We start from the raw sequence: 57511 nt of genomic DNA, 5'->3' as shown, positions 1-57511 counted from the left end.
GCAGAAAGCCTGTGGTATGTTGGATCCAAAAGAAATTAACAGAATATCATCATGATCATCATCCTGTTCTAATCCCAATTTCAAATAGGGTCAGCGCAGCATGTTTCTTCTTCCATATTCTTTTACCTGCTTTCATCTCACATGCACTTTGCTTGTGCTTTCTAATAATATCAGCATGTCGAATTTAAAAGGATAGCCATCGTTTTTTTGGTCGTGCAAAATGCTTGTTTCACTGCCTCTTAAGTGTTCTTCTACTATTTTCTACGGTAGGTTTTATGTACAGTCCTAATTCCTAAATAACTGCTGAGGTTAAAAAGCAACACTCTGTACACCGGTGTAAAGGGGCGACGGTCCCAGCATCACTATGAATATTTTCTATTGAATTACTCACGCTTCGGCAGGCCACCAAAAATATTGTCCTCTTCTCACTTACGCGGACACCAAGAAGTTTTCACATTTACGACACACAGATGTACTTTTGTATGTTTGTTTTCAAGTTTTCCATTTTTGAGTTCCACGTTATGCGGACGTTGGTCGAGATAACGCGTTCGGTTACATGTTTTTGTTTCTGAATGGTGACGTTTCGTGTCAGCACTATGTGTAATTTTGGCGTAAGGTTTACCTTTAATATTCTTGTCAAACGATGATAAAGAGTGTAAAAATTATCAAACTTCGGTGATTAGAGCTTGATCTAAAGGGAAATTCACCATTAAGTCACTAAAACTGCCAAGTCAAAAAAGCTTTTGCAACAATAATAAGTTCCTTCTCACATTAAAATCTCTATCCATAATTAAGTTCTCCATAGGTACCCTTCTGCATCTAAAATCTGGTCCTTCCCATAGCGATTCACCACGGTCGTTCGTCCAACGAGCCGGACTAACCTACATTGCTGCTAACACGAACATGGGAATCGGTCTGTTCGCAAGGATTTCGTCATGGGGACTTAGTTCCGCAACATATACAAGGGAACTTCTATGGAGTTGGCTGTATTGATGTGATGATGAATCTGATTATCGATTATGTTTGTGATATGTTTAATCGGGGTGGATATGGGAATCGCTGAAGTTGATATGAAACTTAATCATCTGTTGTCGGAGAGGTCTTTTATGAAAAGGATTTGTGTTAACGTAATTACCTTAAATGTGTCATGTAAAGATCTTATTTTAAACTCAGTCTTTTATCTTAGTTTTCCACATTGTGATGAATTCCTATATAGTAAAATAAAGTCTTCGGTATATGTTATTGCAACAACCTGTACTGCCTACATGGCTTGACCTGTCTAAGATTTTCCTTACCACTAATAAAAGCCAGATCTATGTAGCCAGAAGCTAGGTGTCTTGTGGCATCTGTGAGAATCATTTGAGAACAGGTATCATAAAATATAGCTGACTACAATAATTTTTATTATGTTTATTGCTTTACTTACGGTCTTAAAAAAAAAAACTCTTTCCTTTTTGCTACGTAACCCTAAGTAACTCCTTTATGTGATTAATGATAACCTTCAAGAGAAGCTAGAAGTGCACCCCAAAAAAAGAAATAAAATGACAAAGATAACCAAAATAGAACATTATTTTAAATCAAATCAGCCAAAACAGGGGTACAATGACGTCTATATCTGTCTCCCCACGCATAATTCGCTATGCTTCGCCCTGTTAGTGGGTCTAATGCATAGAGGGAAGCATGCTATCTGATATGTTTCATATCGTATGGGGCGAGGAGTAACGTAATTGTTATAATTGTAAGAGCTATAAAAGATATTAGATTTTGTATTAAAATTAGCCCTTAAAATAAATTAGAAAAGTTTGGTTCAAAGCCATTTGCCGCAAAAGTCAGAAATAAGTGTAATTATCATTGAATACTTAATTGTCCCCCTGCATGGCAAATATGTACTTAAAGGAAGTGGAAATAAAATAATCATAGAATTTTAAATCTCTGTAATTGATGATCGGCTACTAAAATTAATATTTACAAAATAAACTCTTAACAACTAATATTGCACATAGATTAATAATTAGGTGATAACAACAATTAACATTTTTGAAATAACGGAACAGAATCAAACGCGACACATTCCCCTATCATTATAGTAATTATCGTAGTTATATTAATTATTACATTTTGTCCAAATAAAAGTACCGAAACACACGACATAATTTACGAAATGCCCGTAGTATTTTTTTCGCAACTGTACACTCAGATTACAACAAATGAATTTGATTAGCCTAACTTCTCGTTGCGTAGTTTCAAAAGACATTTACATTTAAAAGTTTCCAACTCATGTGTTTCAGCACTTATTCTAAAAGAGTATTTTATTTATGAATGAGAGAACTACCGTTGTGTGAATAAAATTGTTTGCTTTTCTTATGTCCAGCTGGGACCTCATCTAAATCACCTTCTTTATCCTGATGAGCTGTCATGTGTCTAGTCAGGTGATGCCTTTCACGAAAACTTTCATTGCAAACGGGGCATTTCAATTTCTCTTCCCGTTTTCTTCTGTGAGGGTCGATTGCTGACTCGCTTTTGTGATGAGTACGCATGTGATACACCAGATCTGAAGTCATTCGGAAGCTGATGCTGCATTTCGCACACACATTTTGCGACGGCAGAGAAAATGCGGCCAAAGTTGGAGGCAATAGCGTACTGAGAATCGCCGCAGCAGGATTAGCTATCAAAGGATTTTCCCTCGGCGGTACAGGAAATTTCATAAAATCTGGATTAGGTGACTGGAAATTCTGAACTCCGAACGGATAAGATGACCCAGCTTGCAGGTACGGTATCTCTGGTCTAAATGGCAAAAAGTTAATTTTATTAGGTGACATCTGCGGTGTTTTTGTATCGTGTTTATCTTGAAACTCCAAATTTTTATTGAACCCTGAAGATCGATGGTTCGTCGCTGGGTTATCTGGATAGTTTGGCGATGAAGACGGAGGCACGTTCTGGCCTTTAAAGAAGTGGCTGCCATTTATCAGGTGAGCTGGCGTCAAAAGATTGTTGAAACCCGGTGATTTGTTGAAAGAACTTGCAGGTGGACTGGCAGCGGACAGCGGCGGACTAACAGAGTTCTGGTAAAGCAAGTTGTCAGGGCTAACCGAAGGATTGGGTGATCTCATTGAAAAGTTGGAAACTTTAGTAAACGCGCTCTTTGGTGACATATCTGTTTTTTCCGAATACCTCTCGTACCTGGCACGTGACTGCATGCTGATTAAAGTTGGGTCATCAAAAATCTTGTTCTTATATTCTGGGAGAAACTTTGGCTGACGTGCTGCACTTTCATTTGAGTTTGGGCGACTCCGTGACCTCTCCGAATTATCAGAATCACTACAATACATAGACTTGCTTGGGTACTCATCGGTTCCGACGTCAATGTTAATGTCAGATCCAAAGCTCGGCGATATATTGTTGTTCGCGCAGATCCGATCATCATCTTGGTCTTTTAGATCCATCGTATTATCACTGGAGTAATCACTGTGCTTGTACATTTCTGGCATCCTCTTAGGCACCTGTTCCCACTCTTCATGATGAAAAAGTTGTTTGGAGACTCTCAGCTGCCTTTCTGGTGGTTTTGGGCGAACTTTCTCATCGGGCATCATCAAGAATGCGACATCGAATGATCTCTTCGAAGCTTTTCCAGGGTTGATAACAGTTGACTGCATCTCCGGTTTTATTTGTGAAGTTCTGGCACTTTCAATGTTCAAATTAGTTTCCTTAGAATCAGGAGACGTCTCTTTATAATTTTGATAGCTATTTTGAACGTCCATTGTCATCGTTTACTCATTTAATAAACAGCACATGAACTCGAAACTTTTCGCACTTATATCGCGGCGTGATTGAGAAGACGCGTGCGTACTACCCGGCGGCCACAATACGAATGTGAGTAACATAAGGGTGAAAAATATATAAGTGGGGTTTTGAACTACCCTTAACAGAGCGTTTGAAGTTGTGAAGGCGTGGCGAGACGAACCAATAAGCGTCGACCGGGAGGCGTGAAAGGAATTGGTCGGCCAATGAGAGTGCTTCGCGACGATAGAGAGCAGGAGAGCTCAATCACCAGGTCAAGATAATAATAACTGCTGTGAATTGAGAGCGCATTGAGTTGTGGTAGGGTCAGCTTGACAATAGCGCCGCGATATTGAAAACTGTGGTTTATTTCGCTATTCACTAGGTACGGTCGGCAAAATTATGGCCTTTATCGTCTTATGATAGGTTTTGAAATACCGGTTCCTTGTTTCATAGAGGTGACAAATGATTGATGTCAACTTCACAACAATGCCCAGTAAATTGCATAAAAAATGCAATATCATTTTATAAGCCTTAAAAGTAGCACTAATAAAACATTGCGTGCCTGTAATAATAGGCTAACAAACAAAAACTTAGATAAACTAAGTTCATCAATAAAAAAGTTTTTCCAAACATTATCTTCTATTTATCTCACCCAAACATGGTACTGGAGAAACTGAAACGATTATGATTGCAATAAATATGTTTTATATGTCGCATAAAAAATGATACTTCATATAGTCGGCCTAACCCCCGACTGTATAGATGAGATTGCGAATAATGCTATTAACACAGACGCTTCTCCTCAAATTGATATCATACTCGAAGATGCTGCAGACGAAATTGAGCTTAAACATGAAAGTAATAGCATCGTGAATTCTATAGCTGCGATCGAAGCTAATATCGAATAAAATGCCAGAGTAAAATCGGTCGTAAAAGTAAGAATACAGAGAATAAATTCGATTGATGGGCAATATATGGGAGAGTTAAAAGAAGACCCAAATGAGTTCTGTTCGGTAGTGGGTAACGATAATAAGATGGGCGCAGACGTTAAAGGAAAACCATTTGTCAGATTTTAGCCATTTTTTGCCCATTCGTTGGCTCTCAATGAAAATCTGTTCCATTTATTTTGCTCGGCGCGTTAATGAGAAAATTTTAAGAAATGTTATAAGACTTTTTGTTGATAGGGGGGTAGCGTGTAATCGAGAATTGAACCTGTATGAAAGTGTGTTCAAAATAATTTAGTATTTTTCCTGTGCGGAAGGGTACCTGAAGCTATTCCTGGTAGAATCTTAATGCCATTGTAAAAACTTGATTTGTGACTAAATACAACAAATTCGAGACCGTAAGCATTTTATCTTTGAAAACTATGATAAATTGTTTCCACCTTATCAAAAATATGATTATAATAAAGGCACCCATTGTACACAGATTGTATAAAAATGATAAGAAGCAAGTAAAAAATGTGTTAGCAATGGGAGGAGAGGGAATCAGCCAGGGCAGAGTTGCGAGTCATTTGTCTTCGCTGCCACAATAACAGTGATTCGTAAGCTAAAAAACATCCCTTTTGGAAAATAATATGTTTTTCTCGTAATGTGGTTTTGATAGTAGAAAGGTTTATACAGCTGTGAAATATTCTTGACTTTTATTGAGCATTGTGTTTTTAATCAAAATTGATAATAGTTCAAAATATGACCATGCTAGGATACCTCATTATTTAAACCTAATTTGAGCAATAACTATAATCCGGTTTTTTTTATTTTTCTTTCTTAATTAGTTTCTAGAATTATTGATGAGTATAGTTTTCGTTATGACTTTGAGGACAATCTGAAAAACTCAAGTTCATCTTCAAAAGAAATAAAACTACTATTTGAATCTCAGTTTCAAAAAATCAAATGAATCGTTCTTGACTCCAACAAGCGGACGTTTTGAACCAATCTTTGGAAGGACATTTGTCGGTGTTTACTCGTAATAAGATGTCAATGACGAGTCAGCCTGTTACAAAGATTGATGGAACTGCCTCGGGAAGAATGCTTGTACCGTTTGCAAGATGTAAGAGTGCCGTGTTGTTAGTTCGAGTCGGTATTGGGCGAAAAAATTTATCTCTGTGGAAATTAGAACCATAGTTTTAGAAAAAACATTATTTAGGATAATTGTTTCTTTATTACCAGTAAATTAGTAGTATTTGGTTTATTTTATCAATTATTACAAGGAGCAGATCATAAACTACTGCCTACAGACCTCTTTTAAGATGCGACAGACACTGCTGCTTGTCCTGTATTGTGTATGCTGACCCGTATTATGCCTCTCCTGTCCCACCAATTCACAGAATTTTCAAAAAAGATCATTGTACTCGTCCATCTATTAAGACCTCAAACGACCATGAAACGATCCTCTCTGCAGTCTACAAAACAAATTGTTTATCAATAGATTTACTTCCAAATTCCTTGATAAGTAATTGTAGGCACACGCCACGGATATCGTCGCACGTGTCAGGAGGGAAGGACCAGGTACTGCGATTCTATAAAACTCGATCAACAACTCGCATTTCACTTCGATTCGTAATGTCATTTCATACTTTAGGGGAGGTAGGGGAGGGATGGGCACTTTTTCACAATTTATTGCATAAAAAATCAGATTTTACAGATCATTATCAACTTTTATTGCCATTTCTTATATTCGGCTAGATATAATGAAAGAGCTTTCCTAAAAATTACACTCAGTTTCAACATTACGAGATATTTAAACGGTTTTATTTAGCTCACCCCGTTTGTTTTATTATTTATTCTTGGATCAAATTTAGTAATTCAAATTTCACCCTCTTCCTGTCAACCGATTGGTCTGAAATTTTGTATACACCTTTAATTAAATCCAATATGGCCGCCGGCACAAAATGGCACAGCCCCCTCAATATGGGTATCAAATGAAAGGGCTACACAAGTAGAATACTGTCAGCAACCCCAGCGGGGCCCAACAGGGCCAAGGCCTGCCTGCACGTCGATTCTATAAAATTCGAACAACAACTCGCATTTCACTTCGCTATTCACTCTCATTCGCATTCGATTCAGAACGACCTTGATTTTGCATTCTGTAAACATCACCTAATCACTTGCGAAGTGAAGTGAGCTCGACATCGACCAATGCTGTGCTAGTGACTTCCCCACTCGACAAAATGTCAACCGAGATTAATCAGTTTTTAATTTTATCAGTTTTGACACAGAATTTTAGCTAAATATGATGTTTTAGTTATAATTTGTTATTGTAAGGAATTTGAGGCAGCTTTTAAGTATAAAATAAACAGAAATCTCTAAATTCGAAAAAAAATACTGACAGCGCCAATTTGCCTTTCTTGCTGATTTTGAGGAAACCTTATATATTTTTTTACTACGACCGGATTGTTCAGAGCTTCCACTACTTCATTTATGCAACGAGATGCAGACGGTTGCGATAAATAAGTTCTGATGCCCTCTTTAATAACCTTCTGGTAACTGCCACTAGCCAAGAATGATAAAGTACATAGTATCTGTGAAACAATAAATCAATAAAAAATGTACCTACTTTATCTGGATTTAGTGAAAACAAAATTGAGACCAATTTGGTTATTTTCATGCTTAAGAGAATACCAATATTATAACTGAAGTACAGAGTCTTTTGAAAACATATCAGCTGGCGGGGAAACCACATAAAGGGAATACTCCTTATTAAGAACTAAGTGTTTTTCTTATTATTGTGTGCTTGATTAAAATTTTTCAACTATAAACTGTGTCAATACTTACTTTTACACGAGTTGTAAGTCCTTTGCCTCGACGTTTTGTGGGCTTTATCAGGGGCAGTAAATCAGACTCCAGTTGGTCAATTAGCTCCTTTGACAATCTATATATGCTCACATAGTCATCATCGCGAGTTAATAAAGATAAACTACGAATTCTAGCAGATTGTTGACGCTTTTCTAAATTATCTAAAGCATGAGCTTCTTCTAATAAAGATTTAAGCAAAAACATTCTAGCCATCGTTAAAGGTAGGCACTTAATCACTTTAAAACACTTAGAACTTTATTTAAACACTATTTTAATTATAATAGTCTCTAGATCAAGTTGGCAACGGTACCTGAAACAAGATTCTATAAAGGATTTTTCGCGCAGATTTATAACCTCACAAATTTTCACTGACGAAGAAGAGCAAAAATTTACAAATTATACATTACATGGTATGTCCAAGCCTCCCTACCATAGGGAGCATTGGACACTTTTGACTTAGTTTATGAAAAAAAAATCGGTAAAAAAACTTTTAAGTTAAACGGTTTTATCTTATGTGCACTGAAAACTAGAAACTGTCAACCTACGTAGGTGGTCCCGGTAATATTAGACTAAAATAAAAACGAGGGGCCCATTAACTATTGCTGTAGTACTCTCTTCTAAAGGTATAATAGGTGTGGATTGCATCGACTTACTATAATTGTAACTGGAGATTTTGACAATCAATAATTAATAATAGAAAATACACATACCTTTCAGTAGTTTTCTCTTTATAACGATCCGAAACCGCAACAAAATATTTAAGTACTTTTACGAGTGTTTGTTCTTGACAACTCACAGAAATGAAAGATAGTCTATGGATGAACACCGTTACCAGTCGGTAACGTAAACTACCCAATAAAAAAAAACAAAACTATGATCAGAAATCAGAATAAAAGGACCCCCCTTTTATTCTGATTTGATCATGTCTCCCAACTGCCCATCTCTCCCGTACCTCCCCTATAGATAGACAGATTTTGACAGATCTGTCAAAATCTCGACTTTGATTTAGTTCAACTTGTCAACACGCTCGATAGTGTAGCGCTAGTGTAGTTTGACAATGTCAATCACGAAACTTTAAGGTAGAATTCCGTGGGTCGCGATTGTCGCAGCCGCGCGCGACAAAAGTCAACCTATGAAAATGTATGGCACCGCTGCCGAGGGCTGCGACAGTCGCGCGCGGACGACGAATTTCGTGAGCCGCTCGCGGCCGTACGCTTCTCAACATGGTCTAGCGCTTAATAACATCTATAGAATTTTAGTAAAACCAGAATTAAATTTTTGACAATGCCGCGAGCAGCTTACGAAATTCGTCGGCCGCGCGCGACTGTCACGGGCCTCGACAACGGTGCCATACATTTTCATAGGTTGACTATTGTCGCGTCCACGGAATTCTACCTTTAGATCGAAGTCGAAGTGAGAGTGATGTCGAAGTGAGTTGTGATATTTTATAGAATCGACATGCAGGATGTGTTTGCACTAACATAATCCTATTTTACGATAAATAACAGATTAGGAGATTATTTATTTGAAATATTGAATAACGGTATGGAAGGGTAGATTGATAATAAAAGAAGAAAATGTTTTATCTGTGGCTACGATAAAAAAATTAGGAGCAGCAAAAATATGATTTATCAATACTTCTGTTAAGACTGTAATACTACTGTCAACTGAAATAATTAGAGACGATAAGTGAATTGAAGTTGGTTCTAAAAGTTATTTTGGCCCAGTGATGGACATTTTCATTTGTTTTGACGCTGAGCATTCACATATTCAGCAGTCTTATTATCCGAACCAAAAATATTGTTAAGCAAAGCTTTCAAGAAAACAGTTACAACCTAACCCGTTCTTGTGTAACTCACAGAATAAATTCCAAGCAGTGACGGATGATGTTGGCTCAAAGTTCACATGTGCAAGTTTGATTGCGATCGGTCCTCGTGTCCCGACAGATTAGCTGCTACTGCTAATGTTGTTCCTATTGAATGGTCTTCTGTGACGCGTCCCTTAGGACCTGACTCGATTGTGTTCAGACAATGATGAAGTGGGTGTGAATGTCGAGGTATTGCCTTTGTTTCAATTTGTTTTGTTTGATTGTCTTGGTTTTGGTTTGTTTTCTGGAGATGAAAAAGATTTAATGTGGTAGAAATGTTTTAGTGATTTTTATTCACTTAAGGCCAGTTTCTTCATCAAAAGTAAAAGTCAAAGTAATGTCTAAAGTAAAAGTAACGGTCAAATTCGTTTTTTCAAGGCTTAAGTGACAGCAAAACTAATAGAAAAAATTAATTTGACCGTTACTTTTGCTTTAGACATTACTTTGTCTTTAACTTTTACTTTTGATGAAGAAACTGGCTGTTAGAACGAAGCTTTAGAGATGGAAATACTCACTGAGATCATAATTAATTAAAGATATTTATGAAATGGTATCTACCTACCCTTTCTACCCAACAACTAAGATTCCAACTCAAATAGTTCAAATCTGCGTTTTCCAATCAAAAAAGGGTCTTAAGAAAATACATACATTAAGAATGTAAATACTTTGATATTTTTGGGCAAAATTATAACTATACATTGCGTGTCATCCACAAACCAAACAACGACTTCGCAAATAAAAACAGCACCTGTACCGCTTATTAAAATATGCACAGTTTAATCCCCATAATACAGAACGCTTCTAATACCAACCTACCATATGGTGTTCTGATCACCAACAATATAACCCAGCTACGTAATCATCTCCTTTGTACTCTCAATGGCCTTTGGATCATTCACCCTATTAATTGTGAAAATTTCTTTTATTGTTGCTTTCAAAGCATTATCAACTTTATGCTTGGCAAGATTAGTCCCATATTTGGTCGAGTTCTATGCATTGACAAGCTCGTTTATAGTAGTTTTGGCGCGTTTAAAACTTGCGCTCAATACTTTTGTATTTGCTGTCGAATTTGCTTTAGTTATTTTGAGTCTAACGTCGTTAAAGTTAAGGTTTATTTTAAAGTAAGGTACTTGATCAATATAAATCATAGTGTTGTTAGATTAAAATCAATTTTCAACCTTATATTTAATATATTAAGTCTACTTTTGCATTTAATGGTTTTTGGAACGAAATGTATGAGTGAGTGCAGCGCATTAAACTGGGATTTGGCGAACACTTGTTTATGAATTTTTGGACCATATGGTCTAAAAGCCGACTTGGACAATACGCCCCCATGGTGGTACCCCATTACCATATGGGACACGTTAAATACGTATTTCAAGAGTTTCGTATTGCATTGACCTTAGAAGTTGGGCGATCAATAAAAATATAAGCGGATGATGGATGGCAGTGGTAAATTGACATTAAGACTCTTTCTTTGTGATTACAAAACATCAAAATATTGTCAAGAATAACGCATTGCACTTATATAAACTTTATATTATCGAATTTGGTCTTGTTTAACTTAATCCAAAATTCTTTTCAATTTTCATGACGATGGAAGTAAGATAGGAACTACAAAACTAATGCACTAGAATCATCTAGTCCATTCCATTAATTGTAACAACACTCTATAATTAACAATACACGCACTTGTCAAGTAACGGTACGGTGCGCGTGCGCAAATAAACAGCATTCTGGACAATGTGATGCAATAATGCATATTGTATGCGCTGACAATGTTGGGGTTGTATCGGATATGAATGGTTTTGATACTAGCTTTTTTTTTCTGTAAAATATGAAAATGAATATGCGAATGCACATAATATGCAATGTGCAGTTTATAAATAAGAGGTATTTTCTAAGATAAGACTATTTAATAGCTTTATTCTTAATCAATAAGTAAATTAATTAAATAAAGCATATCAATATTATTTTCTTGTTTTTGGTCAGATATGGTAGAGGATTTTTTAATGTAACTCACTTTTATTTTGCACTCACCTTTACATGACCATATTCTTACTAGTTTTTATATTTGTGCTTTTGAATAATTTCAAGTATCAAAATGGTTGCCCAAATAGCGTACTATGTCGCGATCACACAACATATGCGCTGGTGTACTGCCATTTGATCACAATAAGTATAATGGTCATAGAGCATCCCCTAGGGCGGTTATCTTTGCAATCCGACCTTCGGTTTGAAGTAGGCCACATCAATGCTTGTAGGTTTTGTAGTATTGTTTTGAATTTTGTGGTTGAATGATCGAATTTAAAAAAACCAATAAGATCTGCTGATTCATCAAAGAACTTCTACATAAAGTTTTGATTCATAAATTACACTTAATATGGATCGTCCTGTGACTTATGCTGCATTACAAGATCTTTGACTCAACCAAGATACCTAATCAAAAGTATTCTACATTGGCTCATCATGCCTTTGCAGTGATGTTGGGAACTCAATAGCAGTATGGTTGCCTGAACTCGTTTCTTATTTTGAGTTTACTTTCATGATCAACCGAAACATTGATATCGATCGAAACCCACAAAAACATTGTACAACAATTTGCAACCGCATCAATATTTTTTAAGGCCCTCTGGTGAAGGGCTCCTACTCAATACGAAGAGCATTTACACGCCATATGTACCTTTGGGCTTAAGGGCTCAAGGGACAACGCCCTACGCTAATGAAAATGGAGTAGCGCTTTTAATATTGTCAAATGATTGTAGTGAATGCTATTGTAATTGTAGTTTTCAAGTAAGTACATTTTCAGCTGTAAGTTAGTTATCCCCAAAAAAATATGCAGAGAAGATTTTCGGTAGCGAATGCTTTCTTTCAAAAAATTGATCTGGTGGAACCTATCCTATTACCCGTAATCCTTCACCGTAAGATTCAGGTGAGATGGGTCATATTTAGTGGCTTCGTGAATCTTGCAGTGGTTTTGTTAGTAACCTTAGTTTTATTAGTTGCTGGTGTACAAATGAAATGTGAGATGATGATTAAAATTTAAGCTCAAATAATACCTACTTACTGCGGTAGTATATTTAAGTATTAAGCTAGTATAAAATCGATATCAAAAAACATAAATACACCAAAACACTACTCATTCGTTCATCGTCGTTTAGTAAAAGCTGCACCCTACATCGCAAGCGCATCGTCGCCATATGTCGCGAAAAATTCAGCTGTAATTGCATTAAGTCACCCCAAGTCGAGTGGTCGGCTTTTAATTATGACGACCCACTTAGGCATATGTGGTGTTTAGGGATAGTTGTGGTGCTGGGCTTAGGGGATTATCAGAATTCTTAGCAAGGCGCTTTGTATCTACTAGCAAAAATTAACATCATTCCCTTGCCCTTTTCCGATTTCTTTTTGGAATTGGTGCAGTAAGTTTTCTTCCAAAACTCTTCTGTTTGATGCTCAACTTTGAAAGTCATAATGAACACGTCAAATGATATGTACTCGTTAAGTGAAACAATACTATTACATAAAAAATACATTCAAAAGATACAAAACCACAACAAAATCTTCTCAAAGCACACCAAACAAAAGAACAACTAAATAAAAAAAATACAAACAAAAAATCCAAAAATGTTACCTTTAAAAAGCAAAGCAAACAAACTTACAGAGTCTAGATGCAAATTGGGGACAATATGAGCGTGAAATATGGGTTCAAGAAATCCTGAAGCTGAAAAAAAGGGAAACAAATGAAGAGAAAAAGTTCCCTGGCTAAAAAATACAATGGTTTTGAACACAGGGCAGGAAACACTGCGTGAATAAGTGCCGCCCATTGTACGGGAAAGTAGGGAGCTTTCTTTGTTGATCATTTGTAATTAGAAAGTTTACCTGTTAACAGTGTTTATTGAGTTAAAGTGAGAGGTTAAAGGGAGCTGGTTTTGATAATGATTCCTTGAGTATTCATTAAAACTGACCTCTTATAAAACAATATCAATGAATGGGATTGTATTTGCACATAAACTTCACTAAACTGCAAATGACTGCCATGAAATTGATTCCTGGTAAAGTCCTATCGGCTTAATTTTTCATTTTTAGTTTTTATCCCAAAGGTATTGCATTCAATTAAAATAGTATTGCTTCGATTTCCAATCAACACGCACAAATAATAAGAGACCCTCATAAGGCCAGATAGCTATAGCAGCTTAATGCTGCCAAAACACATAATATTTTTCACAAATAACGCGAAAAAATCCATACGAAACGATAAAAATGTGGCCGGTAACCCTCAAATGAATGGTAGCTCATTACGTATTCTGAATTCTGTGCCCGCCCGTCTGCCTTCTATGATTTATGAACTATTTTTTGTTGATTTTTTCCCCCCTCCAGCCAAGAGTCAGAACTCTGCCAAGTAATGTGAGAGCATATTGATAGAACTGAGTTAATTAATTCTGCAGTTTTTGGCGCCAAGTTTTTTGGTCATTGCCAAGTCGGTGTTGAATGGTTACGAAGCTGTTCTATTTTTTTTTTGTTATTTTACTAGATAATGTATGAGTTTATAGAGTGTTGAATGATTGATGTAATGATTTGATTGAAAAATGTAGTTTATAGGAATGCCAATAGGGTATTACATGCATTTTTGAAATATATCTTAAATAAATTCTTTAGTCTTAATATATCTCTAAAAAATTAAAAATATTTTTTTTTCTCACGTTATGTACGAATATAAATTAATTGTTTTATCACAATTTCAAATTTCGCGCGTATTTCGCGAAAACGCGGCACACAACGTACGCCATGATTGTTTTTTGGTCATGACGTCATTACGTTAGTAAACAAACTACAGCTGTCAGTAATACATATTTTGATATGTATTGAAAATTTTAATAATGAGTAATTATGCTCCGTATCGTTGGTGTGTTGTTTCTGAATGTGAGAACACTAGTGTAAAAACACCAGACAAATTATGGATTCAAGTACCAGTGGATATAAATATGAGAAACACTTGGTTAAAAGTTGTTTACTACCGTAATGACGTCATTAGCATGGCGGCGACATTTCGTAGTGTTCAAAGACAGATAAAAAAAACCTAAAAACTTTAAACTGTAATAAAAAATATATTTATGTACCTTACGAAGTGAAACTAACATTTCCCGATTGCTTTTCCTCTAAACAATCATTGTAATACACTTTTAATTTTTTTCTCATCTAGACTAAAATACCCTATTGGGGGTACCGTGTTGAGATTAAAACATTTTTAGGTAGGAATTAACTTCTTTTCTTTCTTTCAAAGGGCACTAAATCGATGTATCTTGATCGGCACTCGTGGAAGTACGTTTTGAAGGATTTAATTTTACTATGTCATGATGTCAGGACATTATTCTGTGCTTAACCTCAGCACGAAGACGTGTGTCAAATAGATTTGAATCTCCACGCTGATTTCGCTGACATTTCACTCAACCCATCCATATCGTTTAGACACAGTTCCGTATTTATCAAGCACGGTGTCATCCGTGTTAAACATTAACACAAAAGGCTCTCAATGTTAAATGTCTCAATTTAATGTAACAACCGCGACGCCCCAGCGGTCGTTATGACCCACAGTCGGTTTTGTAGGGTTAATTCGATGGAAAGATTCTCGCTAACCGCGCAGTTGTAAACGGGTTGTCTTTGTTTAATAATATTAATGGTGGTTGAAAATGTTGGGACATATCGTCTGTGATAGATAATGTGTGCACAATAGACCTGTATTGTTAGCCAAAGCCAGATTTTATTTAAATTCGCGCAGATTTGGTTTTCAAAAGGGTCTCCTGAAGGATAGACATAGCTAGTGGTTTGCGAAAAACCAAGTACCATATTCATGCTTTTTTGGTTCTTTGCTCAAAAAACTGATATCTTTAAAAATCCATGGTCTTTGTTCCACATTTCTAAGTCCCTTATTCCCAACACCTCTGTGTACGATAAACAGGACTATTCTATTTCCAGTTCAATCTAAGTATTTTTCTTCAGTTTTTTAATACTTTGTAAAATCACTTGTTTCATATCTTCCACATATTTCACTTCCAAATCATCAGTGACATAACCCTACAGTGTGCAAACGCTCAACCCTTCACACGCTAACCAGTCGCATCCGGCAGTAACTCAGCAACGTAGCAATCCTGCTGTCCTCTACTAATTAAAGGAAATGGCCCAGAAACAAGATTGCGATATTGTTCTCTCTAAAACTGCATCTCTCCCGTTCTTGCTGGTTAAACTTCCCTTAAATCTATCTCTTTCTCTCTAAACGGTGCGTACAATGTCACTCATTATGCTAAGTATCTTTCCCTCTTTGTTCGTCGAGATCTCTGATAAAGCTTCTAGTTATTTTTTCTTTCCTTTTTTAACTTGACAGTTGGTATATGGAAGCAGATTAAGATAATTCGGTCGAGGTGTTTTTATAATGCTTAATTTTATTGTTTCACTGATTCGCTGGTGGCGAGTTTTTTGCTTTTCTTTGAGAAAAGAGGTTGGTTTCAAGAAATAAGGATTTTCTTTTGCAGAGAACTTTTATATTGATTTTAAAAACATCATCAGCATAATTCATTAGTATCCGTATCTAAAGTAACTAATGTACCAAAAGTAATTTTAATTAATGACCAATTTGTGATAGCAGTTTCGTTCAACTTTTACAATTACAATTCAGAATCTCCTCTCAATTAGTACAGCTAAAATCGAACACGAACAAAAACAGAGCAACAGATTCCGAATCACAGCCGCATATTGAAAAACGAGCGATTTTTTAATAAATCGTCTAGAACATTCTCCATTACGAGCAGAAATACCTTATTTCATTACGCCAACCGTTCCATTAGTAAGATACGCCAAATTCTATTAAACTCTTTTTTTGTAAAAACAGCGCTTGAAGCGGATTCGTCGCTTGGAAATGTTCAAAACTCCACAACCTTTGGACGGATCCCGCTACATTTACTGTCGCTACAAAACCGTTCAACCCAACCTGTTATGGTTCCATTGCTTGTTGAGTAGGACTTGTAATCTAAGCTTTACTTCCAAAAGCTTCAATAGAACCCTAAATAGGTGAGACTGCCAGCCATTTTATAATTACTGGCTCTGTTGATCTGTTGTCGCTTACACCGCTTGATTTTTGAAACACAAAGGGTTTACACCCTACGTTTCTAAATTTAAATTTATGTTTTGTTAGATTTGATCGCATTTAGCGGCATGCGCTGCTCCAAATGAAACGATAGGCATTTTTTTAAATATGATTTATTCAAGCAAAGGGTTTTAGTGTGATTTGTTTTGGAACAAATGCAATTGATTCAAGTTTTTAACTAATGATCCCTAGTTTTGAAGTGTGGTTAGGTTAAGTATTGTATTTAAAATTCATTGTTTTAAGAAGTCTCATTAATCATTTTTTTTTCTTATCCAAAACTTTCAGCAGCAATCTCAGAAATACCTAAAATACTTTCCTAATTTTCGTGAACGCTACTCGACAGATTTTATTTCGGGTTTTATGTGGTCATTAAATACAGTTAACGGAACTATAAGTAAGAAAGCCAGCAATCTTTGATGAAAAGACTAAAAATGCTCTCGGTACCTAACTCTTGAACAATTTCTTATGTTCTGAGATTACCTCTACTACTCTACACACAATCGATATAAAATATTCTTACCACAAAGAAAACTAAGACACTCAATCCAATCAAATCAAGGAAGCCATGCCGAGGAACTCCTCAATATTTTTCCTCACTTCCGAACAGTTGTTCCACACATTCGTATAATATCACCATTAACCCACGCTCCATTGGACAACGAACTCGATACTTACAAATTCAATGACGATTTTAATTCGATTTCATATCGATATGAAAACATTTGCTCGATCCGATTGTAATGGATGGCGGTTTCAATCGGTTGTGATTTTTGGTGGCGGTATGGTGTAATGTGTTTTTGAAAATTGAATTTTTATTTTAATGGTTCAGTTAGCAATGACTTTATGGTATTTAATAAGAATAAAGTACGAACATTAGGAGTACGGTTGTTTTTTTGCCACTTCAAGATAATACACTCAATTCCCTGAAAAATGACAACAGCTGTAGGTCATTTTGAAAACCTGTTATGCAACATTTAAACGGCTTTTGAGAGCTTGTATTCCTATAAAATTAATCATCATCATCTTAATTCTCCCCTTATACATATTTTATTTATTATCTAGTCTTCTATTCTTACATGTTAGGTACTTTCTTTCTAGACTATAAAGAAATATAAATTAACACTCATCTGTTTTTAAGTGTACACTACTACTTATGTATGTAACTAAACACCCAAATAAATTAAGTAGGTACTTCTTCAAAACTACTATTAATTGAACTACACCTTTCTTCAATTGAAATATTCGTCTAATCCTAAACAGAAACAGATTATCAGTGTGTTTAATTAAGACTAGGATTATACAGGGTGTGTTCGACCGTCAGGTGTGGGTCGACATGTGGCTCCCACCGGCTGAGTTTACATAAACCGGTGTATCTCTGTGTCTTGTGATACACAGGGTGGTGGCAATTGAAATATGAACTGATTGTCAGAAAAGATTTACAGTTCGTTGAGTTAAATTTTGTACATCATCAGACTTTTTATTTTCCAACAGGACGCAACCTCAACGCTCAAGCACTCTTCTCATGCAGTGAAGGAATAAGCATGAATTGCTTAACGCTTGCTTAAGGCGCATTGGTGGTTTCCTCAATAATATTTTTTAAGTATTTAAAAATAGACGTTACGACTTAAGAGGTAACATTGGTACTTACTTAATTTTATAATTCAAAATCATTCAACCAACTTAGGCTGGCAGTCAGCACTTTTTGAAAATTAAAACATAAAGTCCCCAAAACTATCGCTCTTTACCATTTCCCATGTATTTTTCTGTATAAATAATTACAGTACCTAATTATTAACCAAGTATTTAGTACCTAGTGTTAAAGTTTTAACAGCACACTGTACGGCCGCATGCATATGCGAAGGAGCCTCTCGGTCTGAGCTCCAGTCTACACGATATTGTAATTCAATCTAAGATTAACGTGTTGAATATTGAACTATTGCGAATTGAATTATACGGATTTCTCCATCATAAGATTTCTACTGAAGAGGTTTGTTGACCATTCTGCTGTCTCATGGATAAAGTAGAAAGCTCTTGTTGATGTGTTAATGTATAGAAAATCTTTCACTTAAAGCGATATCAACGTGGTTCACAGAATACCTGTATTATGTAGATCCTAAGAAAGAACGTAGTATGCTTTTTACACGTTAGTGGGAAGTATTTGCTCGGAACGCGTATGATAGTAATCCTCTTAAATTGCATGACAGAAGGTAAAGTAGCTCAAACTCAAAATATTTATTTGCATGTTAAGGTTGTACAGTTCTTAAATACATATAGTTCAGTACATAGATTCAGCTTAACGGCCTTTTGCAGGCGTTGCAAGCTCAAATCGAAAGTTTCTAAAATCTCAAAAAACAAAACCATATTCCTATACCTACTTTAATAAATGAATGGTCAAATAATGAAATAATAAGTCTGCAGAAGAATATCCGCACATGTCCGGTTGGCAGTAAATTATCCGCGCGGTGCTAATCCGAAGTTCTGCGGCGGCGCGCCACTATCTGTTCGCCGCACGCCGACACCTTCCGCGCTTCGACCAGAATACGCACCCATACGTACTGAGAGCAGAAATAACCTTATAATATCTAAAGTAAATTTTTTTGATTGAAAAATAAGCTAGTAAAAGTGAATTCTAATTTTCGGTACTAACATTTACCTTTGAGGTATCTTACAAAAATTCAAGACCGCAAAAAAACTCTCGAAAATTGGCACTTGATAACTCTTTGTTGCCTATTATACTATCTTCTGTTATTTTTCTTCCACTGAGTGAAGGCTGCCAGCTGCAGCCTGCTACACAGCAATTGACCGATTTCTGAGCAATGAGCACTGTGGCATGTACTTAACATGAATAGGCCTATTGCATTGAAAATATGACGATTGATAACAAAAGTGCTATAGGTACATACTTGTGAACTAGATAAAAGCAAGCAAGGCCAGCATTTTTGTTTACCTTAACATATCAAACACTAATCATAAATTCCCTCAACAAATACAGCAAGGATATTCTGCGGACGGTACGGTCCGTCGGCACGACTATTAATCATGGTTTATCGAGTGCTAATCCAGGTTTAAACAGATAACTATTCAGTCGGGGCATTGTCACGCGAACGCACGGTTAGGGATGGCCAAAAGTTATGATAGGACAGTTGTCATTACACTAACAGGCGTTTAAAATGTATTTGATAGATTGGAGGGTCTTGGTCCTTTTGTCCGTAAGAAGTTATGGAAGCTCAAATATTATATTTAAATCCTGATGTGATCCAAGAGTGAAATTGTTAAAACAGCCCATTTTATCATTACAGTATCTTAGTTAGAAGTTCTGTTTAATTTCAAGATCTCAAACTGGGCTTTCCTAAGGAAATATGTTAAAATTTTTGAAGAATTTATGATCTGAAACACGAAGAAACTTAAAGAGCATGTCAATTATTGACCTACTTACTACAACCCACAGCCCTAATACGTCTTCATTGCCTTAACAAAGCGATTGTTTAGCGCCCTTCGTATTTGCCCGTTAATTACTGTGTATTCGGCACTGTGAGATATTAAGTACGTTTTGGAGGCATAATATACTTATGTAGGTATTTAATTTTATTTCCTTTACCTGTTGTCGAAATTAATGATAACTTGATTAAAAAACTAATAATTATCAATTTACGATAAAACAAATAATTATTAAAAAATGTTAAACAATTTTTTTTAACACAGCCATGAAAAGGATTATGAAAAAGATGCCAATAACTATCTAGATTTTTCAGAGCTACCACCTATGTCAAGAGCTTGATAATGTAATTAATTGATACCTATTATTATGTAGTATCAAATGCGTCAACTACAGCCAGAGTGATACAATTAGGGAGCCCAAATGGTCCATCCCTCGAGCTACTGTTGTTTATTCAGCTAATAATGTATGACATCATATTGTGTTGGACAACCCTGATGTTTCAGGTGCATGCTGACACTCTGAATAATATAGCGCTACAATGTTTGACCTGAACTTGTGTTAATAGATATGGGATATTTTTTGAGAATTCAATATTCTACGTTGTGTAACATGTAACTGACTCATTTATATATATAGCGATCAGAAAGCATATGTAGTATCCTGGAGTTTGACTAAATGGAAATTGTTTTATGTTAGTTCCTAATCTAGCAACTTAGAACGGAAAACAAGTCACGCTAAAAAAAAACACGAAGTAAAAACTCTGAAACCACGTTTTTAATTCAACGAAGCCATTTAACTTCCTCTAACACAATTTATTTTAAATATACTTCAAAAGCTCTCAATAAACATACCGACCACATTTCCTCTAAGCCTCTTACCGTCCGCCATCTTATTCCAGTGACGACGACAAAATGGCGACGGTCTTGGCACGCCGTTCAATTTGAATATAGAACAGCGTATGTCGCGCGCGCTCTCCGACACTAACTCATCGGATTGAGCGTGATGGCGTGGCAATCGTAAAAATATATTCGTTCTTTTTTGAATATAGAAGGAATGGAATAGCTCTTGTGAAACTTTAAGTCTTAAGAAAGTTTGTAATTTTTGGATGAATCTTGCCTTCGTACACTCTTTAAAACAAACTGTAAATGCTTGAGCATGTACAGTTTGTATGTAAAACTAACTGGTTAAGATCGTACAGAATAGACATTAGTGATGTCTCTGAGTTTCTACAGTTGGTTTTATCACACGGACTGGGTGGGTCTTATCAATAGGTCATATTTTCAGCAGATTATCGAAACATTTTGTTTAGTTTCCAAGTCCCTAGGTTATTTTCAAGACAGTGCTATACCCAAACCTTCTACGTCAATGTGCCTTTAATTAATTTAAATAGAGACGAATACATTCTATTTAAGTATGTCGTCACATGTACGGCTTTCTTTTTTGGCTAAGACCATGATCACTAACGTTCAAAGTTATTAGGTACTTTATAAGTTTATTTTTATACAGTTCAGAGTCTGCTCCATTCCCCTGTGCCAGGGTTCGTAAGGCAAGCTCTAAGAATATGTCGGTCAAACCACGGGCGGAGGAGATAGGAGCAAATCTGACACCCTCAAATGTTCGCCGCCGTAAAATATATAGACGCCTTATTAATAACTGAGGAGGAGCTGTTTTTGTGCTGTATTTATGTACTGTTGGGAATGTAGTTATACCTATGTATTTACTTTGTGGTAGCCTATGTAGGTGACTTAGCAGTAAACAGGAACATCAATCTCGAACTCAAAATTTATTCAAACTTGGCTGCAAAATAGCACTAATTGAACATTTAGATAATTTAAGTTATTAGAAACATGCATATGTGCTTTTATGAATATCGCGTTAGTATTTGCTAGCTATAGGGTTAGGGGCCTCTTTAATCACTAGTTCAACTCACTTCATTTAGTAAATGAACGTTACGTTTTATTAACCAATCATTGAGCGTCCTTTACCTATCGTACCGGAGCTAGTCCATAGCACATATTTCTTGTAGCTTCTGTATTACCCTACCCTAGTATAGTCATACCATAATCGCTTATTTTTCTAGAAGCCTCCATGTTATCATAGCGGCCAGTTTGTGTCATAATATAGCCATAACTCGACACGCAAGCAGCAGGCGTGTGTTATTAAGAAGATATGTTTTATGAGAACATCATTGAGACATGAAAAGTTTATTTCGATACTTATCTACTTATTGTCATGTGCTTTTCAAAAAATATATATGTTTTCAGCAGTTTACATATAACCGTATAAAAATAGTATAAATATCAGTCCCACAAAAATAATCGAAAAGCCGCAAATAACTTTGTAAATAATTCCCACAAATAAAACTCTTCAACAATAGCTCCTTTGTTCTATATTAATACCGAAATCGTGTCGTCTTGCAACGAGAACCTCTCGACCAATATTTTAAGAGTTCTTCAAAAACCATTTTTCCAATAACCACTTACACACCCCATACAAACTTATATTTGCAGTCCTTTGACTTGAAAATAACCCTTATGAATATGGGAATAGAGCGCATATTAAATTGAGGGGGTAAAATAAAGTTGTAAAGTTTTCAACCCGTGCAATGCGATAGGTGCTTGACTCGAATTGATCAAAATAAATGAATAAAAATGTTCTATAATTGTAAGAGATAACGGCTCAGTGGTTTCAGGAGAGTTCGTATTATTTTTTTTTATTAATTTTCCCGACATTTGTCCCGTTGAAGTGCAGCGGTCATTGTCGGGTTTTTTCCTGTGAGAATATTGGTTTCAAGTGCTTTTTGGGAGAGCAGAAGTTTTGGGCAGATTGTGTGAAATAAAAATCAAGTTTTTTTATGTCAATTAGTGCCTACCGAAGTATGTTTATTACTGCATTCTTTATGTATATGGAATATTTTACAAAATAAAGCGTAAATATTTTAGTGACTATTTTCAGTTGCTTCAGGTGATGCGTCAGTGGTATTAAAAATCCTAAAATTCAACAGACTTCTGATTCCCCTTCAAGGCAAAACCTTAATATTTTCGATGTATTCTGCACTAAAGTATACTTTAACAAAACATGTTTCAATTCACCCCACAGAATCCCGCCTAAGTAGGGCACGATAGTAGTCCAATCAAAAAATCAATCATCGCCCACATTCGCCGGTAAAAAGGTTCCGTACCCAATATTTTGTGTTATCGCGCGACAGTTGAGCCCTGCCGAACACTAAAAACTCAATACAGTATTGCTTTCACAGCGAAGTAGCTGTGTTCGACATAGTATAGATATCGCTTTTTTTGTTTAAAAAAAATATTGCTCCAGATGTTTTTAAAGAACTTTTTTTAAATATTATCGCGGAACAGGAATTTTTAAGTTCGTCTACAAATTGTTTTAACTAATCAGACGCGATGCATCGTGTCTTCTCTCCAAGCCTACAAGCCAGACTACCAGCCTACAAGAGTACAAGCCCAGTGCCAAAAGTGTCTATGTCAACTTAGTCTTAACAAAACAGCTTTAGATCAATATGGACAATAAATAAAAAAAAACATACTTTGTTTGTTGATAATTTGCACCATCTGCAAAAAACAATATCTTTTTATAAAGAAGTAATTATAATTACAAGCGGGTACATATATTTTGGCTGTACACATAAAAAAAAAAAACAGTTTTGTAAAGCCAGGTCCCCACAATCCCATCCCTGCTAGGTCAGCGCGACAAGGCGAGTCGTGGACACGTAACGAGTTTAACAGAATATGATTTTCCCACTCCGAGCGAATGAGAGACGTTTTAGCGTCACTTTTTATCTGATCCCCTGGGACTGAGCTGCAGACTGCCGCGAAATATGCAACCTTTATAAGAGAATTATGGCATTTTTTTGGAAGTTGAAGTAGTAAAAGCTTCATATGTGTACATCTTTTGATAGATGCTACACTGAAATGGACTCAAACGATGATATTTTGAGCAGTTGTTTGAAAATACATAGATTTGCAACATTTTGAAGTAACTTTTACCCCAAACGCACCTGACCATAAGAATCCACTGAATAAATCCCGCAACATACTTAAAGCGATAATCGCTCCACAAACGGCGCGATATCATAACACGGAGATTTTCTCCTAAGCCGCGTTAATTTCGCAGCGCCCCGCGTCCAGCGAACGTCAAATACAATTTTACGGTGCGGTGGACACTGAGCCGATTGTGAGAGACAAGAGACAAGCCTGCTGACGGATACGGAATATAGCTGGATGGATGTGGTGGTTAATTTACTTATACTTTTTAAGGGTTTTGTTATAATTACTTTATAATTTCTACTGGTACCAAACTGGCCAAAAGTGCAGGTTTAGAACCTGGCAAGTATAAAAATGTAATTTTAAATAGCCTTGCTACAACTAAACAGCATTTTAAATACTATCTTTCTCATGAATCATAGGTACCTACACAATGCTTTTCTGAAAAGTTTTTTAAGGCCGCACCGGCAATATAACTTGGGCAACTCTTTACTTTTAATCTAGAAAACTATGTATATTCATATCTTATGATACAAAAGGTTCTTAAAGAAAATAAAAGGCACCACATCAACATCTTCGGCCATCTTGTCACATAATGCTTGTGGTCACGTATTGGTTAAAGGGTAGGGCGGGCTTGTTCGCGGATTATACCCGAAGCTCACAGCTCAAACGCGATGCTATATCAACTAGCTGCCACAGGATTACTGCCCTTACGGAGCTTAGTTTTCAAATCTATTTTGCGTACATGGGTCACTGAGAATTTTGGAGTAAATCTGTATGTTTTTTGAGGTTAAGAATCAATGTGATTTTATTTTCAGGCTATACTTTTAACTATAAGTAACCTATTCGGTGCGTCTAGATTCTAGATTATGAAGAAGTAATGTGCCGTGGTTTATATTTTTATTAAGACAGTAAAATTGATCTTGAATTATCGTCCCTTCGAACATCACGGTCGATGCAAAACATTGGTAAGCAATCCCAAAAAACGCATCCAATTATAATCAACACTTGTTCCAATAAATTCGTACACCTGCGGCAACAAAAAAGGTTATTCCAATTAAATATCATTTTATCAAAATGAACATCACTCGCCAAAAAATGAAACGTTCATTCAGAATCATTGCAGCGTAAAAACACATCAGCTTACTGAACGAACGAATATAATAAAATAATTTTATTTTATTTATTACTGCCACAAAAACCGATAAAAGATAATCAGATAAAGGTTTTAATTCGACGATAAAAAAATAAATTAATAAAATTCGCGTATAGTCTGTGGGAATGTAAACAGTTGTGTGCGAGTGAGAAGCAAGATGAAATAAGTTGGGATGACACAAGTGGCGCGGATTAAGAAAGGATTATAAACGTGATTTTTTAATGAAACAAGTGGACTTTTCTCCTTGCTGTATGATTACAATATATGTTTTATAATGCACAGAAGATAATTTCAACCAATCTTTGCATTCTTTTTCGAACTCCTAGAAATGGGAATATTCTTATGAGAAAATAATTTTCCATCACAGGTTTGCCATTAACAGGAAGGTATTTGAATTCTTAACATTTAATTTATTTTCAAATGTATCTAACTGAAATCACATGCACTGACTGGGGTTGAAACGAACCAATAAACTATTTACTTTGGAACGGCAGAAATTGTGACACTTAAAGACGATTCCACAAAAATAGCAGTAATCTGCTATAATTATCCCACTTATCAACCATTCTAACCCACACATTTGTCCTAATCACTTAAACCTTCTCTAGGCTAGCAGACCATCGAAGTGGCTCCCCAATCAGCTGTAAGCCGAAAAAGTGCGGCTCGTAAGCGCTTTATCACTTGGCAACTAACCCGCTTGATCGAGTTAAGCCCCAAGATTCGAACAATTGGAGACGTGTCGGTGTCGTCCCGCATTCGTTTGCAGCACGTGACGTGGATGCTAAAGAGGATCGAAGCAGAACGAACTGGATAAAGTTGACAGTTGGAGATCGTTTAAAGTTTACGATACGTGGACGATACGATGATGAGGTGTATTCATGCAGTGTCTTGGAAAAACAACGACAAATTATTATGATCTACAGATTTGAACATACAGTTACGTGGAAAGTACTGAAAAACGTTACATTAGGTATTTACATTAATCCCTTGCCATATTCATCAAAGTTTTTAGTAGATAAACTTGCTGAAACACGAAACAAACCTAGAATAGCTAGGGAGTTTTGTGAAAATATTTGTTAAAAGTAAGGTCTAGTTGCTATAGAGCAACTAAAATTCCGTAATTCTTTATCGCACAGTATAAAAGTCCGAGGTACTCGAGCAGCTCAGAACAAACTCGGCTGGAGTGTCTCTAACAACCGGCCGCGGCTCCGCAAATACGGATTTACTTAAGTTTGTCCATTTTATCCACTTTGCTCGCTTAACTATTATGATAATCGGTTCCAGTGGATAGTTCTAATATTATATTATATTTTTAGCACATTCTCCTTGAAAAATATGATGATATGTATATGTGGATGATATCGAGTAAATTGCACCGAAACATTATTGCAGCTGGTAGGTATTAGTTGGATGCTGGCCACTTCTAATCTGTCTTTTTGGAAATTAGTGGCGAAGGCCTAATGTCAACTGTGGACCTCCTGAAATGCTAAATGATGATAATTATAACAATGTTCGGTTAACCGTTCGTTAATTTAAAATCAACGCATGACATAGACATTGCTGTTTGAGGTCAAACAAAAATTGAGAGCAAATTCACACCCTCAGTACGATTTTTCGATGCTAATGTGAAATATTCCAACGGAGTCAAAGCTTTCCATAAAATAGGTAAACCTTTGATATTTTTATTGATTGCTCCACCTTTAAAGGCTCATTATACTACGAAATTCAGCGGAAAGGCGAGCCAACCCGTCAAATTTGAATTTCCGTACCGCAAATTAAGAGAGGGTAAGAAAACGCTCTTCTGAGGGGAGCGAGAGAAATAGAAAATGTTATTCGGAATAAAAATGTGACTGACGAATTCAGCTACTTACATATTTTTGCGCCATCAAAAGGAGTCGATGGTTCGCGAATAATTTTGAATTGAGAATACGCTTTGGCGCCAAACGCCTTTTGTGCAATCAATATTCAATGTTGGCAACACTGCTCTTCCAAGTTTGAATTTGAAATCAATCATTTGGAATTTCAAACGAAGACGGTTGGTGTAAAAATAAAAAGATACCTAATTGGGTATGTCGTTTCAAGGTGGAAGGTAAATTATTAAACCTACGGCTAAATAGGTTAATTTTATCATTGGATCTATAGTCAATTGAATCTATCTTTACCTAATTTTCTACTATACTTTAAGTAATTCATTACTACATCAGAATCTTCCTCGTGATGTTAGTTTTAAATCAACCGGACACCATTTGCCAAGACATTCTTAATTTTGTTGGGATCGGATGTTAAGTCAAACCAGATGCAGCTAGTACCAGCGTTATAATAGACGCGACTGCATATCTTACCTCCTCAACCCAGCTACCCGAGTATCACGATAAGTGTCCTTAAATTGGCAAGGCTATGAAACTTTAGATTCAGATTCTGGCTTCTGACTGTCCGATAACTACTGTTGTAAAAATGTAACGTCGAGTCCAGAACTTAGTAAAGGGCATGAGTGTCCTTGATGAAAGTACCTCAAAACTATAATAAAACGCTTTGTATCTGACAATGCCATCTAACAGCCCTACCTGATAAATAGGTACTGCCCCCAAGACTCACATCCTGATTTCAACGTACTAAAATCATCCCTACAGCCATCTGCTCGATGCTCAGGGTAATATTGAACAGAGCACCTTTGTTGTGGAGTTGTGAATGAGCAAAACAGCTTACCCGAATGAGCCACCCCTATATTCCAACGTTCACTGTACAAAACACAGATGGCGCTATCCAAAATAATCTGTGAAGTGACATCTGTGGAGAGCTTTCGAACTAATCCTAAGAAGGTTTGGAATAACGCCAACTATTGGTATAACTTTGAACTATTTGGTACGTTGAGCTTGGAGCTTTTGGGGAGCTTTTTAACTGTTGAAGAGTAAATGTAGATGGCACTGTGTGCCTTAATATAAGATCCCTGTAATAAAAGCTTTCTTTGTGAAAAATGAACGTGTAATTTCAAGTTTGTTTAAAACTATAAACTTAGATGAGAACGGTGCATTGTTTCAGTTAACTCTGGTTTATTTGCGTAAAATAACATTGACATGATTGAGTAAAGGAATAATTTGACGAAACGATATTTTCAGGATTTTAATCCAAATAGTGAAATGATTATTTAGGTCCTACTTTTAGTGAGTTATCACATGTTTTAAATCTAAAATGGGTATTCACATGATCCTATGCCACTCCAGATTACAATTTTTACATTAAGACAATTTACTTACATAAATCGATGAAAAATTTATTCAACTGAAAAAAGATTCCTCTCTTTATTTTTTATTTTTTTGGGAGGAGTGATCACGTGTTTGCCCAACTAACTTACGACACCAACCCAATTTTACTTCAATTAACAATCTTCACACGCTAATTTTTCTGGCACCATATTTAAATGTTTTGTTTGCTCTTCAATTGTTTCAATTTCTATTCTCATTAGACAAAAACCTAAAGGAGGAAACGTAATTAATATTAATTGGTGCGCATCCTATGGGCCATACAATGTATCACCATAACGTATGGGGTAGATTCAGTAACCCGCGGACCGCCGTGTCGCGCGCACGTTCGTTCATTCATTCGTTCATTCAACGAAAAACATCGCGGTAAACAGTGAATGAAGTTTTTGTGGATTTTTAATCAGTGATGTTTTTGAAAAGGACTTTGAGGATTTTCTTCGTCGTTGTCATGTTTTCCAAAAATGTTCTGAATGGAGGTGAGAGCTTTTTTGATAATCTGATTATAAAGAATAATGTGGGAATGATACACCGGTCAATTCACATAGGGGTGATATAATATCAACCCTTTGACCGCTTGAGTCATATTATTGCGGGGGCAAAAATAGCAGCTGTTTAAAGAATAATAAATGAATGTTTTATTACTTTTTCATAGCGATTGTATGATTATTTTTGTCGGGTTACTTCTGTATTCTAGTTTTTTGTTTTGTTTTAATGCATGAGTTAAGGTTGAAGACCTCAGATGACCTAAAACCTTTTAAAAAGCAAACCTTTTTGCCCTCAATCACAACCTATACTTAAACCAGATAGTATTTTTTTATGAGATTCAAGATGCTATATCCCGATAGCCTCTCAATATAATTCTACAAAAACCAATTAATATTTCAAGAGCTAAACTAAGCCACATACTTAACCAATCACCCATGAATGGAGATCTAAATGTGTCTAACACAGACTATTGAGAACGGTAGCCACAAGATAACACCACTAATTGAATCGATTACCACTTGAACTTATCCAATTATAAACGCAAAGGATGTACGCATCGATTATTCGTAATGATGGAGCAACGATCCTTTAAGAACGTGGTCTTAATATAAATTTGAAATAAAGCTAGATAGGTCTTATTTCTTGCCAGTTTGCAGATGTTTAGTGTCCCAAGGTGTCCCATATGAGAACAAAAACGTTGTAGACTTTTGTGTTATACCTAGATTAGATTCTGGATGACAACTTACATAACCATGTCTAAAGATTGCCTTTCATTACATCAACGTCAATACACAAAAAAAGCATGATTGTTACACTTTATTTAGGTAAGTACTTATTACGGAAATGTTTTCTAATGGCAGCACTCCTTGCAATTAGATACCTACGGTTTTCATTAAAACACGATACACTTATTCCTACATACAATACCAATGTATGTAACAGCCCAACGGCCAATTACCTCTCATAAAGGCAAGCCCTAATTCCCTTACAGTGGGAACATTACAGGCTGATTATGACGAATACAATCCTTGTCATAACTACAATGTAAGATCCGGAGATAAAGGCGGGATCCCTCAAATGGCAGGATTGGTAACCTGAGTAGCTTATTGTGAGCATGCAGCTGCCCATTCACCTGCATCAAGTTTCAAGTACAGAGATACAGTCTTTGAAGGAATTGATGGTATCTTAGTATGCAATGCTGTATCTGTATTGTATGATCTGTTTATTGTTGAGGAGTGAGTTGGTTCCCAAGTAAGGTTTATTTAAAAGTTAAACTATTCCTGCTTTTAAAAGAAAGTATGTAGTATTTGTTGTAGATTCTGTCTGAATATTCCTTACAATGTTATTTGTAGAGTTATGTTGACCTATGACATTGTACTTATACTTTAACTACTCATCGAAAATGAGTCTACTATTGTCAATCATAAATCTAGAATGGAAATTCGTTATGATACTTCCCTTAAATATAACAATGGACTTGCATAAAAAACATTCACATTTGATACAGATGAAGTTATTAATCCTTTGTCCATCAACGTCACAGACACGCTACATCTTCAACCTCTCGCTCCGCCAATCATATCAGTCAATGTTCCACGCATGCCAGTAATCCTAGAACTGATAGTGACAGGATGTCAAACCATCGGTTACGCGTAACCCGCTCCTCTCAGCACGAACTCGCGCGGAATAATAAGCAGTATTACATTCCATATTTTCATTCATATCGGTTGTTGCTGTGAATTTGATCCGTACATAGGTGGACAATATGTTGAATTGGAGAGATTTAGAGAAAAAAGGACAATATTACTTAGAGGAATAGCAAGGACTTCAGATTTTGAAGGTATCGTAAAATGAACCAACTACCTTATCTTCATAGTAAGGGTTTACATTAGGATTGATAATACTCAAAGAAACTCAACAAGGAACTCTTCCTTAAAAGAAGTTTTGGTCTTGTATGACATAAAACAGCAATTTAGATTAGTTTTTGGATACAGATGATGATACCATAAGTAACACTTCCAAATATTAATCAAATAACACCAAACTAATTTAGCAAAGGTAATAAATTCTGACGTAATATCCTGTCTTAATAATCCAACACGGTCTAAAAGGAAGTTACGTAACAAGACTTACATGGAGTTAACATCCTAAATTTATTAAAGTCAATTACGGGACGAGTTTCATCCTCTGATTAACCGCAGTAAGACGTGGTTACGTGGTTGTAGCTTAGTTAACTGTTCATGTTGGGTTTGCTTGTTATTGTCAATTTGAAGCTTTAAGGATTGACTCATCATCGTTTTGCCTTTTGTCAATTGTGTATCGGCTTGCAGTACTAGATTCAATTGATTATGGGTCTACCGTTTATTATGCCCCATAACTAGGTTAACTTCCGCTAACTACTTAGCTGCATACACACATACCTACAATTAGGTAGTTGAGTAGTCTTTTGAAGGAAGTCATCAAATGATCACTCCCGCTGTGGGGTATTGGACTCGGTCTCTTGCTGACTAAAATTCATTATGTTCCTTCTTAAGCCCTTTATATGTCACCAAATACCTAAGGTGACGGCAGATGACGTCAATTTCGCCGCCTCTTAAATCATAAACTTCCACTAGGATACTCCTGAAGTACTAGTCATAACTTATTTAATAGGTTTGTTTACCGAAACTCGTCTTATACAGGTTGACATTAACCTATAAGAGTTACTACTGCACTAACTTTTATGGATCCATTTCACCTATAAAATCATAATCCTGACCAAGCTGAACTAAGTTCAAGTGTTCGGAATGAATGAAATAAGAATTTAATTATTAAACTCAGTTTTCTCTCTTCTTGTGAACTGGTTTAAATGGATGATATTAATGAAGTTAGAAATCCAGAGGTAGAGAAAGAATAGTTTTTATCGCATTGCTTGGATTAGCAATCTCAAAAAGTAAAAATGTAAGCTTAGAAGATCAGAACCGTAGTAAGAATGGTCAGCAGATTATTTTAATCCCGTTTTGTAAAGTGAAGTCAGCTTGAAGTTGTCGTCTTGTTTATTGAATAATAATCATAAAGTTTCATTGCACAAGTACTGCAATTACGTATGCTAAAAATAAAAAATAAGTGTTGAAGCCATCGGAACGACTGTGACTAGTTGCGATTTCAATTATAGGGTTGTAACACGCAACCGTAGTTATTTTCATTACCTACCTCATCTTAGCATCGTAAGTGGATTGTAATTTTTATGCTAATCGAGATATTTTTAAGTTGACAGCGCGTTTAACAGAAGTAGAAAATTGCTTGCACGCCTTGTTTATTATCTGTTTACCAGGTACCGCCTGCAGCGAATTCTGTATTAAACACAGCCATATGAACAATCTGTGTTTCTTCTAGAGAAGTATCTTTAGTACTTCTATGGTCTCATTACCACATTTATGTATCATTATTTAATTATCATCTCGAATGACTTGTTACTATGCAAAAACGCAAGCGAAAATTACCACACCACGTCAAGGATTTAGTCTAAAGTTCAACTTTTTCTTGATGTTAAAGTTTTTTACTGTTCAGTACTTCTAAATCTAAGTACGAATAATAATTTGTCACTGTTCGTTTGGTGCTTTCAATTCAGTTGAACACTACAGTAGCCGCAATGTGCGCCCACCCTAACAGTTTGCGGGAAGCCTGTGTACGGTTATAACGCGTCGTTGACTTCTGTGTGTAACCGACCGTTTGCGATTGACAGCCGGTTAAGGATTCGGTTGAAATTCGATAGACGTTTGTATTTATTGATACGGATTGGTTGTATCTGTGAGGTTTTGGGTTACTCGCGAGTTCACGACTATTGTTGAGTCATTCGCTTACCTAATTTAAAGAGATGAAAAAATTGAACCTATATTAAAACTGTGATGAAAATAAGTACACTTATATAATTATGCCTCAGCACTAATCTTTTTATTTCAAACACAAGTATTGCCACAGTTACACAAGAAGCGCTTGCGTGTCGATAAATTCGAATATTTTTATCGCTCGTAATTGCTTAATTCATACCAGATCAAAACATTAAAACATTCATACATTTTAGCTACAGTATCAAGCTTCATGAATCATCTATGGGCATCCTTGATTACGCCATTATCTAGTCTATTTTCATAGCCCCGATATGCACGCTTAAATATTTATGATCTTAGTTTAAAACATGCAGTGGCACCGCCTGGGCTTGCTCGCTGTAATCTTGAGTATTTATCAAGGAAAAGACAGCTACTGATGTAGGTTGAACGCGCTCTTTGAAATACCGACAAAGGGCAAATAAAATGTGTAATGTTTTAATAGAATCTTTATCTACTTCATTATATCCATGAGTGGAATTGTAGTTCTTAGTGAGATATGCCTTTGATGATAAAATCTTTACCTTCTCATCAACCGTTTTTATATTTGAGCGCCTTGGGCGTCCATAATAGGGTATTTTAGTCTAGATGAGAAAAAAATTAAAAGTCTATTACAATGATTGTTTAGAGGAAAAGCAATCGGGAAATGTTAGTTTCACTTTGTAAGGTACATAAATATATTTTTTATTGCAGTTTAAAGTTTTTAGGTTTTTTTATCTGTCTTTGAACACTACGAAATGTCGCCGCCATGCTAATGACGTCTTTACTGTAGTAAACAACTTTTAACCAAGTGTTTCTCATATTTATATCCACTGGTACTTGAATCCATAATTTGTCTGGTGTTTTTACACTAGTGTTCTCACATTCAGAAACAACACACCAACGATACGGAGCATAATTACTCATTATTAAAATTTTCAATACATATCAAAATATGTATTACTGACGTAATGACGTCATGACCAAAAAACAATCATGGCGTCCGTTGTGTGCCGCGTTTTCACGAAATACGCGCGAAATTTGAAATTATGATAAAACAATTAATTTATATTCGTACATAACGTGAGAAAAAAAAATATTTTTAATTTTTTAGAGATATATTAAGACTAAAGAATTTATTTAAGATATATTTCAAAAATGCATGTAATACCCTATTCCCCCAATCCGAATTCATCTGATACTATCGCAAGTCTGGATTCTTCGTTGAATAAAAGTTTTAGTAGTACACTACTCAATAAATAAGCATTGTTTGAGTGTATTTCTATAGTGTATCTGTTTACTTGTCGTTAAACCTATATGTTTTAATTTGTTGCAGAACCAGAACACACCACAAAAGAAACAAGACCCGAATACATACACCCAGATGGTCTTCTAAACTTCGACCCATATCTATCAGACTTCAAAACAGAAAATGAAGAAGATGACGACTATATACCTTTACCAGAAAACGATGAAACCATAGATGGTCTACCAATATTTCTACTAGAACCTAAGAACTCATATGTGCTGAGAAATAGACCAGCAAATTTGCTCTGTAAAGCTGCAAATGCTCTCAAAGTGTACTTTAAGTGTAATGACGAGAGGTCTAATAAAACTGTTCAGTTGGAATATGTAGATCCTCATAATGGAGTGAGGGTTGTTGAAGCTGAACTGAACGTGTCTAGAAGTGAACTAGACAGAGCTAATAAGAAGTATAGCTGTGAATGTTACGCGTGGAATAGTAAAGGCAAGATAAGAAGTCAAGGAGTTTTAATTGAATTTGCTTGTAAGTACAATGTTTTATGGTATTTCTATTATTTTTATGTTTCACATTTAGGTTTTGAGTAATCTATTTTGACAAGCTAAGTTTTAATATCGTTATGCCTTCATTCTTGAAGTTCGTAATAGTCATGCAGACCTGCAGTGCAAACCTATTTAGACTTTCATACCTAAATTAAACTTTTATCTTATTACTATCATCATGTAATTTAGATTTAATCGATGATGGTCTAGTGAAGCTATTTATCGTTTCTCATGAATTGTATTACAAAGTATGTAGGTACGTGGATAGCAGTTATCAGTTCATTAAGAGATACTGATTATAAAAAAGGCTTGGAATAATCAATACATACTCGCAGCTGGCTCTGTTTCAGACCAGCTCATATGCCTCATTCACAACCTCGTTAGGGATCTCACACAAAGAAGCGTTTCCATACACAACTAGGTCTGCGTGCCAAATTAGCTTTAAACTTCCTAACTAGACTTTAGGGCGTTGTTTTCGAATTTAAAACTCCAGTAACTTTGAACTCGGTTACACTAACTACAAAAGTTCTGGATGATAAAAAACGTACGTTCCGTAGAAGTGCATTTTTAGACAAATGAAATGTAATAACAAATCTTGTGCCTATAATTAAGACAGTAAGTAATTAAAAATCTTAATCTTATGAGATATACAATAGTGATAAGGTAATTCTAATGAAGTTCTTAATATTTATTACCGACCAGCCCACTATTAGTGGAACGTAATACTTCAAAATATGTCGATGGTTATCTAAAAAGAGTTATAGCTATCTACATATTATTGATGTCACGGAATGCTTCTCCTATGATGTTCAAAAAGCAAAAAAGTAAGGACTTCAACTCGCTCTTTGAGAATCTTGAGATGTAGGACCACACAAAAATGAATATAAGAAGGCAATCGACATCTGTTACCAGGTATTTTTTATACATATGTTTCACCGTTTACCGAAACGTACCTTTATTAATAAAAGTATCCTCAAGAGCAGGTAAAATAAATGATTTAGGATCATCGTTGTTGGGATTAAGAGCCGAAGCTCGTTCAGTTTTGTTTTCATTAATTATTATATTTTGTTTCTTTTAGTTAATAGTTTCCGCTGCATAACGATGTTCTCATTGACAGCTATTAACATTCAAATGTTTCTATTATTTAGTAAGCGATACGCTTCGAGCAGTTTTCTGATCAACATTTTTATTAATTATGCTAACGAGGCGGTTTATCAATTTTATGGAATTTTCTCGTATTGAAAGTTATGACATAATCAAAATATCCCTGGCAAGATGTGCAGGCCACCTGCCATACGTTCTTGGATCCCTTCATGATTAACTTTCTCAGATTTCAACTAACTAATAATGCAATTTTTTAAATATTTTTATTTATAGTAAGTGTATATATTAGGTAATAAGTTAATTGTATGTTGTATATATATTCATTGTAATTTAGATCAAAATATAAATATTATTATATAAAAAAAAAAAAATAATAATGTATATGGCAAAATCACATCGTATCACGTTTGATAGAGTTAGCTGACGCAGAATTTGCAGAATTATTTACTACCTACTTGATCAATCATCAAAACTGCCCAGTTAACAACTAGCCTGTTTTGCATAAGAACTGCCTATTGAGGTGAGGTTCTTGCATTCATATATCAGTCCAATATTCCTTTATGGAGCAATTTCTCAGTACCCGTTATACATCATTTACACACATTACAAACAACAGCACATTAATGTTTCCTTCATCAAATTCATAGAACAAGTTACGAGTACAAGGCACTGCTAATTTAATTTAATTCCCTTCTTATCCTTTTATGCAGTGAACTGAATTCTAAGCGGTCACACTAGTTGTGTCAAAGAAGACTTGTCTAACAGTATCGTGTTGGGTTTACAGGACAGGTTGTGTCGCTTACTGGTACTTAAACTTGTTTTTGTCTGGGAAGAGTACTTATGTCTTGTATTTTAGCACTACGTCTGTTATAGAATTCTTTGTGTTTATTACCTGTTTCTGAGAGTTAAAGATTTGTAAGATTAACTTCGCGTCTTTGTTGGAAGCATGTCATGTGTGTTTGATGATTGTATTTGTTCGGTTACTAAGGTTTATTCTTTGTCGTAAAATCTCTTGTTGAGTTTTGTATAGAATCTTAATCAAAAAAGTTCTGCAGCTAGGCAGGCCAACGAGGACATATTGTCAATCTTGAAGAATTGAATTTGGCATTCAATTGTTTCTACCTCGCAAAACGACATAACGGAGCTCATTCAATATAACTTCATAATTAAATCTCTTGCTAACTTCAAAAATAAAACAAAACAGACAAACGTAACACAAAACTCCGAAACGTAACGCATAAATTGTGACAATAAGAGGAAAGACGAAAATAAAGTGGAGTGCAGACAATTAAGGGGCACGCCTATTGTCTAGAAATAAACACCCCACGCCGCGAGTCGGGCTATGTTACCGAAAGAAATAATCAACGAAGTGACACTTCAGAAAGCAGGAATATTTTAACGACTTTATTACTTTTCAATGGAATCGGAGACGTGTAGGTTTGGAAGCGTGGACAGGATGTGGGAGGCGAAAATGGTAGGCAGAAATAGAATGCTTAGAAAACCGAAATAGGAGGAAGTGAAAATTACTTCTGGAATTAGATATTCTGTTATGAAGACATTTTGCGTAATCTTTAAAAAAGCTGACGAAGATTTTTTTGAAATTGACTTTCCAATTTTGTTTATAATTTTAGCTGCAGACACTTAATTTAGTGTATCGATCGAACAACTCAACTTTTAACGACACAGCTCAACTTGGCCCCAAAATTTTTTTACACTTATTTTTACTTTTTTCATCCCTCGTTTTTTAAGAGGGTGGATAACGGAACCATTATATGGAGGAAACATTATTTCCGCTCGTTAACTCGAGCACTTTGCACTTTGATGAATGCTCACTAGCTTTCTATTTGCGATGGAGGGTGCATCTACATTTGTTCTAGTGAAAGTCACGACCGAAAGTAGTTCGTCAGTTCTCTATTTGTTAATGATTTCACTTGACAAGTCCATGAAACGCAAGTTTTCTCGTTTTCATGCTTGTTGGATGTTTAGCGGTCTTTAGTTTATGTGCGGAGTTTTGATGCCTGAATGAATTTTATAGGTGTGAAATTATAAATTTAGTATTTGGGGAATCATGGCTAGCCTGCTATGTTGCCTGCCACGTTTTGCTGCACTTTAAAAATGGGTCTGGTTGGTTATTATAAATACTTTATTATGCAGTATCATCACTGAACTTATTAAATCGTCATTCATGAATTATAAGTAACATTTGAATAGATCTGCATCAAAATTAAATTTCCTTGGGAATCCTATATTAACGAAGCGTCATCTACATTCAGATTTCAAAAATATACCTTCACCCCACAGATATAAAGAAGCAATTCCTGCAGCAGCCCCTATCTGCCACGATAGAGGCTGGCCGAGGAGTGACCTTCAGGTGCGTGCCACCTCAAGCAGCGCCGCCACCTTCCATCAAATGGACGAGGAACGGAGTTACTATAGAACCTACGGTGGAAACTCTTGTTCTGCCTAAAGTTGGTTTGCAGGTAAGCCTTAAAATGTTTGTGTCTCTAACAGATGTGTTTGTTACACGTCTCTATGATGTCGATATTCCTACTATACAGGGTGGCCCATCCATAGGCGTCCAAAAGAAAAAAATTGAAGCTCTAGGCTATGGAGTATCCGAATCACCCCCATGTATGTTCAGCAATTTTTTGTACTTTAGGAGCTAGAATTATTTTTATTTTGTTTCCGTAATTTTCATTTGAATATTGCTTTTTCCTATTTTACCTTTTTTCCGTTTACAGATGTTTTTTTTTGTGTAATTAATCATCATGATAGTAGCTAATACCTGAAAAAAAGCAGTTTGGCTAAACATTCTAGACTGTTTTTACTGTTGGAGTTCAGTAGCCAAAAATAATTCTAGCTCCTAAAGTACAAAAAATCGCTGAACATATATGGGGGTGATTCGGATACCCCATAGCCTAGAGCTTCTGAATTTTTCTTTTGGACGCCTATGGATGGGCCACCCTGTATACAACTCTCGGTTTCGCAAGTCATGATTTACATGCTGCATCATTGTATACTACGACTTTATAAAAGAATACAGAAACCAGTTAGAATCCATAATAAAATGGTGCCTTTTTTATTTATTTACCATATTCAGCTTTAGCAAAGTAAATGAAATTCACTATAGACATATTAAACAGGGTGTGAAACGATGTAACTCCACATCGGAACTAGGCATGTAAAAGTCAGTCCCCTGAAAATGCATTGTACTGATTAATTACATCATACAGGACATAGCCAACTACACTTGCGTGGCAGAAAACATTGCCGGTCGACGGGAGTCCGATGTCGCTGTTTTGTCTGTCTACGGTATGTTGACATAACTTTTATATTATTAGTTATTATTAACGCCAGCCATTGTGGTGACCTAACTTGTGTTGCATTTTGTTATGAAACTCTTTGACCGGGTTGAATAAGTACATTGGAAAGGTTGTTTCTATAGGTCAAATTCCTTATTTTCCACCCATACATTTTAAAATTCGGTCCGTAGATAATGGAATGATTACCAGCCTTCCTTCTTCATAGGTATTAGCAGGCCGTTAAATTCTGAATTCTTGCTTGCTTTTCACCAATCAATGGATGACGGAATAAAAATTCATATTTTTCTATATAGTAAACGGCGGCTGGTCAGAATGGTCACCCTGGGGCCCCTGCCGCTGTGGGTCCGTCACGAGCGGCCGCCGACGCACTCGCAGCTGCACCGAGCCTCCCCCGGCTAATGGAGGAGCGCCGTGCAGGGGTCACAGCTCGCAAAGCGACGAGGATTGTGTCTCTTGTCAGAATAGTAAGTTATAATGATAAGAAATATGCTAACTTTTTACCAGTTACGAAAGTAACTTCCACAGTTGGTAAAGTAGTCTAATGACTATCAAAAATATACAATCGAAATTTCAAGATACGGAAAGGTGTGACCAAGATTGTGCAGTTCATGAAAATTTCTATCTTATTGTACCTACCTATGTATCCAATAGGTATCAGAAATATGATGGTACGATATAAACTCTTTCTATAGATGGTGCCTGGTCAGCATGGAGCTCATGGTCTACTTGCAGTGGAGACTGCGTCAGGATAAGAAGGAGGGAATGCTCTGGCAACAACTGTCAGGGGTCCACACTACAACACGCAGCCTGTGTTGATGGACTCTGCACCAGTGGGTTAAGTAAGAAACCTAGAAATCATATCTACTCCCATAAAAAAGTTTGCTATCAAATATTTAGACCAGTTCAGTTTTTTCATATTTAACTGTTATGGATTGTTTTACCTACTCCATTTTTTGTCAGAGATGCTTCTTTCAACTTAGTATTGATACGTCATTGTAACATTTAGTGTCCATTTCCACCATTCTGATACACTTCTTTACTTATTTAGGGTTATACACCAACAATACGACCCTGTATGTCGGAATTGGCATCACAGTCGCCATGCTGATCGCTGGCGTCGCCATCTTGTACGTGTGGTGCAAGTATAGGAACAGGCCGGGGTACTCTGCTGGAAGAATAGGTATGTTTTGATATGAAATCTTAATAAGTCTCATTAATATTTGTTATGTAAGCTTTCTATATCGATTAACTGGTTCTATTTTTGGTTTAAACAGAAAATATGTTTTGTCAAGTGAACCCTCAGGAACAGAATAAAAGAGAAGGACAAATAAATACGCACATGAAAGGAAAAATGTGCCTACAATATTTAATTTTGACATCATTAAATTCAGCGGATACCTATAGATTCCAAGATTATTTGTCGAATGTTGGCCCTTATATTCTATATCATCTTCTTTGGTAAAATTGTCTTTGTGTAAAGTTCCTAAAGTAAGAAAATACCTCTAGTATACCTATTCACGTATAAGCTGTTCACACAACACTAGGTATACCAAAGACCCATTCAGGCAGGGACAAGAGCAACGCGGCCCCCGACCTCACGCGAACCTGCAACGAGTACTGGATGCAGGGGCCTGACAACCACTACGATATGCCTCATGTTAGAGACAGGTTAGTAGCACATCATACTACATCTACATGGAACAGCAATCAGTTATAGTAGATTTTCTTGATTCTGTAGGTAGAATTGAGAAAAACTTGACCTTCACCTTATGCAACGGATGGAATGGTTTTCAATTCTCATCTCGCCTAAGGTCACAATGAGTCATAGAGTTCCTACGCAGTATTTTAATACATTTCTCGTGTGAAGTCTTGTCATGTATTCGTAGTTTACAACGTGTTCCCAAACACATGTTTAATAACGAAAATATAATAGTTTTTAAGGACTAGGGTTGCAAAAATCATCATTCCAATATTTATACAAAAGGTGCAGTTTACATAAAATAAGTTTTCCTATCCACATTTCTAACCGGGTTATAAAAAGCAATATCTCCACATAAACGTCCGAAACTCAAATAATATTGCGCAATATATTTTTATAGTTCTGGATTTTTCTAATATTTTCCTTTGAATAATACTGAAAGGGCTTAATGCCTGCTCACCGTAAAAGAAAAAGGTCGTAACATAAAAAGTGATGTTATGAGATATTGTTGTTTGTGCGGTAATAAGTTTTCGCATCCATTTGGTTTATGCGCCATTATTCTTGCACCCCTAGCTATTCATCCCCATTTGGGCACCGGAGTAGACATCAGTCGTCGGCCGGAAGCAACCATTACGAGATGAAGCCTTACAGCCCTTCCGGGGACTCCGCGTCCAGTTGTTATACCAATTGTAAGTATGTTTACTTTACAAGAAATCGAAAACAACCCCTCGAATCCGGTCATGGAATGTCGATTAAAATACGATTGCATTTTTCCGAATATTAAACAATAAAAACAATGACTGTGTTGGATGCACCAAAAATTCTACAAAGCACTAAAAAAGTTTTACCTGTGTATCCCAGAAATTGTGTAACTTGATATTTCTTTGCTTTGTCATGTCAACCAATTCATTGAAACCCTTTTAAAAAATCATTAGACCTTAATAATCGAACATGAGTCACCCCAAAATTGTGAGAACCTCAAAAAATATGTATGGTTCGTGTCAAATTACAAGCTAACGTATCTACAAATCGGTTTGCAGGTTGATTCTTAGATTTTTTTTTTGATAAATATAAAGATAACTTATAATTTCTTTACATCTACATGTTTTGCTTCAGCTGTGTCACCCTTAATCATTCTTTTTCCACTTATAAAAAAGGTTCTCAGTTTTTAAAAGTCAATATACCTTTAAAGATTGCACAAAAATACAAATTGTAACTCCTAATTCCCTTTACAGCCAGAACAATGACATCCAGATCAAGCGAATGCTCTTCTCAACTTGCAGAACTCGTAACAGCGTCCCCTACTTCCATGTCTAAAGTAGACGTAGCTGTTACCTTACCCACAGGTCACCTGGACACCAGCTATAGAGATAAAATATGCCTCACTATTGTTAAGTAAAATTAAAATCAGACTATTGGGAATCTATCAGATTTGTTCCGACCAGTATATAAGATTCAACAGTGGATTTGAAGTCTATCGATATTTCCTCTAGTCATTCTGCTTTTATGAAGTCAATATTTTCAATTATAGATTCAGCTACATTGTCTTCAATATTGTTACCTACACTCTGAACATAATACACCTTTGCTTTATTGTTTTCTACAACATTTGCTGCATTGTAAAAGGCATCTCTTAGAAAACACACATTGGGAATCTCAAGTCGATGATGTTTTGAAATAAAACATTTATTGACACGCTAGGTGCGTTTGAATTGTATGTAATGACGATACTTTTTGTTATCATTGAATTTTCTAGAAGCTTATATGGCATCGTGTTTTTTCGTAGAACTGTTTGCAAGTACCTCTCGTACATTTGATGCGCGATCTGCAACAGCCTCGTCTTGGATATTATCGCTACAAGAATATTTATTAACGCTAATAGGAAAAGCACTGCCAGCTGGTTTATATAGAACACGATGTTTAACTAGGACAGTTCAATTACCTACTTAACGTGAAATACAAATATTATTATGTGCCTGTTGTATATGCATTTATGTGAATGTTAAACCTATTAGTTTGAGGCCTATCAACCTCTGTACAGTTTCAATTAACACGCAAAAAGTATTTTGTTTATTTATTTCTTGCTTGTGATGTGGATATTATTTTCGATATTAGGTTTGAATTTTGTATTTATTAAATAAGCTAATGAATTGGTACGGGTATTGCAAAGTAGATACTTTGAGTTTGAGAAAATGGTAAGTAATGAAAGTTGAATAGGGCCTAACTGTGGCATACATTGATGGTTACATAAGCGAAAAAGAAAACGATTTCCATACAAGAACTTCAATGAATGTTTCAATTTTTTAGATGCTATATGCTTATACAATGCTATTCTTTCAAAGACTGAATGAATCAATGAAACAACTGCCAATTTGATACGCATTTATGATATTGTTTTTTGTATATTAAACTTTATAAATTAAGCTTTGTAAATTACCACTGTTTGTAATTGATGAAAATATAACATCATTAACGTTTCGTAAAGAAAATTATGTGCCACTATTTTGGAACATAAGTAAGAATACCGATAATTTTTTCCAAAATTCTTTATAGGTAATCTCCACTTCTAATAATACAAGTTTACTAAATAACAGCTGGATTATCGAGAAAATACCTACTAGAATCTGAGCAAAACAAATTCTCTAGCTTAATTTCACAGAATTCTAGGATTAATTTACTCCATAATAATACAATGTTGAGAGAGGAATGTTAATAAACAAATTGTTAGGTAGATACGTAACCTAGATTGCGTAATATTTTCATCAAATACTTTAGATAAGTCTGTAGGTACTAACCGATTGTAAATTATGTATTTAAATCTGTGATATTAATTAAATTAATTTTTAACATTTATTTTATTGTGTCATTCATTACACTTAAGCGTGTACAATTTCCTTTAGATCCCCGAAAAAATTTATGTATTTAAAAGTTAGCCTCACGCAGAATCAATCAATAGCTTATTAAGGTTGGACAATTTGATATAGTAAGAAGTAATTACCTAGTATTTTTTTAACACTAATTACCTTAGACGTGGCATTGTCAATTCATTTTCGATATAATCATATCGCTATCAAGAATTTCTGCTACTTCATCTTTATTTAATCAGGTACTTATCTCATTTTGGCATCGAGTATCCACTTTCCTGTATATTCTCAGGGATATCTCATTACGCCATGATAAACGCCAGATACCCTATCTTGAGTAACTTTACTCTCGACTTATTGTTTTGATCTTTACCCTTATACAAGCTTTCTACGCTTGCCATAATTTTCCTTGAAGGAACTTGGTACAAAATTAATATTGTTAACTTGTTTTTGTCTTTCTATACAGTCATAAAAATATTTAAATAGCAAGATACTCCCTTAACTGAACTCTTGTTAAATATAACAGAAACCTACAGAAAAAAATAATAGTTTGCAAAACTAAAGAACACACTAGTCATAAAATACCTATATTGTCATCAGAACTCAGAGCGTGTGCAAAATTTTATCCTAATCGAATACCGGGAAGTGGGTCAAATTAAGATTCCAAGATTTTCTTACATACATAGTTACAAGTGAAGCTAATATTTAAGCGTGTTAAAAAAGAAAATCCACTAGGCCTTAAACTCACGAGTATTGAGTTCAACATTCAAACCAGGTATACCGAGGATAAAAGTGCATTACCTATGACTTTTTCCTCTAAATTCTACGTTAATTAAAATGCATAGTATATAGTCTCGTCATGTACCATTGGCTACAGATTTCCACATAGATCGTCAGTTCTATTGAAGCATGAAGCTACGGAGTGCAGTAGCTAACCCTAATGGCTTGTTATTAACTGCCCATATCTAATTACTGCAGTGGAACTCAACGGGATAGTCTGATCAATGTGTAGGGCTGTGGCAGTGTAAAGATTATTGTCAGAAGTTTAACTCTTTTGGATAAGAAGTAGGTAAGTATGTTTTTATTGAATCTGTTACCTACTTACTCGGAAATATTCCTCTTGAATTTCAAGTACTGGGATGGACTCTAAAGCTGGGCAAAATAATATGAATTGCCTACAAAAAATTTATAACATCTTGTCTTCCCTACATTTCATAATTTTGAAAAAGTTATTATTGAAATAAATGTTGGTTATCAAAACCTGTCTTAAACGTGTTGCCCTTCTATATCAACAAAATTCAACTATGAATGTGAAGTGGGTTTTCTTACACAAACGTAATACAGTTGCCTACATTTATACTGTACTCGGACAAGTACGTACATAAAATCAATAAAACGCTTTACAACTGTGCTGGATCACCCAATAAAAATTAAGCACTTAAAACAATTTTTAAAACCCTTTTAAAAGATAGATAAGAGCTATTAATAAAATAGAGAAGCTTTTTATACCATACGATTCTCCCATGCACTTAAAGTTGTATTTATATATGAAGCAACTTGAATTGACACATGATGTACATGACATTTTACGAGTAAATAGATACAGCTATAGTAGGTATACGTAGTAAAAATATTTTTAAATATACCACGTCTTGTACTTTACTTTTTAAATACCGCCTATATCGTGTCGGGCCCGTCACGTGAGCATAAAATAGTAGCCCTCTCAAGTAACAAATCAGATCTATTTTTGTATGTTCCCATTAGTCAAATTGTATGACTAAAACAAGTTCAAAGTTCCTTTAACTGCGAGCATTTGTCACTTAAAACGCACTAATTGGGACACTTTAAGTACTTCAGTGTTATAAACGGAGTTTTAGATTTTTCATTTTTGAACACCCTGTATTTATGTCATGTCTGAGTTATTTTAATTGTTTGAGTTTTCGAAGAATTTTTAGGTGATCTGTTTTGGGATTAGGATTAGCTTTTTGTTTTTGAGAATCAGATTTTCAGTGAAAAATCCAAAAAACATTATTTCAGGCTGTTGCTTGATAAAATTACTCATTTAGTGTTAAAAATAATTTATTTTCACTACATTTATTTTTGTTTTGTCTTTAAGTCTTTGGAGTCACGCGAACAACTTTAATATTTAACTGACACTGATTAGATCCCTAATTTATGATGAACTTTAATTAGTTATTTGATTTTCATTACTAATCAAAAGTTGGGGTACAAACAAACACACAAATAGAACGATAACTATGAAATCAATCCGAAAACTAATTCTGAATCAAAGCAAATAACTGCCCAAAGTACCAGGGCCACATAACAGAGAAGAGGTTATGACTAACCCTACTTGTTACTATGATTCCGAGGAATGAGTAACGCTAACAAAAATATCATTCAGATTCGTATGACTAAGAATTTTCCGCGAAATAGTTCGCGGTTCAAGAAATTCAATTTAAGCTCTTTGTCATAAATAGGGTAATGTACTTGTAGTTGGTGTTGTAGTGATCCAGATTCCGATAGAAAAAGCGGTAAGTTATAATCTTTATATACTAGATTTCCATTTTTCTTATTTTGGTAGCTTTTTAGGACCGAAGAGTCACTGCTGACTTGACGTTTCTTTTCCTTGTATCTACGGCTACAAGATTACAGCATGGTTATATTCAAATTACCAGCTATCCTTGGTTAATAAAAATATAACTATTTTGAAACCTGTTCATTTACTATCTATCTAATCTTTACATACCTACAGGGTCCTCCTATGTTGTTAATTTGATATGTAACTGAAATCTCAGTCAGATAATTTTCAGCCGATACCTTAGAGGTACATTTACTGTCTTGTATTTAATCTCCAAAATCATTTTGATAATATTCTACTATAATATGTACAGTAGTACACATATTTTCATTAGCGCCAGGTACATATGTACATAATAGTAGATAATTACAGCGGACGCATCTAATGGAGACCACTAATCAATCAATCAGACAATTATGTGGCATAGCGTGATTGCTAGCTGTGACGTACTCATCGATTTGTCAAATCTATGCCACTGTTTGGGATTTCAGTTTTAGTTTATAGTAAACATGAAAAGCTACGGAAGTAAGCTCTATAGCAATAACAAGAAAAAAAAAACACAGGAAAGAAAATTACAAAAAAAGCTGATGCATAATACGGTAATGAAAACTTCAAATGAAACAAGGAACGGGGGCAAGCTTGATACAGTAAAATACAGAATTGTATAAGAACTGTTAATAGATAGTTCAAAGTTTATTCCGTAAAGTAGGTACACTTGGTCAGTCTGGTATACAAACTTAGGACCATTATTTTGTAACTGCCTTCCACCATTAGATCCATGGCTGAAGCTAAGCCCCAAAGAGAACAAAGTCTTTTGTAAGCTTTTAACGACTTTTAAGGGCCACAAATTGAATGGATTCTGCTGCATTTATACCTAGGTATCGATGCATAAAACTGCAAATTGCGCAGCCGTACACCCGAGACAGACAGTGTTTGCTCAAACTACCCGCATATTCATTAAGTTAATTGTTCTGTCAGTTCGGGGAAACTATTACCTTAATAACACTTTCCACGCATCGCTGCTAATAGGCAAATTCCAAGCTGTTTGACTTTCCATCAAGATTCTGAAATTGTGGAATGGTATAAAGAATTACTTAATTGCTCCTCCGTCTATATGGCTTTCTTCCCTAACTTAATCGCCCGCCTCCATTATGTACAGCTACAAAAATAGAGGCTTTCTTCATAAAGGAAAGGTAAGGGCATTGAATATATCAAAAAATCGATGCAAAGATATCGGCTTGCCTTTTCATCAGTACTTTCTTAACCTGGCTTTTAACCCTGACTTGTAATATTACGATTCACAGAGGTTATCCACAGTACGTTTAATTAATAGTCTTCTTCGCCGTGTAAATATGGTATCTAATTAGTACTGTACAGTTATTGCTATCTGCAACACAAGAATCTTTACGCGGGCTATCCAGAAATGATGCTCCGTTCACAAGTATGTACCGACGCATTTCTCCTTGCAAGCTTCCTGATAAATGCCTTCCTAACTCAAACAATTTTGAACTCTATAAAGTGGACCTTAGAGATGATTATGGCTTAGTTATTTTCGAAGGCATATTATCTGTTATTTGGTAGTATAAGCTGCAGAATGTTCCGGAGATGTTCGATTGCAGCGGACTCGACGTGCCGACTGCGAGTTTAGGACTGAACGCCGGTAAAATGCTGCTATTTGTAGTTGAATATTTCTAGAGAAACAATTCGTAGTTATTTTATTAATAAAAGTAGCTTCTATTAATTGGCACTAGCAGTGCTGGAATGAACTCCAACAGGTACTATCGTATTTTGTTCAATTCAATATTACTTCTCAGGAATCCTTGAAAAGTTGGGGTAAATAAATATAAGAACAACCTGTTTTTCTTTCTTCCTTTTTTCCAACTGTTATTCAAAGGGAACGGATGTTATACGTTTTAGAGGACTCCCTTAAAATTACCCTTTACTCTTCAATGGAAATCCGTCTATCTAATCATCGTCCATGCGTCATTTTACGAGAACGCGTGACGGTCGTGGCATTATGGACATGCACGCCGCTCGTCGCGACTGTCCACGACACGGGAATTCACGAAGCTCGCAACACTAAGTGGTAATTATAAGTAATTAGACGATCATTATGTTAGTTTAGATAGGTAGTTTCTTGTCGATAGAAGATTGAGGACTGTGAAAGTTTTTTTATCTGTAATAATTGTGTTGGGTAGTTTTCTTCGCATTTTACTAATATTTTTAAGGGAGCAGACCATTTTTTGGAATTTCAAAGGATTGTAAAAAAACTGGATTTACTTTTCATTTTTTTTTTTTATAATTAGCTATATTAAATTGTTTATAATTTGTACCTAAACTTAGAATACATAAGACACGATCATGGATAGACTCACAGTTCAAGATATCGCTTATTCGGCTTAAAGCGTCATTTTAGCCGCCCATATACATGTCGTACCGCCCGACATTCACGTCGGATGTGTCTGCGACAAGCGTGCGACAAGCGCGCGACATGCGGTATGTATCACTTGTCGTACCGCACTCCTAAGATACATCCAACATCTATTGTTATACTTTTATTGTTTACCATCTTATGTTTATATTGAATTTTACGATCATTTTTGTTAAAATGAGGATAGAGTTAATTCCAAAACTTGGTACCTAATAATAGTAACATTCGATAGAGTATGGTTTTGCTTCATAAGGTTTGAATGTGTTGCTCCATTGAATATATGTAATTATGCCGAGTGAGTAGGTTAAGAAGGTCAGATAGGCAGTCGCTGAATGAAAACACTGGCACTTAGCTCGATCGGTGAGACTGGAAGCTAACCCCAAAAGAGAAGGCTAGGCAGATGATGATGTGTCAATGTTAAATGTAAAGAAAATTTTCTTAGATGCTTAATCTAAATACTTTTCTGATAGTGAGTTAAGAGCGATGTCTAACAGAAACTATTATTAAAAAGTGGAAAATTATTATACACATACATAACACGTGTACAATAATTTTCCTCTGAAAAATTACTCCCGAGTTTCTCATTAATAACAACAATTATGAGCAGAAGAAAAATGATACCGTAGTTATTTATTTTCCTAAGAAAATGGACTATCATAGTAATATGCCTATCAGTTGTCATTTAGTAGGTAATAAGAGAAAATAACTGTTTTGTTATTCGATCTATTTTCTTATTCTTGGAAGAAAGAAAGTAATCACTGCGTGGGATGGTAATAGCCTGGAGTTATAGGATGAGTCATGGAAAGCTATGGGATATTCTAGATCTTTGTGGTTTTACATCACAATTAATCGTGAGTCATAATAATCAATACCTTTTCTTTGCAAAAGCTTGGCTATTTTCAAGATTTCTTCATTATGATGAAACATTAAATCTTCGTAATAAAATGAATGTAGAAGAAAAACTATTTTTAGAGCCATTATAAGCCTATTCTTTAAATCTTTTGAGTCCCGAAAACCATAACTAACTAATTATGATGTCCCATTGAAATGAAGACTGAAAATCAGACAACTATAAAGCACGTTGGATGCATTACTAATTATTTCTAAACCCTCGCAATACTCATACTCATATGCCTCAAACGAGCTAAGCAGCTAATATACAGTTTATGTTCTCCAAGTCAAATGCAGAGTACTCAATTACAGCCCCCGAAACAGCAAACATTGGCAAATGACGTCATCGCAGCGGACACATTGTTTGTTGGTCTCTTGTGATGCGTTGTGAATGTACATGTTACACGTACCATTGGGGATGATGGGGCAAATCATCTGGGGGTTAGGTAAGCAGCAATTAAAGGGACAGTAGAAGGCGCAGATAGTGAACAAGTTTCTGGAGTCATAAAAAATATCGTTTGGGAAGAGGTAATTGAAGGCACAACGATAGGTTTTGATAAGTTCTGACACAAGAGAGAAAGAAGCGAGATCATACCGTGTCCTAACAGAAAAATAAACTGGTGCTACTTAAAGGATAGAAACTCAATCAGGGGCAAATAGTAGGTATATCTTTCTCTTTGAGACGAAAATGCATTATCAAACTACTACTTTTCCAGATTATAAAATTAAACAGAGTCAAAGGTTCAATAAAACAGTAACAGCTCTCATTAGAAACATATCGGTTTATCCCTAATAAGCCTCAATATCCCAAAGGCTTCAACAATGTACGATCACCGCATTTGATGCCGATGCGCGCAATGATGCCTAATTAACTGCAGGTCATTAACCGCTATTGATATGACGTATTACCGTATGGGAGCGACGCCGAATTCAAATGATGAAGTGTTATTTTGCACGGTCGATTGGCGTTGAATGCATTGGCCGTAACTAGTGTTTATTTTCGTTTGTATGGTTCAGTTGGTTTCGATGAAGCAGGTTTAGATATGAGATAAGTATTGTATGCTATATGGCTAACACAAACAGGAATTAATTGGGAACGAAACTAAAGAGGTACTTAGTATACCAGTAGAGTTTATAAGCAACGCATTATAACAGGATGGTTAAAATTGCTCATCCTTAAACTGAAATTCTTCCAATTCAGTCAGACCTTCGAAAAGAGACTCCAAAAAGTAAGAGATAAAATACATAATTTCAAAGGTACAGAATCCATCTCACAATGATAATAGAATTGATACACCTCCAAACATTAGTCTTACACAAGACACGAGCCGAACAATTCTAATATTGAATCAGTAATCGTCTCGATTGAATCGAATACCATGGTCGACTCCGATTCCCCGATGCATTGCGGAGGAATATCCAATCGATTATCGAATTGTTTCGATTCGAACTGTATCGAGATGTTCCGAATATTAGATGGGTTTTAGATAGCGTGGTTAGATTGGGATAGTTTAGCTTGGATGATGAAAATTAGATGTTTGTGTAGTATCTCTGATTGTGATTTGGTTAAATAAAGGTTCGTTGCCTAGAATATTATTAACATTGTATTTGAGTAACATTGTAACTAACAAGATCCCAGAACAACTATTACATAATATATATCTTAACTTACAGTATTTGCACATCACGAAACACATGTCGGTTTCCAGACACATTATTGAATTTGATTGTTTCATGATAGCTCCACCAGTACATAGATGGCAAAGAGCTTATTATAATCTGATGTAGGTACGAGTATGTTTAACACAAATATTTTTGTTCAGTTTTCAGGCTATTTACACTTTTTCTGATCCCATAAAGGGACCTAACGCCTCATGTTCAGTTGTACCTTATAGTTCTTAAACCTCCAGATATGATTCCCGCTATAAATTACCTCATTTACAACACGTCCCTATTCCATATTAAAATCTAAGCCATATCAACAGATAACAGCCACAAACGAAGACATTTGCCAAACGACTTCATAAAGCGAACATAAAACGTTTAATTTACGAGAACATTTAGTAAGTTAGGACGAAGCTCGTCCTACTGACGTTTATGTACCCATAAACCTTTTATGGTGGTCAGTAGACTGTTGTGTGTGTGCGTTTATTTTCTGCATAACTTTTAATTAATATAACGTAAAGTGCGAGTCTCTAGTTGCTAATGGTTGAGGAGTTAATAGCGAAGTTATTGGTGTAGTAATCAATGACATAAAAGCGATTATGCTTTTGTTTTATGGGTCTACAGGAGCACTTATCGTAACTGGTGGAAGTTGTTTTTGGGTAATAAAAAGAGATTAATTAAAAAATATGAGTCCATGTCACCACATCTATTGTTTTTTTTGCACAAGGAGAATCACTTCAAGATGCCACCAACCCAAATAATTTTTCATCCCCCCAAGCAACACGTTACCCTTCTTGCATCGACTTTTAATTACCCCAATTTCCCTCAAAGGCAATCAAAATTTACACACCCATAATAATAACATCTTCATTATAGGTTTACCCCACAAATTCAATCCCTTTAATCAATCCCTAGACGTAAGGGGAACGATATTCATCCCCTCAAAAACTTCAAAACTGCAATTATGGTGCAGCCATTTGGTATTGAAAGCACTAATTTTGTGATTTTCAAAATTGCTAGGGTAAGGATTCGTGTGATTGCGGCTTGTTTCTTGGGTTTTTCTGATGTTTATACCAATTTTTGATGGTGACTTTGTGGCATGAAAAGAGAGTGGTGAATATTTTGTATGATTGTGTAAATGTGAAAGGAATTTATTGAATGCGGTTTTTTAGGGGGATAATAATAATAGTGGTGACTGTAATATTTGGATTTGTAACTGATAGAACATTGAAGGAAGAGCAGATTTTCTTAATAAATGGTACGTACGAAAGTCAATTAAATGGCTGGACACATTATCCAACTATCAAAACGCGACGCCTCCAGAACGCGAGAATTCAGTGGATCAGTTTTTACATGAATGGTGTCACCATCACTTATGTGGCAAACAAAATCGTTTAGCCCAAAATGAAGCAAGCGAAACTTTGAACTAATTACTCGGCAAGGAGTTACGTATCCCACTAGGGAAATATGGCGAAGATGCTACTAACATGCTCGTGAAGTTTGTTGTACAGTTTGGAACTGGGCTGTTAGTACATTGCTTATGGGATATTATAAATTGCATATCAAATAAATAATCGCCTATCAATAAATACTCATCATTTATATTCTTTTTTACATCAAATAACTTACTTCACTACAAATAAACTAAATGTTTAACAAAACTCAAACTGCAGATAATTCGAAATTATACATCAATATGACATTACTTTTTTCTTATAATGCAATACAGTTAAATTTATTCTTGTACAAAAATACTACATACAAGCATTAAATACTGACTGCACAGCAAATTTTCCATATTTCATAGCAAAATAACTATCCCAGTCGCATATTAACCAGTAAGTACAACAAAACCTGTTCATCATATTTGTCTTAATTTTCAAGAAGCCATGCTCGGCAAATTTAATAATTATTATAACAAAAAAATCCTGTCACATTGCATTATTTCTAAAAGCAGAACAAATTAACTGAAAAATTGAAGCTAGTAACGAAAACGAATCGCTGCAAAACTGACTCCACGTAGTCTTGTTTGCCCTACCCCTAGAGTGCAATTCAAAACCGCGTAGGCGCGGAGGGGCGAGGCGGCCTGCGAGCTGAGGCGCAGGTAGTTTTAACGCTCGCCGACGCGGTTGAGGCTGGCCGGCTCTGCCGGCCAGTAAGCCGAGGCTGCGGTGGTGAGCGTGAAAACCATCTGCGACGATAAGCTCGCATGGGACCGCCGGAGCCACGAAGCGCCGGAGCCGTGACAGAAGCCATGCTTGCTGCATGTTGCTTGCATGCTTCAGGCTTGTTTGCATGCTTCTTACAGGAAAATAAAAATTCCAAAACTATGCCAAAAGATGATTCTGACTATAAACATTCTGAAATAGGATAGTTCTGCCTTTTAATGACTACTTATATGAAATGTATGCCAAAAGGAAGTACTGAAAATGACTAAAAATGCACCTGCCCCATTTTTTTTAAGAACTATATGTATATGCAAGCATATCATCGGACTTGCGATCCGACTCAAGTACCTACGTGCTGCCACCTGCAGAAGCTAAAAATGTGCCTATTGGGCAAAAAAAGAAGCGTGGACGCTTATTAATAATTCGATAATTTACAATTTTGTATTTCATTTTATATTTTTTTGCTGGTCTCATTATGTGGTAATTAATAAATAATAAGATGACTGTGACAAATAAAATGCTGTTTTATTCAGAAAAACTGCTGTAAATAATATAAAAATAGAAGCTATATTTAAGAGAAAAAGAGTTAACATGTAAAATGTGCATTAAAATTATTAGCTGTGCATTGATGAAAAAGCTTTTGCTTTAAGAAAAATCGCTGTACGCTGCGAAAATAAATTGTAGTGTGTTTAGTGATATTTTGAGTTGAATATTTTGCTGTGCAATCAGTAATTTTGATGTGAATTCGGAATCTTATTGCATAGAAAAAGGATATTTTTTGATTTGCGTTTAAATACTACCCATTGCTTATGAGACACACAACTTGAATCGTCAAGGATGAATGTCACTGAGATGGTTTGAGAAATGCATTTGTACTCACCTACTTATAAGTTCTATTTGTACGATTTTTTAAATGTATACTGTTTTGTAGAAAAATAGCTATGTAAGCTAGAAGTCGAACTTAGCATACTTCCAATTGTGCAAAATGAATGAAAAAAATTACAGCTCGCTCCAAATCGATTAAAAAGTACCCATCTCGGAATCCAATCAACGCGAACGAATAAATAGAAAAAAAAAACTTAAAAAACAAAAAAAAAGCGAATCAGAATTTTTAGTAACAGGTAATCTCGGTGCTCAAGTTAAATCACATTAAGTCGACAAGGCTTTTTAACCTTCCCTCGTCGCTGGGGTAAGTAACACCGCGACAGCCGGAGCCGTGGTCGCCAATAAAACACTAATTTTTCCCTGTAAGGATTTTGTGTAGAGGTAGCGATGATAAAGATATATGTTTTTATTTAGGAATTAGCCAGGTAAGTCTCCGGAAAATAACGTCTAATCTAAATCGCTCTTACCTATTGACTTCTAGGATAGTATAAGTTATTATTTTTTAAATTTTAACCATAACACCAATGAGAGAGTACAGAGTAAACTGATACAGCTCAATCTATTAAATAACATGTACCTACTCAATATGTATCTATTGGTCGGTTGGTACCCTATTGGTGGGTTAAATTGGGGTAGTAAATTGTCAGATCTAAATTAAGCACATTTGGTGCATTTTATTCGCAAATACACAGCCAGCCGTAGGTATACACAGCTTTCCCAAAATAATTTATTTAACGTAATTGCGATTCTAAGCTATAATTTATGTCAGAGCTCTCATTGCAGTGTAAAAAGCCCGATTCGCAGTAGATTGGACGAAACAGGAAATTAACTTTCGCCCTCTCGCGTGACAAGTTTATTAAGAACAATTTCTCTGTTTATTCTTTTTTGTTTATTTTTTGTTTCATTAAACACGGAGACGCCGGTTTGGGTGGTACTTGCATTTTTTAATTAACTAATTTTCCCTTAAATGTTTTCGGGTACTTTTGATCCAGGTGGGACTTAACGGGTTAGGTTGTAAAGTTACCGTGATATCTTTATTTTGTTAATTATAAACAAAAAAATAAATAGGTTCGCAGAGCTCAACATCTGTTCTAAACTGGGTCAAGCCAGATTTTTATTTTTAAAGGTGATTTTTTTTAATGGAACTAAAACTAGGTTAGATTAGTCTTTACGCTTTATGCCCTTTTATTTTGCCCTTACATTCATTACATTCTAGTACAACCATGTAAGTTATCCAAACGATACAGATTTTTAACCTATAAAAGCACCAACAACTCTTTAACTAACCTTTAAAATAAATACTAAATAAATCACTCAGGTGAAACCTAATAGTTTCTATTAAAAATTCACAACGTCAGATCTGCAGCTTCCCCGAGGTTTTAGAAGTAGACGTTAAACTGATTTACGATGCGGAAGGAAAGGCTGATTCTCACAATTCTACTGTGTGGTATCATAGATTATGTAGGGTTATAGAATCGACGGTAATGTGGAAATTGAGATGGATTGTTTGAAGGTGTCTGTTAGTTGTGGAAGTAGTCTGTTGTTGATGTTGTAGAAGTAGTCTGATGTTGGGTCGGCTCTCGTCCTAATTGTATGTAGCTGACTTTCAGTGGCAAATATGAAGAAAATGTCTCACCTCTTTCGGCCCATTCTCGCATATATTTTGAATTGTAATCCATTTAAATTATAAGTGTATTACAAATTTCTAAAATGGAATTATCTACCTATTTATTCGATTGAATGTGTACCGAAAGCATGTATTCATACTAGTTAACAATGATTGCATAAGTTTTGATTCTTTCTAGAATTAGCCTTATATAATGTCATTGAAATGGATAATTTCGGTTAGTATTTTGCCTACAATCTCATCTTCATAATAATAACTTTATATGTAGGATTGCAAGTTTTACCAGGAATAGAAAGCTTAGAGCCGGTGATATTCAGAAGCGAGTTCAAATTGTTCATACGCAGAAACATACAACATTGTAAAGGAACATTTGCTTTGCTTTATGACTTCAACTAGGTTCTGTACCTGTATAGCTTTGTAATATCGGAATTATTGTATAATCTAGGAAAAAATACTGCTTTTTTAAAAAAAGGAGGAGGTTCTCAATTCGTTGTGTTTTTTTATGTAGGTACTAGCTGGTGCCCGCGACTTCGTCTGCGCAGGTTTAGTATTTCGAACAATATGTTTACAAATTGTAGCCTATGTGTTATTCTGATGTATAAGCTATATTATTGTAAAGTTTCATTAAAATCCATTCAGTAGTTTTTGCGTGAAAGAGTAACAAACATCCATACATCCATACATACAAACTTTCGCGTTTATAATATTAGTAGGATATGTTTACTGATTACTCGAGAACGCCTGGACTGATTTTTTTTTTCTTAAATAAAATTTTTGTAATAGCGCTTCTTGTGGGAAGTTCATGTTCCGCAGTGAACGGCTAAAGGCTGATAATGATGTTTTAAATAATGGTTCATTTCTGCACAAGAGTTTTCTCTTATATATTTTACCTTACACTTAAGAAAATATTAGACACTTAAACAAAACTACTTTTACGGATTTTATCGCGGTTACGTTAATATTATTTAATCCCGATGTTTTGGATGCTAAACATCCTCCATGATCACGGGCTGACTAAGGTGTCAGTCGTCTTGATATTATAATTTTAAACTACTACCCTACATTTTGTTGATATTTTTTGACACATTAGAAATTACAAAAACTCTTTACCATTATTGAAGTCAACAATTATAACAAAAATATGCGGCCATATTATCAAAAAGATACATATTTTCCTCGCTACGTACAAATTGACAAGAAAAATCTCATGGCCCAGTAACCAGTTTAGAGAATTCCCGCGTCCCCCACTGAGCGAGACAAAGTGGCGCCATCTGTCCTTATTACTGAAACTCACTGATATTAATTCTGGTATTACAACGACTTTGTTTTATTGTGAACACGAGTCAAAAAGTAACGGCGATTTGTTACGGTTTTATAATGAGAAAATTTTCCTTTTAAATACAAAGAAATAAAATGGAAGATTTTTTGTGAAATGGGCTGGCTTGCAAATAGATTTGCTTCAGCAGTCAGAAGTCAGTAAGTCTGATAATCAGTCTGAGGTATTCGGTTGCCCGGGTATCTGGACTGAGGAAGTCAGACAGGCAGTCGCTCCATGTACTTAGCTGCATCTGGTTAGACTGAAAGCTGACTCCAAGATAGCTCGGAAAATGCTAGGAAGATGATTTTAAAGTCAAACCTTCAACAGACCAGTATAATAACTACAACAAAGCAAGTAATCACCATAACGAATTCAATGAT

At 35.5% G+C, this 57511-nt stretch overlaps 2 protein-coding genes across 3 annotated transcripts; one reads left to right on the top strand and one right to left on the bottom strand.

The window, feature by feature from the left end:
* Positions 1-2169: 2169 nt before the first annotated feature.
* On the bottom strand, positions 2170-3852 carry LOC135116855 (uncharacterized). The gene has a single exon (XM_064034456.1). The coding sequence runs from the start codon at positions 3762-3764 to the stop codon at positions 2310-2312; it is 1455 nt and encodes a 484-aa protein (XP_063890526.1). The 5' UTR covers positions 3765-3852; the 3' UTR covers positions 2170-2309.
* A 24875-nt stretch (positions 3853-28727) lies between these two features.
* LOC135116875 (netrin receptor UNC5C-like) lies at positions 28728-43464 on the top strand. Of its 2 annotated transcripts, none has more exons than XM_064034509.1 (10): positions 28728-28917; positions 34109-34558; positions 37981-38159; positions 38913-38991; positions 39296-39466; positions 39695-39841; positions 40051-40182; positions 40568-40670; positions 41275-41390; positions 41937-43464. In XM_064034509.1, the coding sequence occupies exons 1-10, from the start codon at positions 28848-28850 to the stop codon at positions 42098-42100; spliced, it is 1611 nt and encodes a 536-aa protein (XP_063890579.1). In that variant the 5' UTR covers positions 28728-28847; the 3' UTR covers positions 42101-43464. The 2 variants fall into 2 exon arrangements, with proteins under 2 accessions (XP_063890579.1, XP_063890578.1); XM_064034508.1 differs by having other exon boundaries at positions 40547-40670.
* The last annotated feature ends 14047 nt before the right edge of the window (positions 43465-57511 follow it).

Source organism: Helicoverpa armigera, chromosome 4 (genome assembly GCF_030705265.1).
Source record: "Helicoverpa armigera isolate CAAS_96S chromosome 4, ASM3070526v1, whole genome shotgun sequence".
In the NCBI taxonomy this organism is placed as follows: Eukaryota; Metazoa; Arthropoda; class Insecta; order Lepidoptera; family Noctuidae; genus Helicoverpa; species Helicoverpa armigera.
This window is presented reverse-complemented; position numbering and strand designations above follow the sequence as displayed.

Coding starts and splice junctions, on each gene's coding strand:
- LOC135116855 (XM_064034456.1), bottom strand. CDS start 3,764: ATGACAATGGACGTTCAAAATAGCTATCAAAATTATAAAGAGACGTCT.
- LOC135116875 (XM_064034508.1), top strand. CDS start 28,848: ATGTTTTTGAAAAGGACTTTGAGGATTTTCTTCGTCGTTGTCATGTTT. Junction 39,467..39,694: donor TTGTGTCTCTTGTCAGAATA/GTAAGTTATAAT, acceptor CTCTTTCTATAG/ATGGTGCCTGGTCAGCATGG. Junction 40,671..41,274: donor ATGCCTCATGTTAGAGACAG/GTTAGTAGCACA, acceptor TTGCACCCCTAG/CTATTCATCCCCATTTGGGC.